At 44.9% G+C, this 72,089-nt stretch overlaps 1 protein-coding gene and 1 pseudogene across 2 annotated transcripts; both read right to left on the bottom strand.

Moving 5' to 3' along the window:
* Positions 1 to 11,226: 11,226 nt before the first annotated feature.
* Positions 11,227 to 15,100, bottom strand: LOC134566164 (avidin-like; annotated as a pseudogene).
* Positions 15,101 to 40,826: 25,726 nt separating this feature from the next.
* Positions 40,827 to 43,378, bottom strand: LOC134565817 (avidin-related protein 4/5-like). Of its 2 annotated transcripts, none has more exons than XM_063425476.1 (4): positions 43,307 to 43,378; positions 41,563 to 41,779; positions 41,182 to 41,299; positions 40,827 to 40,902 (listed from the first exon to the last, which is right to left on the bottom strand). In XM_063425476.1, exons 1-4 carry the CDS (start codon positions 43,373 to 43,375, stop codon positions 40,851 to 40,853), a joined length of 456 nt encoding a protein of 151 aa, XP_063281546.1. In that variant the 5' UTR covers positions 43,376 to 43,378; the 3' UTR covers positions 40,827 to 40,850. The 2 variants fall into 2 exon arrangements, with proteins under 2 accessions (XP_063281546.1, XP_063281545.1); XM_063425475.1 differs by having other exon boundaries at positions 41,563 to 41,782; positions 43,307 to 43,377.
* Positions 43,379 to 72,089: the final 28,711 nt, after the last annotated feature.

The raw sequence follows: 72,089 nt of genomic DNA on the forward strand, positions 1-72,089 counted from the left end.
ACTATCACTAGCCACTGTCTTCGCAAAAAAACCCCACACAAAAACAACAACATAATATACACTATAAATGGGTTATTCACTACAGTGAGAATTGTTGGTAATTTCCAGTTTGAATCCAAAATCGCCAAATTCTAAAGAATTTTTCTAATTAGGCTACTTATGCCTAGATTTTGAAATTTATTCTGAATTCCCGTCAATCCTCACTACAGTAAATAATGCCGATAGTGTGTAACTAGTATAGTATAATTTATTTCACAAATAAATCGACATATATATATATTTTTATTTTTTTTATTTGTGAAATAAAATATTCGGCTAAATTATGTAATTAATTTTTCCCCTGCCGTGGCCACTTGTCTCCTGGAGGAAAAGAAAAAATGGAATCGAATAGACTTGTCCGGTCCTACACTTAACGGGACAATCAGGACTATACTATCTAATGCAAAATCGCAGGATCAACACAGAGCAACTCACCTGTATCACGCAAAGAGCTTCTCTTATCTCATCCTTCTGTTCTCCGCTCTAAGCACTAACCGTATTAATTATTCACAATCCAGCTTGGATAAGAGAGGCAGACACCTGTGATCAGAAAGAGTGGAGAGAGTTTCACACATTTCAACCTGAAAATTTAACTCATCACTGTCAGGGCAGCATTCAGCATATCAAGAACGCATACGGAAAGTCCTCCCGGGAACCTGGATAAATGTATAATATAATCATTACAGGTGCACAGCAAAAAAAAAAAAAAATAAAAAAAAAAAAAAATTTCAGGTAAAAATAAAACTTTTTTGGGACGGCCGAATTTTGGCCACATGGCAGTTCGGTTTGGCCGAATTCCATTAATGAAGATAGACAAACCGAAAGGAGCAAAAATGGCCCAGCGTATTTCTAAATATATAAAAGGTATAAATATTACATGTATATTTTGCAGTACACCGATTTTCCCACCACTTGGTTCACAGGTCAAGTGAGAAAAACATATAATATATCAATATCAATTTTATTTACCGCTCCCTGTAACCCCTCTATCAGTCCCTTCTCACGTGATCTGTGAATAAAATCAATATTTGGTGACTGTTCACTACCCATCAATCATCTTTATTCTGACACCATATGTGGAATTAAGAATCATTAATCAAAACAAATATGCTCGTCCATCGAGAATTTTCTTTGGTTTGTGATTTGGCTACATTTCGGATCCGACTTTAGGAACTGGAACTGAATTTCAAAATTTCAGGCCAAACTGAAAAAAAATAAAAATAAACATTTTTGTCTAGTTTAACTATTTTGTCTTATTAGAACACTATAAGCACCAAAACAACTTTAGCTTAATGGAGTTGTTTTGGTGTATAATCATGCCCCTGCAGTGTCACTGCTCAATCTTTGTCATTGGGAGTTAATTCACTTTGTTTATCGAATTTCTGCTTTCTTGCTCTGTTAATAGCCTGCTGGAGCCTGCAGGAGCCTTGTGCGTGACTTAACTTCAATTAATACAGCAGGACATTTAATAAAACAAACAAAAAACACACTGTACTAATTGAAAATTATACCAGTTTCCGTGTTTGCTGTGTGAGTCACAACCAGTGGAGGTGTGGGTATGGCTGCATCAACAGAAATAAAAGTGATTTAACGTGTAATGGCAAAGAATTGAGCAGTTGTTTTGGTGCTCAGAGTATCCATTTAAAATGTGAAATTCACTTTGAATTACTAGCCATTCGCACTTCAGTGAATAACCACACTCATTCATCCCTCAGTACATTCCTCCTCACAACCACATTGTTCTCCTCCATAACCACCCATTTAATTATGTCGCTACCTTCCCTTATATCCAACCAACCTTTTGCTCCGATGCCAAGCTTTCAGTGTCTATCCTCCCAATGCTCTATTACCTGCTTGTCTGATGTTCTTCCATTCCCCATGCCGTCTTTATTACCTCCATAGACATTTCCTTTGTAGACCATTACCTGTAGCTTGTGACATAGAATGTTTGGATAAGAATGAAACTATAGAGTTCCATTTCTACTCCTGTGCGGGTTCTTTTTTTTTTTTTTTTTAATTCTTTATTTTTGTGTGCAAGAATTCACAGATGAGCCGTGGTGCCACAATAGCAGTCACGTGCGCAGATTCAACATACATTTCACATATGGCAACTAATACATGCACAATTTTTTAATGATAATGGTAGATTAATGAGCTTAAGCATGTGGTGTTCCCTCTATATTCGTCGCTAATACTGGCATTTTTAGCAAATGGAGCATAAACACCGGTTTATGTAGGGTTACGATTTGTTTCACTGAGGGTTGTCTGGCATATAGACTGCTATCAGAATCAGCATACGTTTAACAATCATGAAGTGCTAAGGCTAGCAAAAGAGAGTTAATTTTCACATGGGTAAGCTATCGTGCATTAGTCGTTACTAAGAAGTTAACGTGTACAATTTTAGGGAGGAAAGCATGCTAGTTAGGCATAAACGTCATGAGGTCATCAAGCTTAATTAAATAGTTGCATCAATTGATTAACATTAGATAGGTAACGGTTAATCCTACTAGATCAACTTTGCTAGTATATATGTGTTCTGATATGCAGTGCACTATGAGTCCAGAGGTTAGTAAATATGATTATGGCTAGCAGGTTTGACGCACTGGGTTTTTATGCTGATCCTACATCTAACAATGAGGAAATTAGGAGCGCGTTAAGCCGCATGGAATATGGTTATAGAATTCAAACATCCAGCTTTGCTTATTGGTGTAAAAATATTACGGAAAAGTAAAAGAGAAAAGAAGGAGAAGAGACAAAAGAAAGGGAAAGCAGAGAACGTTAGGTGTCAAGTATTACTGTTGCAGTCCATTATGCTCAGCCGATACCGGCTCTGGCAGCTTGACCAGTGGGCCAGGGATAGTTGCCGATCTCTGTGTGTACCGGAGTTGCTGCTACCCTGACGTAGACATGGTGGGCGCCAAGCTTGGAGTGTATGTCGGATTTCCAACCCATCAGTGTGGGTGCGTGGTGTCTAGGTGTCGAGTCTCCTCTCTTGCCCCGGATCTTTGTGAGAGCTGGTGCCCTCCTGCCACGAGCCTGGGGTCCATTCTGGTCCAGGGTCGTCCCTTTCGGGATGGTGCGGTGAGTCATAGTCGTCAAGCTGTGTCGTAGTTTTGCCGCTCTCCGCCTGTGTGGCCAGCACCTTTGGGTGTAGTGCCCTGTTGCTCTCTGCCCAGGAAGGCATACGGTCTTGGATTCATAAGCGTGGATCTTAGTAGTGCCCTGAGGAGGAGTGGGGTCTTGCTGTTGGGGGAATTGTCGCTGTATCTTAGGGCGGCCCGTCTGGTTGTCACGCTCTAGTGTGTGCGGAGGCGGACATGTGTCCCTAGTTTGTGTGGCCTTGCGGCCTGCCATGCCGGCGTTTGGTGTCTGCGCGGCCGCCTGAAAGGCCAGATATGGGTGTCCATAGTGGCGTCGGCGGGTGCTTGGCCTAATCCACGAGGCCACAAGTCGTGCTGCTCGCTGGTAGGTCACACCCCCATCCAACAGCATCGTGCAGAGATTCAGGCAGAGCTGATCTAGGGCCTTCAGGGGGTGGGATGGGTTATGGCTGACCTTTTTCCCTTTTCTTTGTCCTCGCTGGGCGGCCATTTTGGCTGGGCCTCAATTGCCTCTTGGAGTTACTAGTCGCGTGTGCGGGGTGTCCTATTTACGGTTTTAGGGTGCTTGGTTCAGTCGCTTGAATGATTTTGCCGGGATGACCCTCACCGGCCAGGGGGGGGAGGTCGGGGTCCTGGGGCTTGCAGCGTTATCCGCTGAGCCGTGGGCGGGGAGGTCGGCCGCCTCTCCCGCGCCTGCACCCTTTGGTAGGCCGCAACCCTATCTCTGCGCCAGGTCGCCTCTCCGAGTCCGGTGATCCGGCTATCAGTGCCTCGAGGTCTCACCGCTACACTGCCGTTTCGTGTGAGAAGTCCGGTGGGATATTTGTAGGTTAGTGCCGCTTGCTTGCCGGTTCTCGCACGGAGCTCTGGCCTTTTGCGACCAGTCCGCTCGGCAGTCAGGCCCCGCCCCCCCCTGTGCGGGTTCTGATGGTTATCTATGACTGTCACCAAAAGACCGTGTTTCCATGCATTACAGACACTGTATAGGCTCTGAGCTGCAGGACCAGTCACTTGGCCCTACAAAGAATGTACATGGGGCCGTGTCCACCATTTTGTCTGTTGGCACCACCATTACCATTACACAGTCAGTACTTTTAAACAGTAACAATCGCAAACTAAACCCTGGCGATAGATTGCAGAATGTGGGACAGGGGCCCAAAAATTTGTGACTCTCCTGGCAAAAAACAGGAAACTTTGCAACTATGTTCTTGAGAATAATATTTATGGAGTTTATTCTCTAATCTTTTATTTGTAGCAAACTGAAATATGAATGGGCAAAAGTAGGCTAAAATAGCTGCTTTAGAGAATTCTCAGACTCCGCTATAATCACCGTGGCTGTTTCCCATGCAGGGCCGGACTGGCCCACCGGGATACCGGGAAATTTCCCGGTGGGCCGCGGCACCTGGGGGCTGCAGAGGTATGTGCCACCGGGTGGCCGGTCCGGTGGCACACTCAGAGGGGGCCGGCCGCTTTCTAGGCTGGTGCCGTCGGGCCGGGTGGCAGCCTCGCCGGTCCGGCGGCACTTCTAATGCTGAGGACGGAGGAGCATGAAGGAGGAGGGAGGAGCATGTCTCTGTACCATGCTCCCTCGCGGTTCCCACAATTCCCAGCACAGGAACCGCGAGGGAGCATGGTACAGAGACATGCTCCTCCCTCCTCCTTCATGCTCCTCCGTCCTCAGCATTAGAAGTGCCGCCGGACCGGCGAGGCTGCCACCCGGCCCGACGGCACCAGCCTAGAAAGCGGCCGGCCCCCTCTGACTACTCTCAGGTAAATGGAGGGGATGGGGCACAAGGGGGGAGGGGGGTAATATTGGGGCACAAGGGAGGAGGGGGGGTAATATTGGGGCACAAGGGGGGAGGGGGTAATATTGGGGCACACGGGGGGAGGGGGGGTAATATTGGGGCACAAGGGGGGGTAATATTGGGGCACAAGGGGGGAGGGGGGGTAATATTGGGGCACACGGGGGGAGGGGGGGTAATATTGGGGCACACGGGGGGGGGTAATATTGGGGCACACGGGGGAGGGGGGTAATATTGGGGCACAAGGGGGAGGGGGTAATATTGGGGCACAAGGGGGGAGGGGGGTAATATTGGGGCACAAGGGGGAGGGGGGGTAATATTGGGGCACAAGGGGGAGGGGGGTAATATTGGGGCACAAGGGGGAGGGGGTAATATTGGGGCACAAGGGGGGGTAATATTGGGGCACAAGGGGGGCAATATAGGGGCACAAGGGGGGTAGGGTAATATAGGGGCACAAGGGGGGGTAATATAGGGGCACAAGGGGGGGAATATAGGGGCACAAGGGGGGGTGTAATATAGAGACACAAGGGGGGGTAATATAGAGACACAAGGGTTGTAATATAGAGACACAAGGGGAGGGGGGGAATAAAACAGAGATAGGGAAGAAAGAGACAGTGGGAGAATAGAGAGAGACAGAGAGGGAGGGAGAGTGAGACACAAGGGGAGAAAGAGATGTTAGAGAGGGAGAGAGAGACAGGGAAAAGGGGGAAAAAGAAACAGAGGGGAAGAGAGATACACAAGGGGAGGGGCGAAAGAGGCAGAGGGGGAAGAGAGTGACTGGGAAGGAGAGGGGAGACATGGACACAGAGGAGCAGTGAGGGGGAGAAAGAAACATAGATGTGTGTGTGTGATCCAGGGGGGGCAACGGGCAATTGCCCTTTCCCCCCCAGGCTGGCACTGTCCAAGCACCATGTGCCTTCACAGACCGGAGGGGAGATCAGAGGTCTCCCTCCCTGTTCTGGAGGCACCATGCAGGCAGCCGGCAAGGGAGGGAGGAAGAGAGGACCCGGGAGCTCAGCCTGCAGCTCCTCCGGGTCCTTCTTGCGCGAGTACAGAGCGTTACAGCGGTTACAGTGGCAACGCTCCAGCTCTCGCGAGAGTGAACTCTAGCGCTGGAGCAACGGGCTAGAGTTCACTCTCACCACTGCGACCTCTAGCCCCATACACACACCTAGACCCCCCCATACACACATTGCCCCCCACACACACACACAGGCACCCAAACACACATTGCCCCACACACCCTACACACTGAACCTTTCACACAAACTGCACCCCTCACACATTGCACCACTGCTCCTATACCCTACTACAGCCCCATATCCCAGCAGACCCCAGGTAAGTTGTCAAACTGTTCTTAAACGGTTTGACTACTTACTCTGGGAGCGGGTCCGGGCACTCCTGGCACCATAACCACTACACAGAGCAGTAGTGGTTATTGTGCATGGATTATTTCTTTAAATCTATAAGTGCCCCTCCCGAGATCAGGCTCTGGATCCGCCACTGGTGTGGGTGTATATATATATCTATATCTATCTATCGTATATTAATGTGTGTATTAGTTTTATATATATATATATATAATTATGCCTATTATATTTACACATATATTAATGTACATATATATATATATATATATATATATATATACGTAATACACAGAGAAATGTAATTGATATGTACCATATGTAATGAGCAGATATTGGCCAAGTCTTGTTGCTAGGTGCATACTCCAGCACAATAACATATTTAAAGTGAAGAGCGCACCCACAGGACTTTAAACTAAACAAGATACCGTCATTTTTTACAGTTGTGCGCTACATACATTTACCATTTCAGTCCCATGACCAAGCTTTCCTTAATATATCATGGTAGTTGGACTGAAACATTGGTTATATGCAAAGGCACGTCTGCTTAAAATAAATCTGCACTCTTGGTTTTTTTGAAGCCTATATGTGCTTTTTTTTTTTTTACATTGGAGTAATAATTTTTAATCTTAAATTATCTTTTCTAACGCTGTATTTGCACATTATGCTGGCGTGACGCATTATGGGGCTGGTAAATAATTTTTTTCCAGGGCTGCTTTTAATTCCCAGTCCGGCCCTGTTCCCATGCAGTTTTCAAATGGCTATAATTTCGGCATTTTAAACCAGTTAGGTTGGCTGGGGTGGTTCTCCTTTAAGAGCATAATTTTCACCATCCTTCTATATCGCATGTAAGATGTAAAGATTCCCCACGGAGGGAAGGTGAGCTGAAGAGATAATTTACCTTAACAAAACGACAAGGCTTCCAAACACTGGGACTGAATTAATCATGGGCTTTTTGTCCTGTAAATGAGTCTAACCGGATCAGATTTCAGCACTAATTAACTGAGGCTGGAGTCAACTGCAGGCCACTTAACATATTACTAACCAATTCTTTGCAATCAAACTTAAAAAAAAAATTATTAAAAAATAAAAATATTCATAACTTTTAAACCCATTTATAACCAGGGATGATGCAAATCCCACTATGTCGCCTTGATGCTGCCATGCCATCTGTTATATGTTAGTCATTCCCTAAGTATACCTCCCAAGTGTCCCCATTTAGAAGGGACAGTCCCTATTTTGGGCCCTTATCCCTTAGTTCCACAGCAATAATACTCGCAGTAATGTGTCTTTAAACTACAAATAAACGTGTTTAGAAATCAGTCTGTGTAAATAAGATACATTGTTTGTGTTCTAAATTACATTTTGGTTTTTAGAAATTATTAGTGACGGGAATAGAGCTTTGTATTCCTAGCACTATAGTGTTCCTTTATTGAATAATGTATTATATATTGTATTGTATAGTGCAGGCATAGGCAACCTTTGGCACTGCAGATGTTTTGGACTACACCTCCCATGATGCTTTGCCAGCATTATGGGGGATGTAGTCCACAACAACTGGAGTGCCAAAGGTGGCCTACCCCTGGTATAGTGGATCTGTGATGCAGGACATGGCAGGTTAGAAGTAAAGCCATTATTAAATGGTTTTACTACTTACAGTGGGGGGAATGCCATGACTCTTTTGGCACCTCAACCACGCTGTAGTGGTTATGGTGCTCAGAGTGTTCTTTTAATACATTAGGAATCCTATAGAAGTCTCATAGCATTATTCTATGTCTAACAGGTACTCTTATATAAAACGGCAACTAAAAAAAGAAAAATTGGCAAAGTCTACTGTTAATACGACTGGTATTGTGGAATAGGAGGAGGTCGACATGTAGTTTCTATGTAGAGGAACTTCTCCAGGTCTTAGGGACAGACACTGTGCCGGGCGTTAAAGGGGTAGTAGATACAGATCTACCAACTGGTGATCATGCAAGTCACACAAGAATGTCACAGACCGCAAAGTTGGTGTCAATGTCCTTTCTCTTCTGCAGCAGTACCAAAAATGGTTGAAAATGAAGCAGTTCTATTCTACAAACCCCCAAATCTGTAACCTCTAGTTCCTCTAAGTCATGGAAAAAAAAGCTCATTTGGCTAGATATGGAGATGCACGGCCTCTAGCGCCGTTAGGGCAGACAGGTGGTCATCTGAATACCTACACCTTTCAGGAGCAATGTCCTTGCAGACATCTGTCATGCATTTGAACTGATACGACATGGTTCTTGTTCCCAAATCAATAAATAAAAGATAGTGGCAATGATGCATTCTTTAGATCAAAAGTATTTCTAAAGCACCTCCCGAGGACGGGTTTTCCGACCATCCATCGACCACTAATGTCAATCCATTTGGATCCCATGCAGTTTGTGAGTGGACCTCTCCTTTTACATATTTATATGTGTGTATAATTTTACGAAGCGACTTAGAGGCAAATTCAATCTATACAATTAATTATTCCTTTTATTCCGTACATATGGGATAAAATCATTACAGTAACATACAATATAGCAGTACACCAAATCAGTAGTCAACGTGTTTCATGCTTTTTCAGCACCAGATGTAATGAGCTCCTCCCTTGCAGGCATCATGCTTGCAAGCGGAAGTTTTTAGTGACCCCCTTTTTGCCCTTCCTCTGTTTGGTCTTTTTACATTTAGCCCCAAAGTCCATCTCCCATCCCCTCCCCATTCTGGCTCAGAGTGGTGTACTCAAATGCTCCTCGCTGAGAAGCATTTGATTGGAGCTTGCAGGAGAGGCTGTGACATTGATGGGGGTGTAAATACCAGCATGGGGACCTTCTCCCACCGCTGGATTCCAGGCAAGTTTATGATAAGTTTTACAGGGGGAGCCAAATTGCTAATGCCCAATAGGACATTGCAAAGTGAACAAGAGATTCATTTCAAAAGGGTTGGAGTAACTCTAAGTGTTGAACCATTCTCAACAGGGTTTAACACAAAACTATTCCCCAGGGAACTCTAGGCATCGCAACAACTTTGTTGAGTATTCTATTTGGTTTTCAGGTGAAATAGTAAAGACCTCTGTCAAAATGAGTGTGTCAAGAAGATGTTCAGTAAAATTTGTTCTTTAATTTCTCCTTTCACAGATACCGATTCTCTACTTATCGAGGGACAGGAGGAGGAGATAGAGGAATGTGATATTCTTATAGTATTTATCCCCAGCCCTGTGAAAAAAACAACAATATCCAAAGTAATTGAGCCTGACTACTTTCAGCCACATCGGTCTCCAGGCCCATCAGGATTAGAACCTGCACCGTACAGTCCTGATTCCAGCGAGGATGCTGGTATTCTTGAACAGAATGAGAGAAAACTGCAGTAAGAATTAAACAGCAGACTTCTAGCCCAGAGGGATACAAATGTTAGTCTGTTGCAGAGAATAAATCACTCGGCATGACCAGGTCACAAAGGAGGAGCTCCATAGTTTGACTACTGGTGTCCGACTTGTGAGACCTTTTAGGACCAACTCCAAATCAAACAGTTCTGGGCACCCAGTTAGCTGCAGAACATCAGACCGATAAAATTTGGCCTTTGGATTTCCTCGTACATACATATGGGAAAAGGCAACCATTACTGCAGATTAGCATTTGGATTTTAAATATTTTATAATTATATTTTAAGAAGTGCTTTAAAACCCATCTCTTTAGGAAAGCTTATTGCCTTCTAGAACAACCTCTACCCTACTCTCTCCCAAAGGGCAGCACTCTACTCTCCTCCAGCTCTGCTTCACTCCCACCTTATTTGATTGTTATCTCATGTCCTATTGTGTTTTATACCCCACCTCCCATAGACTGTAAGCTCGTTTGAGCAGGGTCCTCTTCAGCCTATTGTTCCTGTAAGTTTTTTGTAATTGTCCTATTTATAGTTAAATCCCTCCTCTTATAATATTGTAAAGCACTACGGAATCTGTTGGCGCTTTATAAATGCCAATAATAAATAATTGCACCCTCACTTACGGATCCCAATAATGTATCACGTTTCACTCTGCATAGAGGCCATGTGTTGGACATTTTTAGTGGCCACAGACCAACAGATGCTAAATGTATTTATTTTTTAGGATAGCAACACATTTAAATTTTCTAGTAAACAATTTTAAAAGGGAGTTAAAATATATATTAAAGAGCAGAGAATATGTTATATTCAGACTTTTAAAGTGACATGCATAAATATTAGAAGACTCGCTGAAAACACTATCTAAAAGGCTGAGTCCAAACCTTTTTAAATCAAAACTATTTTAATTTAGAATGCCTTATTGAGCGTTCGTGATTATGTCCTCCAATAAGAACACTGTAAAAGAATAAAACTTACCAGGAATCCAGCACTGGGTGAAGCTTCTCCCCTGACATCACAGTCTCCCTTGAGCAATCCAACTAAATGCTTCTCACAGAGAAGCATTGAGTTGTATTGTTTTCTCCAGCTCAAGTGCATGTGTGTGCTCCGAGTTGGGAGAAAATTTTAAATTGAGAAAATGGAAGGATGAATGAAGGGAGGGGACATACATGATGCCCCTTAAAAGTGCTGCCTGCAAGGGAAAAGATCGTTAGTCTGTCACCAGCATGTCGTGCGAATGGACAAAATGTATTTTTTTGCAAAGATTTAACATTAGTGAACGTATGAAACTAGCCTTCAGCACAAAAGTTCAAGCATATCTGTATGTGCAGAGCTTTAAGAGTAAGATGCCAGCCAGTTGGCAACACTACATCCTGTGCTCTAAAAGACCTAGAACCACCAGAACGTCTTCTCACCCCAGTTCAGGGTGGCATCCCACCAGCCTTAGAGAACCTGCAACAATCAAAAACCAAATAGACAAAGCATGTCACGGTTTTGTATTTTTTTTATTTTCTATTTTTATACAAACAGGTCATTTTAGGACTGATTAGGTTCAAATGTCTTTTGGGGATTGAATGTGTCTTCTCCAACCCTGCAAAGAAAGCAAAATATGTATGTGTTTAGGATGTCCAACTTGAGACCACATGGATATAAAGAAATTTTGTAACAGGACGCAAACTATATAGACCATAATGTCAAGGAGAGACAGGAAGAGGTTTTTTTTTTATGGATTTACAATGGTGGCAGACACAAGGAGACTTCTGGTGAGCGTAAATCGAGAAGCATATTGGCCTTGCAGACCAAAAGTCACAGTCTTCATCTAGTTTAAGAGATGTTCAGGAGCCATTACCTAGTTGCCATCCAGTTCTTGTCTTCTGTGTCAACCTCTGACCTCAGTAGCCACATCGTCTCAGGACAGAATTCTCCAATACCTGGAAACACTGGCCGGCCCAAGTACTGACTGAGCCTGCAGGGAACGAACATGTTAAGCAAGACAAGAGTATCAGAAGGAAGAGTGAAGGGCTGGTGCTGTAGTATTACTTTAAAGGGCTGTCACATATACTTTGGGTAACCCTTTAACGTCACTCTTTGCAGACCACTGTATTGGGTATAATGTCAGGAGAACCATAGCAAGATTGCCTGTTAGCGGGGCAAACCGTTTAGCAATGGGTTTGTCCCTTTACCAGGACTCCGATGTTCCTCGCTGGTCCAATGACATGCTTCCAGCTTCTGCAGAGTCGCCACCATTGCCGTGATTGTTTGAAAGCTTCATCTGACTGCTCTTAGCTAAAAAGACGCTATTGACACAGCTGGCGGTGGAGTTACACCTTCGGCAGCAGAGCAATTAAAACTATGTGCAGTGTTTCATAGCGCAACAGTGCACATAGACTCCAGGCACCATGGCTACTTCAAATCACTGAAGTGGTTATGGTGTTTGGAGTAACCCATTAAGGATTTAGTTTGTTCAAATATGTTAACATCACAAGGCATTATAGTACATCAGTGATTGTTCAATGTTTACCAATCAGAGTCAGTTTACACTATTTGAGATCCTTTATTTCTAGCGTTTCTCCAGCAGAGGTTCTAGCACATATTTAGAGAATGTACAAGAATTCCAGAGTCAAGTATGACTATAGTCTGAAAGAAGCGACTCACCTCCACTCCAGGTAACCGACATTGCAAATGCTGGTTGCATACCACCTCCCACGGTCCCCACCACTTTCCCAATCATCTCTTCTCCTGCAGACCCTGGGGTGGACTCTACAGAGGACTTCAAGGAACCGCTGAGATAAGAACCTTCATCAACTGAGAGGGTGAGCATAGAGCCCAGGGAGTTCACCCAAACGCCAGATACATTACAGCGCTCTTTGTGCTGCTAAGAAAGGAGACCATACGGTTAGCTTGCAGAGAACATCCTTTAACAGATCCATAATTAAAAGGGACACTATAGTCACCCAGACCACTTCAGCTCAATTAAGTGGTCTGGGGGTAATGTCCCTCGGGTTTTAACCCTTCAGATGAAAATATAGCAGTTTCAGAGAAAAAGGCTATGTTTACATAGCAGGATTAATCCAGCCTCTAGTGGCTGTCTTCCGAACAGCCACTAGAGGTGCATCTGCGACACTGGAGGCATATTATGCCTCCATCACGCAGAGCGTCCATAGGAAAGCATTAAGAAATGCTTTCCTATTGACAGCTTGAATGCGCATGCGGCTCCATTGTCGGTGGAGGAGGAGAGGTCACCAGCGCCGAGGGAGCCCGGCGCTGGAATAAGGTAAGCTGATGAAGGGGTTTTAACCCTTCAGCGCCACGAGAGGGGGACCCTGAGGGTGGGGGCATCCTCAGGGCACTATAGTGTCAGGAAAACCTCTATGTTTTCCTGACACTATAGTGATCCTTTAACCCCTTAAGGACCAAACTTCTGGAATAAAAGGGAACCATGACATGTCACACATGTCATGTGTCCTTAAGGGGTTAAGCAAGACCCTACTGGGCAGTCACAAAGATTTCCTCAATCAAAATCTTGCTACAAGTTCTAATCAGTTGGAGGTTGCAAGTTATTAGCAGAGCAGGCAATAAGAAATTCCAATTTAAACTGACTGTTCAATAAAAGGAAGTTTAAACATTAGATCTCGCTTTATAGGAAGTGTATAGATCCCATGCAGGGGAGGTGTGACTAGGGCTATATAAATAATGTGACTTAAAGGGGCACTGTCCCCCCCTCCCCTCCCACACAGGGAGTATTTAATAAAATATAGAATCATATTGATGGTGTTGGAATTTCACCAAAATGTCAACCCAGTCAAGAGATATACTGAGACAGAGTAAGGACTAGTTTGTCTCTGTTCAATTCCTACGGCTGACACTTGTAGACACTGGGCAGAGCTACGGCCATCTAGAAGTGTCATGCGCAAGAGTAGAGCAGTAAGGTCTGCTCCTGATGCTGAAGCACCAGGAGCTGAAGAGGACCTGCCGGAGGAAGTTGTCCACGACTGCGTGGGACAGCTCTAGTTAACTAGAACTTCCCTTTACCTATCCACTGGACCCCCAGTGGCAGTGTCACTGTCGAGGGTCTTTGCAAATTGCACAGAGTTCCCCAACAGAGGCAGGGCTGCTTTAACTCCTAAATGGCTGATAATTGAGCAGGGACTCTGCCAGGGCATGATCTGTCCACCCAAACCACTATTAAGCTGAAGTTGTTTTGGTGCGTATAGTGTCCATTTCATTGGAATACCCAGAGAATTTAAACAACTTTTTGGCTGCACAATGTGGCCTTTGTCATTTCATGTATTCTGATTATGGTCTGCTGATCACCTACCGTGGAGTGCACAGAACTCTCTGTTTAACTTGTATGAGGCTTGGCGTGGTCACGGACTCACTGAAGATGAATAGGTTTAGATTAATAGCATTTTCTGTGTGCAATCCCTACCTTTCTCTTGCTTGCACATACCCATGGATGTATTTACCACAAGGCGGTCAGTGTGTGAAAGTGTGTGCCTGTGAGTGTGTGTGTCTGTCAGTGAGTGGGTGTGTCAGTGTGTGTTGGTTAAACCGTGTGTGCCAATGACTGTATCGGTCAGTGAGTGTACCAATGAGGGCATGTGTCTGTCAGTCAAAAAAGTGGCCTTGACACGAATTGGGGGGTCAAATTTAGATTTTGGGGGTGCCCGAATTTAGTCGTGCCTAGGGCAGCACAAATCCAAAATACACCACTGCACATACCCCATAATCCCTCACATTTGGAATCAAAAATGAGGATCAGCTTACAGGCAACTTTAAAAAGTCCACTAACATTAATCTCAGGACTAAATTTTTAAGAAATACTAGAAGATAAAACACACACACACACACACAAAGAGAAAATAAAATAAAAAATAAAATCAAACCATTCAAGTATTACTGCACGGTATGGGCTCTGCATGCTTCTAAAAGTGGTGTTAAACATTTTCTGGGAGCATAAAAATGAAAGCCATCAATGGGTTTAGATAAACATCCAGATCATATAATCTTCTCATTGCTCTCTTCATGTTCTCCCAAAACTTAATCACGCCAGGTGCAGGAATACAATACAACATGCAATTATAGGTTCCCACAATGCAGTCACAGTGCCTCCAGCACAGGTCAGTCAAGGTCTGCCCCACTTTACATACTATGACAGGAGAGGTGTATCACCTCATCATGGTCTTCAACAGCGTCAGCAGGTTAACGTGATAATTATTGCCATTAAGTTCGATTATACATTAAGACACTAATGGAATAAAATGGAACTTTACAAAAAAAAAAAGACAGAGAGATCTATGTAAAAAAAAAAAAATATCGACACTTGGGTGGTCTGACTTACCAGGTTCCCGCAGTAAGTACCCATCATATACAAACACACCACAACAGCCTGTACTACCAGCACTGCCATCACACCCATTGGAATGTGTAAATCCCCTTAGGAGGTTTCAGACAGGATAATTTCTAGCTAAATAATTAACAAAACTGTGACACCCTGAGGCCTATTAATTAGGCAGCCAATAGTCAGAAGGAAAATCAAATTGTGAAGTTAAGGCCAAAATAGCCAAATTTTGACTACAGGTGAGTTAGAGAACATTTTTTTTCCAAATAAACTATTTTGCCCTAAATTGTGCAATTGAAGTTTCAATTCAGTTTGCAAATCACTAATAACTAAGTTAATCCCCTCCAACTGTTCATGAATCCTAGTAATGCTGATCCTAAATTCTGAGGTGGATCCCTTTTATGCCACCGATGACCACGTCGCTAATTGGCATCGTGCGACTCAGAACTGCCCTGCATAACCGTGTGTTCTGTACACATGTGGGGTTCATCGACTAAACATCAAACTATGGCGACAAACACGCAGGCAAGAACAGCTGTGTTGTAAAAATTCTCCAGCTCAGTTGAAGTCACTGCTTGGCTAATATATCAGGAAGATTTATCAGAGAATTGCAGATTTTAGGTCAAAATCAGCATGTAACATCACCCCAGCTCCAGTGTCAGTACAGAGCTACAGGGAACTGTGCAATCAATGCACAGGCTGACCCCAGCAGCAAGACACTGGACACCAGGGAGAAAAGTCTAAATAAAATCAAAATAGTTGAGTGGTAAAATGTGTGAGTACAGTGGTGTCGCTAGTTGTCAACTGGTGCAGTAACTCATGGTGTCACCACGACCCTGTCGTGTAGAGCAGTGTTTCCCAACCCAGTCCTCAAGGCACACCTACCAGTCCAGGATTTAAGGATTACCCAGTTTCATCTAAGGTATTTTTTCTTTTTTTTCTAAAAACACCTTAGACAAAACTGGGTAATCCTTAAATCCTGGACTGGTAGGTGTGCCTTGAGGACTGGGTTGGGAAACACTGGTGTAGAGTACATGAATGTACCACAGACCTCCTCTGTGTTTTGAGTGTGATATATATGAGATGTGTTTGAGTTTATAAGTGTGATGTGTGTTGGATGTATGTGTGGTTGGCTGAATGTGATTGTGTATGGTTTGTGTGTGGGGGGGTTTTGTGTCTCTAATTAAAAACAATTGTTAATTGAGGGGAAAAAATTCTCACTTGCTTCTTTTGCACGCTAATTATGTTTTAATGCATGCCATTTTTAATGCCAAAACAGATTTTAATTTTCAGAACACTTAAATATCCCTCACAGAGTCATACAAACATACACACATTTATACAAACTCTCGTAGACAGACACATACGAGAAAAACATACACACACTCTCACGTAGACACAGTCTCACAGACAAACAAACTAAGGCAACTTACTAAGGGGGACTTCACACCCCTGTGCCCAGTGAGACATGAATAGAGAAAAGGTCAGGCATAGAGGAGTCGTGAACCGCTCAGCACCATCAGCCCGGAGAAAGAAGAGACCACCAGAATCTAGCTATGTGCGTTGCTTAGTATACGGTTTTCTTTGTTCCTGCTGGTGGTGTCACCAATTGGAGGGTGAGGTCCACACCCCCTAATGACACCACTGTGTGAGTATACCCGTGTGTATACATATGTGAGCGTATAAAAGTCTTTGTGTGTTTTGGGAATTTCCCTCAGAAAAAGGTGATAGGGGCATTGCGGAGAAACCCAAATAAAAATCTACAGTTGGGAGGGTGTGCCAATATACATTTCCTCCACATGTGCTAGACAACCTAAGTATACCTCTGGCCAAAATAATAATGAATAATATTCTAAAAGTCTGCTAGCTTTCAAGCCCAGCCAGACAGCCAAAAGTTCCTAAGCAAGAACAAGCCTTTTATCTCTCGAGCTATGAAGTGCAGATATAATCACGTTGGCTGAAATAGTCAGCACTCTGCAGTGGTTATGGTGAATGAGGTGTAATTTCTTGGTAAATTCCTGACATTTCCCAGTTTAGTGAATAGTCCCGTTAACACATCTCCCTCCAGCACAGGGCCGAACTTTGTTTCTCTATGACCACCCAAGCATTAAACAGATTTATTCAAGAAACAAATCAAAGTATAATTGAAATCCACATACCAAGGCAAAAATAGAGGATTTGGAATAAACATTTTTTTTTAATAAAAATTGTATTCACAGTTTGGGTATTTTGGCAAAACTTGACCAAAGCTCCATAGACCTTTTCTTAAAACATGCAACAAATTAGAATTTACATTTACCTTGTTATTTTGGATACAGATTTGTAATAATTCTGCATATTTTACAATCCAATCTCAGTTTAAATATATTCATTTTGCAAGGTTGTACTGAGAAGTGTTCAATGACCATGTCAAATGTTTAACCCCTTAAGGACCAAACTTCTGGAATAAAAGGGAATCATGACATGTCACACATGTCATGTGTCCTTAAGGGGTTAAAGGAAAACTTTTTTTTTCGTGGGGTGGGGATCTGAGTTGTGCAAGGGAGAAAAATATACGGTACGTATATTTAGTTTGACAGGGAGAGGGGGGGGGGAGAAAGGGAGAGATTTGGCCAAACTGAGGATGTGTAAATGGACACACTATTATAAAACTAGATTTTTTTTACCCACTCCTTTTTTCACTATTCATGCCATCTGAATAAAATAATTTAGTGTCTGTTACAGAGTCAATTTTTTTGCCACGGCCAGAACTCAAAAACCATGAACCAATCACAAATCTAGTGCATTATCAGTCTGTGTAAATAAGATACAGGAGTATTAAATTACATTTTACTGGCAATGCATGGTTATCAGCAACTAGAGTTCTTATAACCTCACTGGTGTAAAAAAAAAAAAAAAAGACAAACCAAGAACAGGTAAGGGGGGAGTGAAGCACCACACCTATAAACGATGTTTGAGATACGAATGATCATGTAAGCTCTGTATGGTAAATGGTTATACCCACCACACAAAATATGCATGGAATATGGTTTTCCTTGGGTGTATTTTGAATCTATACTTTCAATAGCTGCAGGTCTAGAATCTGCAGCTACTGCAAGTACAGCCTACCATAGGCTTTCTGTGGCTGTCCAGTCACTGAGAGTGATCAGTTTCCTGAAAAAAAAGTTATGCATCAAATAGTTTCAGCAAGTTGCAGAGCTGTGTGTTCGATGCAAATGGTTATAAAATAGTTTTATGGGGGGCGGGGCCTGGCAGCCAAAATGGACGGAGGTGCTTTCTGTGGGCTCCAGCACTAGCAGACATAAAACCGACTATCACAACCACCCAAACGGTGGCAGCTAAACAAAAAGCCTGTAAACGGAACCAGGACCACACGGGGATCAGAACGATACCCGTCCGACAAGCAAACGCAACGCAAGCACCTGAACCGACCATGCGGCCTACACCAGAACAGAGCCTGAGGCCTGGGGGAAGCGGCCGATCCCCCGAACCTTCTCACAAGTGGCAATCACACACTGCCCTGCTACCCCCCCCCCTCTGGACCGGCGGGGGATATCCCGGTCCTCGTGGGGGCCGACCACCCCCACAAAGCGACTCACACAAGCTGACAAACTTGCAACCGAGCGGGACCATGGGGGCCCAAGCATGATGGCGGTGCAGACACGACCGGCAACAAACAGTACCCTCACCACACCACCTACGCACACCCTGGAGTTTTTCGACCGGCTCTATGCCAAACTACGGATAAAACTCCGCACCAAAGGTCAGCACCTCCACCAGGTCATGAGGGAAATGGCGGCATGGATACGCCCGGCCACCCGGCGCCACCTTAGTCACTACCCACTCCGAGCCCCCAGAGCAGCCTCCAGCAGGGGGAAAAGCAGGAGACCAGAGGACCTGGAAAGAACAACATATCCCACTCACCTTCGCACACAGCAGAGTGGGTCCACTAAGCCTGCCCGATCCACTCACCACCAGAATTCTCCGCCCAACGCGGCGAGACTCTGCAGGCACGGACTGATGCTGCAAGCCGCGTGGCGCACCCCACGACAGCACTGCTTCTTACCAGCGATAGACACGAGCGGAGAACACCTCTAGGCCCTGCAGGTGAAGACGCATGGCCGCAGCACCACGTCCTAACTCCACAAAATGGCGGCTCCAGTACTAGCACGGATCTGGGGACATCAGCAGAAGGCTCGCCGTATGTGCTTCCAAGCAACATAAGCCTAACCTCCAGGTGTCTGAAATCTCAGCAGTCTCTAATCAAACTGGGGATCGGGTGAGAAGGCAGGGGGCTTACAGTGACTGCCCCGAAGATATCTGTTCCTCCTGGCTTACTGTTCATCTGGCGAACTCTTGTACTTTATTTTATTTTTATTTTGTTTTGCTCTGAATCCATCTGCTGCCAACCTTCACTGTATCTACCTAGCAAGTGCATATGTCTCTCATAACTAAATTGTTAGGATATGTCCCTAGTTTTAAAGCTAAGAATACTTACCCATCCACGGACATACCCTGCATAAGCATGTTCCACTAATTTAACACTATGCAGTAATAGCCAGTAATATTTTGTTAGCACGATTTTTTTTTTTTGTTGTTTTTTGTTAGCTATTAAGCATAGATGACCTAGCATCTTCCTGATATTTGTTAGCAATGTTATGCCTAGTGATTTCCTTTTTTTTTTTTAGTTATTTATTATTATTTTTTTTTTTTTAACCCACGCAAACCAGATGTGCCTTAGTTGATTACACTGTGTATTTAACCACATGTCACACACACCACGCCGTCTAGCTGACCCACCCACACTGATACCGGAGAAACTGACGGAAGCGAAGCACAGAGAGATGGACACAGGTTTCTTCAGGAAGGAAGAGATTCTTTATTGGATCACCGATCGGGACTCAGAGGGACTAGCGTCACCAAAATACAGCAAAGTCTGAGCCCCGGACAATAGTGCAGGCTCCTTATATAGGCATATAACTCCTCCCATATTAAGCTCCACCCGCACATTCTCTTAACCAATCAACCCAAATAAGAATTAACTTCCTGTTTGACCGCATGGCTTGTCCAGCACAATGGAGGAGGGGGAATACTATATCCTGTATTCTTGCACATGCTCCGTACACTACTGATCGTATCTTGCCTCGTGCAACCAACTGATCGATACGTCAGCATATGCACGTACACATGCCACGTGGTAATCTCGGCCTACTAAATTTATTTTTACCGAGATTCCACCACATTCCCCCCTTTGATGCCTCTTGATATTTTACAATTACTTGAGGCATCACTTAACCTTGGTTTGCTTACACCGCAAGTTACCTTGAACCAGACCAGACTTATCTTATGATGTGAATCTTTTAACACTCATCTTCCTGCATTGATTCTCCTTGATCTAAAGCCTTATACTTATAAATCGCCATTATCTGTGCAGCAGCCTTCCTCTCTGCTATACTTCCTATCAGGCTTTGCACAGACCTAACTACTAAGGGTATAAGACACGGTAGGAGTAGACACAACAGTAAAATCAGTAGGACTCCACCTACCACTGCCTTAAGCCCTCCAAACCATTCATACCAGCTACCAAACCAACTACTTGGATTGTACCCTTTCCATACCTGAGTAGGCACATGCGCTAGTTTAACCATATGGCTAGTAAGCTCAGCTATTGCTTGCCCTTCGTCGTCTATTTGAAGACAGCAATTGCTTAGGTTAAACTTCCCACATACACCTCCCTCTACTGCCAAAAGGTAATCCAAGGCTAATCTATTTTGGTAGACTGCTGTCCTCATCCTGGTGTTATGCTTCGCTAGAAGATTGAGCGCTTGTGATGTCTCATTTGTGATAATCTCAACCACCGCCTGTAATCTTATAATACGGTTGAGCATATAAATAGGGGTTCTATAACCAAAGGTACCATCCTCAGCCCACGTGGCTGGCCCATAATAGTCTATGATACGCTGGGGAGGCCATTCATTATCTTCCCAGGTGCCTATCTCTATGGGTCCCCTTTTCTTCCTATGATTCACATCATACACTTTAACACCTAAAGTCTCACCTGTTTCAATCGGTAACAAGAAGAAGGATGGTTTGAGCATACCCAACACACATGCCCCTTCCCAGTCCTGTGGCAGCTCCGAATAGGCTTTCTTACCACAGATCCAGTACAAATTTGCTGGGGCTCTCCAGGTAGATGTGATGGATAAATCAAACCACACATCCTTTAAATTGGCGTATCTAGCAAACGGGTTTGATGGTTCTGAGACATTTGAAGCCGACCACCAAGTTGTATTCTTTGTATCATCATCATAAGCTTTTTGCCCTAGACAAGTTAATTCTCCTACAGAAGTGTTATACATTATTCCTTTCCTTGCTATGCAAACATAACCTATGATGGAGGTCTTTAATCTCCACTCAGATTTACCTCTAACACTCATATGATAATCGGCTTGTGTAGATATTAATTGGTCAACTGCCTCAGAACCGGACATTACCTCCTTTGCTTCCCAAGGCCATTGGTCTCCCATGTTAGTACCTCCACACACATAGCAGTTGGTAACATTAAGACTACCGGCAATACTTTCAGCTAGATCGATAAACAGGTTTTTAGCATTATGGGGGATCTTATTATCTATACTCATCTCTTCGTAAAAGGAATGGTATACTTGATGAGTCTGGGAGGATACCGTATCAGTCTCTATTCCTATAAACAATAATGTCCCAGGATCTAAACCCGTCCCGTATATCTGAAACCCAAATAAATTTCCATACTTATCTAAGAACTTGTCGGGGTTATTAATGAGTATATGGACTGGGTTGCATTCCATAGACTTACAATAAGGGCTAGTCGGCAACTTAGTCACTATCATGTCTTTGTCTACTGTCTGTCCCCAAGTCGCCCACCCCACACAAGACCAATATGGACAAAAGTTATAGTCTTTATTTGGGCATCTAGGACTCACATATTTATTTTTGCTACTGGGACAAATGTATTTATCGTTAGACCCATACGTCCTCTCCCATCTAAGATCCCCACATACATTCCACGGCTTTCTACCACTCGATATCGCTTTACACGCATCAAATAGCAGAACACCCGAAGAATGTACAGATTCTAACACCGTCTTATTAATTAGGGTCCCCTGAGGATCTCCATTCCTGAGAGTCAACCAAATTGTACGAGGTTGATACTCTGGACTGAAGCACTTAGGTTCTCCTACTCCTAAATGGCACACACTATAGTCTATATTTAAGTATCTACATCTCGATACATCTCCTTTACACTCGTATTGTGAATGCCAAATTAGGGTTTGGGAAATATGGTTACCTGTTCTCGTAGTCTTAATGCATACCTCACAGCTAGGAGTGTCGGTACCTCTACCTTCCTGAATATAAAAACACATATAAATAAACACAATCAAAAGCACATCTTTCGCCGTCATCCTCAGTCTTCGTCCGTGCGATGGAACCTCAGCTTCCAGGATGTGAGGGCTGCAGGGAATGGAGTTCTGCTCGTCTTCACAGGTGTCCCTTCGAGACTTTCCTGGCTTATACACTATGTGATGGTAAGCGGACAGGCTTTATTATGGCCTTCTCACTCACACCTGTAACAATAAAATTTGTAATCCACAATAATTCCTCATTACTCCGACTGAGTAGTGCGTTTCAACCGGATCTTGCAGGGATTCTCTGGATCTGCTGTAACTTGCCAAGAATCAACTGCTGCTGGCTTAACCCTGGAGTGATGTATCCACGGAGTCACTTCTGCTACTTTTATCGCTGTAGGGGTAGACAAAAGAACAACATAAGGACCTCTCCACTTGGGCCCTAACGGTACATTATTCCACTCTTTAATCCACACTTGGTCTCCTGGATGATAACTATGAACAGGGGGATAAATATTCACAGGTAATCTATCTTGTACCCATTTCTGTACCTCCTCCATAGTCTTACCCAACTCTACAACCTGCTGCCGGGTAATTCCTTCTCCCAACTGACTCAAATCCCCCCTTAAGTTACCAAGTACGGGAGGTGGTCGCCCATACATAATTTCAAAAGGAGAGAGGCCCATCCTTCTGGTAGGGGTACTGCGGATTCGCAATAGAGCTATAGGTAAGAGAACGTTCCACTTAAGTTGGGTTTCCTGACACATTTTAGCCAACTGGTTCTTTATAGTTCTATTCATTCTCTCTACCTTAACAGAACTCTGGGGTCTATATGCAGTATGAAGCCTCCACTTTATACCAAGCATATGAGTCAGTTGTTGTAGGCACTGGTGAACAAAAGCTGGACCATTGTCCGATCCTATAGAACAGGGTAGTCCATATCGGGGTATTATTTCTCGTAGCAGGAATCTCACAACTTCTCCTGCTTTCTCTGTACGAGTAGGACATGCTTCTACCCAGCCTGAATAGGTGCACACAATTACCAGCAGGTAACGATGTCCACCCGATTTAGGCATCACTGTAAAGTCTATTTGTAGATCGGACATGGGGAGTCCCCCCATAAACTGGACTCCTGGTGGTTTTACTGGTCCTTGTCTTGCATTATTCTTAGCACACGTTACACATCTGCGTACAATGGCCTGAGTCAAGTTGGACAATCTTGGTATGTAGAAATGTTTCCTGAGAGATTCTTCAGTACTGTCTCTCCCAGAATGTGTCCCGTTATGATAATTTTGGACAATTTCTACTGCTAGTGATGCTGGTATGACTATTCTTCCATCTTCTAGCTGATACCACTTGTTCTCCAAATACTTTCCCGGTTCAGTCTTTAACCACTCCTCTTCTTGAGCTGTATAAACTGGAGTCCATTGGGACAATGGAGTTGGTATAAGAGCAGCTATATGCCCCACATACTCCTGTCTTCCTGATTCAGCAGCACGCTTAGCTGCACTATCTGCCATCCGATTTCCCTTGGTTACATCACCATCTCCTCTCAGATGCGCTCGACAATGTATAATACCGACTTCTTTCGGCTCCCACACTGCTTCCAATAGTTGTAGGATTTCAGCTGCGTACTTGATTTCTTTGCCTTCTGAATTCAGTAGTCCTCTTTCTTTATACAAAGCTCCGTGGGCATGAGTGGTTAAAAACGCATACTTAGAGTCCGTATAGATATTTACTCTTAAACCTTCAGCCAATTGTAACGCTCGTGTTAGTGCTATTAATTCTGCCTTTTGTGCTGATGTTCCTTTTGCCAGTGGCCGAGCTTCTATCACCTTGTCTATTGTTGTCACTGCATATCCTGCATAGCGGATCCCTTCTTTCACATAACTACTGCCGTCGGTATAATATTGAACATCGGGGTTCTGGATGGGAAAATCACGAAGATCTGGTCTACTTGAAAATACTTCATCCATTACTTCCAAACAATCATGTTGACTTTCAGTAGGTTGTGGCAAAAGGGTAGCTGGATTTAAGGTGTTTACAGTCTCTAAATGCACTCTTGGGTTTTCACACAACATTGCTTGATACTTGGTCATACGGCTGTTACTAAACCAATGATTTCCTTTGTAATCCAACAACGTCTGTACTGCATGTGGGACTCGTACATAAAGTTCTTGACCCAGAGTGAGTTTATCGGCTTCAGCTACTAGCAGGGCGGCTGCAGCTACGGCTCTTAGACAAGGTGGAAGTCCGCTGGCCACTGCATCCAGTTGCTTAGACATGTAGGCAACAGGTCTTTGCCATGATCCCAAGTACTGTGTCAATACTCCCACAGCCATTCTTCTCTGCTCGTGTACATATAAGTAGAATGGTCGTGTGTGATCAGGTAGACCTAATGCTGGGGCACTCATCAAAGCCTTCTTCACATCTTCAAATGCCGTTTGCTGTTCTTGGGTCCATAAGAAGGGGTCGTGCTCTGTACCTTTGATGGCTGCGTACAGAGGTTTTGCTAGTATCGCATAGCTGGGAATCCATATCCTACAGAAGCCTGCTGCCCCCAAGAATTCTCGCACTTGTCTTCTATTCTTGGGTATTGGTATTTGGCAGACAGCTTCTTTTCTCTCTGGCCCCATAATCCTTTGACCTTCAGAGATATGGAATCCCAGATACTTGACAGTTGGCAAACACAACTGAGCCTTCTTTCTAGACACCTTGTATCCTGCCTTCCAGAGAATGTGTAGTAGATCGTGCGTTGCTTGCTGACAGATTTCTTTTGTAACTGCTGCTATCAACAAGTCATCTACATATTGTAACAAGACACACTCTCCTGGGATGGACTCGAAATCCAATAGATCTTGACTTAGGGCTGAACCAAATAGGGTAGGTGAATTTTTAAACCCTTGGGGTAGTCTTGTCCAAGTCATTTGGCGTTTTGAGCCCGTTACAGCATTCTCCCATTGGAAAGCGAAAATACATTGACTTTCTGCGGCAATTCGGAGGCAAAAGAAGGCATCTTTGAGATCTAAGACTGTGAAGTAAGTAGCCCCGCCCGGAATTAAAGCAAGCAGGTTATATGGATTGGGTACAACTGGATGTATACTAACAACCGCATCATTGACTGCTCTTAAGTCCTGCACAGGTCGATACTCATCTGTACCGGGCTTTTGAACAGGCAGCAATGGGGTGTTCCAGGGGGAAGTACAGAATTTTAGGATACCATACCGTATGAACTTATCCAGATAGGATTGGATGTTCTTCTTAGCCTTCTGTGGGATGTGGTATTGTCTTAGGCTCACTAGATAAACCCCAAGTTTCAGTTCAATTTTTATAGGTGGAATATTGCGGGCCAGTCCTGGTGGGTTGTTCTCTGCCCAAACTCCTGGTATGTTAAACAATGTCTCATCACTCCTAGGGTTTTGGCTAGTCAACGCTGTATAAAGTCGCCACTCTTCTTCTTTTGGTACGGATAAAGTCATAATACCTGAGGGTCCATTAAACTTTAAGGATGTTGTTCCATTTGGTAGGAACGTAATCTGCGCTTGTAATTTTGATAGCATATCACGTCCCAGCAATTGGACTGGACATTCAGGCATATAAAGGAATTGGTGTTTTACTACGTGGCCTCCCAATGTACAGAGTCGACTTTTAAGAACCGGTTTTTCAGCACTTCTTCCAGTTGCTCCTATCACAGTAATAGTCCTTCCAGATGGAGGAGCAACTAGATTAGTCACCACTGAATGTTCAGCACCAGTGTCGATCATGAACGCACTCCTTTTCCCCCCTATTGATACATCGACCATAGGCTCCGCTAGACCAAGGGGGATGGAGCCCGGTCGGTATCAATAGTCCTCCATGACCGTGTCAGCCAATCCTACGAAGTCCCTACCTTCTCTATCGCGGGACCTTTGCGCTGCTGGAATATACCTGTCTTCCCTAACACTTCCTCTGTTCCCATTACTCCCTCTATACCCATTACTCCCTCCGGGGCCTCCTCTACCTCTCGCTCTGCCTCTAAAGTTTCCGTAACCTGACCTAGGTCTGTCTCTCTCAGACTGTTCTCTTCGCGGACACTCATTTCTCCAATGCCCTTCTTCCCTACAGTAAGCGCACTGATTCCTACTTAGAGGTTCCTCATTCCACTTACTATCGCCTCTATCTGGGCCCCGTCTATCTACGCCTGCGATCGCTACCGCTAGCATATCAGCCTTTTTACGCATCTTGCGCTCTTCCTCTTTCTTATTTTCTGTATCCCTGTTCATATAAACCTTATTAGCTACCTCCATTAGTTGGGTGATGGACATACCTGCAAACCCTTCTAACTTTTGTAACTTGCGCTTAATATCTCCGTATGCTTGGCTGACAAAGGCGGAGTTAACCATTCGGGAATTGTCTGCGTCTTCCGGATTAAAGGGGGTATACAAGCGGTATGCCTCCAATAATCGGTCATAAAAGACACTGGGCGCTTCATCGCTTTTCTGGATCACCTCAACTGTCTTCGACATGTTAATGGCTTTCTTTCCTCCTGCTTTCATGCCAGCAATTATAGCGTCTCTATAGGCTCTGAGTTGAACCATATCAGCACCATTTACGTTCCAATCGGGATCAGTGTTGGGATAATGTGTTGCGGCCCATGCTGCTGGATTAGCTTGGTTCAAAGCACGGGCTCTATCCTCTAGTGCTTTAATGGCTGCTTGATTTATTCTTGTCCTTTCCTCATTGTTAAATAAAGTCATTAGTAACTGCTGGCAATCAGCCCATGTCGGATTATGCGTCTGTACTATTGAGGTGAACAGATCAGTCATGGCTTGTGGTTTCTCAGTATACGAGGAATTATGGGTCTTCCAGTTTAAAAGGTCGGTAGTGGTAAATGGGACATATACGAAGACTGGGTCAGCGTGTGCCATTTGACCTGCGGCATCGATATAAGCTGACCCGGGATTTAGGCGAAGAGGCATCTGATAGTGCTTTAATTGTTGGGCACCAGTCAACTGTCGGGTTTGGATAGGGCTACGTAGAGAGGCGTCAGTCATGGGTTCCAGTCGGGGAGAAATAGGGTGTGGGGATGTGGGAGTTTGGTTTTGGGAAAAGGTGGTAAATAGAACACTTCGGGCCGAGCTAGATGAAGCTTGACCGGAAGTCTGAAGTGGCGCCAAATCAGGATATTCGTTTTTAATGGGGGTGGGTTCTGGTTCCGGAAGGGGAGATTTAGTACGAGGGGGGGTGGATCCTGTACTGGAGGAGGAAGCGGAAGTGGATGAGGGTAATGAGGGGAGGGGTGCAGGACTTCCTGCGTTTGCGTCACTTCTTCTTAACGGAAAGTAAGGGGGCGGCAAAGGGATCTCGGACTCAGGGGGCGTGTCCAAAATGGGCCTAACACCAGTCCTAGTGGACGAACAAGTCCTAGCTACCATGAGGCGACACTGCTCCTCGTGGCATGTCTGGAGCCATTTTGGCGAGTCATTTACGGCCTGTCTCCAACAGTCAATATAAGGAAACTGGCCGTAAAGTTCAGGCCTACCTGATACAGCCACGTGTAAGCGCTGTACCAGAGTTGGATCCAAACTGCCACGTGGCGGCCATGCCGCAACCAAAGTAGGCCACTCCCTAGTACACAAAGTAACTAAACGCACAGGAGACATCTTAACCCCAAAATCACAAGTTTTGAATCCCTTTTTAAAATTCTTCACCATACAACCTAAGGGATCCGGAATCGTTGACTGCGACGCACCCATACTTAACAATGGAACGTCGTCGACAACGAATACTATACACGCGTACTATTCAACAGTCACACCCGTTTCCTCTGGCAACAGCACCACGTGGTACGGTTACCAAGTGAAACGTACACAATAACAATAAACACTCAGGGAATTCCCGTACACACACAGCTGTTACACCAGTCACTATATAATCAATATTATGCCCTTTGGCGTAACTATACAGTCACCCACGCTATAATTCTCTATATACGAATTACCCGTCTATAACACACCCCAGTAACATCGTCTTTTACAAATAGCGGTTACAGTACGGTTAGCATAGGTCAAAGCACAAGTTAAGGTCACAATACAATTATTAGTGGTTATGGTGTTAAACATGCAATGGACGACAATGATTAGTACTTATTATACAATGTCAGTAAATATACAGGGTTATGGTACCGTGCACTATAATACAGCAACACACTATTAACACTCTCGCTAGACGGCTGAGCTCGCGCTATCTAACAAGATATACACGCTACTAAACAATCGCTAACACATTTACAATTCCCAACTAAACTATTGGCCAGTACCTTGAATGGACTACCTAAAAACAATCTACATACGTTTTGGTTAGCCACACTGCCCAATCACCACATATATAGCGAGCTAGAGAACCGAATTTACACAGACGCCTCTTAGTCGCACTATACAACGAGCTAGAGGACCGAATTTACACAGACGCCTCTTAGTCGTACTATCAAAAGTCTAGTGGGTTCCAAATTTACACGCCTTCCCACTTAGCCCAGATAGGATGAGAACTAGCGAACCGGATTTACACAGACGCCGCTTAGTCTCCCGGTCCCTCCGACCTAGCGAACAAAATATACACCCTAGAACGCTAGTCTAGACAAGACACCGGTGTCCGGCTAGGGCTTATTTTACACCAGAGCGCCCCGCCTGACTAACCAAATCAAACGGTCTGACTAAAGAGCGTTCGATCGAGCGGTGCGCCTTCGCTCCTTCCCTCCGACAGAGGGGGCAGATACACAGATTCAAAACCCCTTTGGGCCTACCGCACAATCGGTATACCCCTAGTGGGTCCTGCCGTCTAAAACAGCAGTTGTCTTACCTCCTCGTTCCTGAACCTGAGTTCACACTCATCGACGGGGACACCCCAGCACTTCTCACGTAGAGGCCGATGATCTCCTGGACAACGGCCCAGTGGCGCCGAGACGAAGGGAGGTCCACGCAGAAGTTCAGGGGTGCAGCCGTAGAGAACGTGGGCAAAGATAGACCGTCTCACGCCTCTGCCTCTCAGCTACCGTTGAACGATGAGCTTCCCGGCCAATGCACCAAATGATACCGGAGAAACTGACGGAAGCGAAGCACAGAGAGATGGACACAGGTTTCTTCAGGAAGGAAGAGATTCTTTATTGGATCACCGATCGGGACTCAGAGGGACTAGCGTCACCAAAATACAGCAAAGTCTGAGCCCCGGACAATAGTGCAGGCTCCTTATATAGGCATATAACTCCTCCCATATTAAGCTCCACCCGCACATTCTCTTAACCAATCAACCCAAATAAGAATTAACTTCCTGTTTGACCGCATGGCTTGTCCAGCACAATGGAGGAGGGGGAATACTATATCCTGTATTCTTGCACATGCTCCGTACACTACTGATCGTATCTTGCCTCGTGCAACCAACTGATCGATACGTCAGCATATGCACGTACACATGCCACGTGGTAATCTCGGCCTACTAAATTTATTTTTACCGAGATTCCACCACAACACTGCTTAGGCCTGCAACCAGCCTATATCACGCTTCCTACTTTTGTGCCACTTAACTCTCTTGACGAACCCCCCTGTGACACATGGCACAAGGCAACTGACATACCAACCATAGCGACGCCTATATATCTACTCGGCCTAGGGGCATCACCATACTCGTAGGCTCACATTATGATTAATCTTTAAATGCTCCTGATACTAATCAAAATGTCTATTTTGCCTCTCGTAACTGCCAGCCTGTGTGGTGGAATCTCGGTAAAAATAAATTTAGTAGGCCGAGATTACCACGTGGCATGTGTACGTGCATATGCTGACGTATCGATCAGTTGGTTGCACGAGGCAAGATACGATCAGTAGTGTACGGAGCATGTGCAAGAATACAGGATATAGTATTCCCCCTCCTCCATTGTGCTGGACAAGCCATGCGGTCAAGCAGGAAGTTAATTCTTATTTGTATTGATTGGTTAAGAGAATGTGCGGGTGGAGCTTAATATGGGAGGAGTTATGTGCCTATATAAGGAGCCTGCACTATTGTCCGAGGCTCAGACTTTGCTGTATTTTGGTGACGCTAGTCCCTCTGAGTCCCGATCGGTGATCCAATAAAGAATCTCTTCCTTCCTGAAGAAACCTGTGTCCATCTTTCTGTGCTTGGCTTCCGTCAGTTTTCATTTGGTGCATTGGCCGGGAAGCTCATCGTTCAACGGTAGCTGAGAGGCAGAGGCGTGAGACGGTCTATCTTTGCCCACGTTCTCTACGGCTGCACCCCTGAACTTCTGCGTGGACCTCCCTTCGTCTCGGCGCCACTGGTCTGTTGTCCAGGAGATCATCGGCCTCTACGTGAGAAGTGCTGGGGTGTCCCCGTCGATGAGTGTGAACTCAGGTTCAGGAACGAGGAGGTAAGACAACTGCTGTTTTAGACGGCAGGACCCGCTAGGGGTATACCGATTGTGCGGTAGGCCCAAAGGGGTTTTTGAATCTGTATCTGCCCCCTCTGTCGGAGGGAAGGAGCGAAGGCGCACCGCTCGATCGAACGCTCTTTAGTCAGACCGTTTGATTTGGTTAGTCAGGCGGGGCGCTCTGGTGTAAAATAAGCCCTAGCCGGACACCGGTGTCTTGTCTAGACTAGCGTTCTAGGGTGTATATTTTGTTCGCTAGGTCGGAGGGACCGGGAGACTAAGCGGCGTCTGTGTAAATCCGGTTCGCTAGTTCTCATCCTATCTGGGCTAAGTGGGAAGGCGTGTAAATTTGGAACCCACTAGACTTTTGATAGTACGACTAAGAGGCGTCTGTGTAAATTCGGTCCTCTAGCTCGTTGTATAGTGCGACTAAGAGGCGTCTGTGTAAATTCGGTTCTCTAGCTCGCTATATATGTGGTGATTGGGCAGTGTGGCTAACCAAAACGTATGTAGATTGTTTTTAGGTAGTCCATTCAAGGTACTGGCCAATAGTTTAGTTGGGAATTGTAAATGTGTTAGCGATTGTTTAGTAAAGTGTATATCTTGTTAGATAGCGCGAGCTCAGCCGTCTAGCGAGAGTGTTAATAGTGTGTTGCTGTATTATAGTGCACGGTACCATAACTCTGTATATTTACTGACATTGTATAATAAGTACTAATCATTGTCGTCCATTGCATGTTTAACACCATAACCACTAATAATTGTATTGTGACCTTAACTTGTGCTTTGACCTATGCTAACCGTACTGTAACCGCTATTTGTAAAAGACGATGTTACTGGGGTGTGTTATAGACGGGTAATTCGTATATAGAGAATTATAGCGTGGGTGACTGTATAGTTACGCCAAAGGGCATAATATTGATTATATAGTGACTGGTGTAACAGCTGTGTGTGTACGGGAATTCCCTGAGTGTTTATTGTTATTGTGTACGTTTCACTTGGTAACCGTACCACGTGGTGCTGTTGCCAGAGGAAACGGGTGTGACTGTTGAATAGTACGCGTGTATAGTATTCGTTGTCGACGACGTTCCATTGTTTAATATGGGTGCGTCGCAGTCAACGATTCCGGATCCCTTAGGATGTATGGTTAAGAATTTTAAAAAGGGATTCAAAGTTTGTGATTTTGGGGTAAAGATGTCTCCTGTACGTTTGGTCACTTTGTGTACTAGGGAGTGGCCTACTTTGGTTGCGGCATGGCCGCCACGTGGCAGTTTGGATCCAACTCTGGTACAGCGCTTACACGTGGCTGTATCAGGTAGGCCTGAACTTTACGGCCAGTTTCCTTATATTGACTGTTGGAGACAGGCCGTAAATGACTCGCCAAAATGGCTCCAGACATGCCACGAGGAGCAGTGTCGCCTCATGGTAGCTAGGACTTGTTCGTCCACTAGGACTGGTGTTAGGCCCATTTTGGACACGCCCCCTGAGTCCGAGATCCCTTTGCCGCCCCCTTACTTTCCGTTAAGAAGAAGTGACGCAAACGCAGGAAGTCCTGCACCCCTCCCCTCATTACCCTCATCCACTTCCGCTTCCTCCTCCAGTACAGGATCCACCCCCCCTCGTACTAAATCTCCCCTTCCGGAACCAGAACCCACCCCCATTAAAAACGAATATCCTGATTTGGCGCCACTTCAGACTTCCGGTCAAGCTTCATCTAGCTCGGCCCGAAGTGTTCTATTTACCACCTTTTCCCAAAACCAACCTCCCACATCCCCATACCCTATCTCTCCCCGACCGGAACCCATGACTGACGCCTCTCTACGTAGCCCTATCCAAACCCGACAGTTGACTGGTGCCCAACAATTAAAGCACTATCAGATGCCTCTTCGCCTAAATCCCGGGTCAGCTTATATCGATGCCGCAGGTCAAATGGCACACGCTGACCCAGTCTTCGTATATGTCCCATTTACCACTACCGACCTTTTAAACTGGAAGACCCATAATTCCTCGTATACTGAGAAACCACAAGCCATGACTGATCTGTTCACCTCAATAGTACAGACGCATAATCCGACATGGGCTGATTGCCAGCAGTTACTAATGACTTTATTTAACAATGAGGAAAGGACAAGGATAAATCAAGCAGCCATTAAAGCATTAGAAGATAGAGCCCGTGCTTTGAACCAAGCTAATCCAGCAGCATGGGCCGCAACACATTATCCCAACACTGATCCCGATTGGAACGTAAATGGTGCTGATATGGTTCAACTCAGAGCCTATAGAGACGCTATAATTGCTGGCATGAAAGCCGGAGGAAAGAAAGCCATTAACATGTCGAAGACAGTTGAGGTGATTCAGAAAAGCGATGAAGCGCCCAGTGTCTTTTATGACCGATTATTGGAGGCATACCGCTTGTATACCCCCTTTAATCCGGAAGACGCAGACAATTCCCGAATGGTTAACTCCGCCTTTGTCAGCCAAGCATACGGAGATATTAAGCGCAAGTTACAAAAGTTAGAAGGGTTTGCAGGTATGTCCATCACCCAACTAATGGAGGTAGCTAATAAGGTTTATATGAACAGGGATACAGAAAATAAGAAAGAGGAAGAGCGCAAGATGCGTAAAAAGGCTGATATGCTAGCGGTAGCGATCGCAGGCGTAGATAGACGGGGCCCAGATAGAGGCGATAGTAAGTGGAATGAGGAACCTCTAAGTAGAAATCAGTGCGCTTACTGTAGGGAAGAAGGGCATTGGAGAAATGAGTGTCCGCGAAGGGAACAGTCTGAGAGAGACAGACCTAGGTCAGGTTACGGAAACTTTAGAGGCAGAGCGAGAGGTAGAGGAGGCCCCGGAGGGAGTAATGGTTATAGAGGGAGTAATGGGAACAGAGGAAGTGTTAGGGAAGACAGGTATATTCCAGCAGCGCAAAGGTCCCGCGATAGAGAAGGTAGGGACTTCGTAGGATTGGCTGACACGGTCATGGAGGACTATTGATACCGACCGGGCTCCATCCCCCTTGGTCGAGCGGAGCCTATGGTCGATGTATCAATAGGGGGGAAAAGGAGTGCGTTCATGATCGACACTGGTGCTGAACATTCAGTGGTGACTAATCTGGTTGCTCCTCCATCTGGAAGGACTATTACTGTGATAGGAGCAACTGGAAGAAGTGCTGAAAGACCGGTTCTTAAAAGTCGACTCTGTACATTGGGAGGCCACGTAGTAAAACACCAATTCCTTTATATGCCTGAATGTCCAGTCCAATTGCTGGGACGTGATATGCTATCAAAATTACAAGCGCAGATTACGTTCCTACCAAATGGAACAACATCCTTAAAGTTTAATGGACCTTCAGGTATTATGACTTTATCCGTACCAAAGGAAGAAGAGTGGCGACTTTATACAGTGTTGACTAGCCAAAACCCTAGGAGTGATGAGACATTGTTTAACATACCAGGAGTTTGGGCAGAGAACAACCCACCAGGACTGGCCCGCAATATTCCACCTATAAAAATTGAACTGAAACTTGGGGTTTATCTAGTGAGCCTAAGACAATACCACATCCCACAGAAGGCTAAGAAGAACATCCAATCCTATCTGGATAAGTTCATACGGTATGGTATCCTAAAATTCTGTACTTCCCCCTGGAACACCCCATTGCTGCCTGTTCAAAAGCCCGGTACAGATGAGTATCGACCTGTGCAGGACTTAAGAGCAGTCAATGATGCGGTTGTTAGCATACATCCAGTTGTACCCAATCCATATAACCTGCTTGCTTTAATTCCGGGCGGGGCTACTTACTTCACAGTCTTAGATCTCAAAGATGCCTTCTTTTGCCTCCGAATTGCCGCAGAAAGTCAATGTATTTTCGCTTTCCAATGGGAGAACGCTGTAACGGGCTCAAAACGCCAAATGACTTGGACAAGACTGCCCCAAGGGTTTAAAAATTCACCTACCCTATTTGGTTCAGCCCTAAGTCAAGATCTACTGGATTTCGAGTCCATCCCAGGAGAGTGTGTATTGTTACAGTATGTAGATGACTTGTTGATAGCAGCAGTTACAAAAGAAATCTGTCAGCAAGCAACGCACGATCTACTACACATTCTCTGGAAGGCAGGATACAAGGTGTCTAGAAAGAAGGCTCAGTTGTGTTTGCCAACTGTCAAGTATCTGGGATTCCATATCTCTGAAGGTCAAAGGATTATGGGGCCAGAGAGAAAAGAAGCTGTCTGCCAAATACCAATACCCAAGAATAGAAGACAAGTGCGAGAATTCTTGGGGGCAGCAGGCTTCTGTAGGATATGGATTCCCAGCTATGCGATACTAGCAAAACCTCTGTACGCAGCCATCAAAGGTACAGAGCACGACCCCTTCTTATGGACCCAAGAACAGCAAACGGCATTTGAAGATGTAAAGAAGGCTTTGATGAGTGCCCCAGCATTAGGTCTACCTGATCACACACGACCATTCTACTTATATGTACACGAGCAAAGAAGAATGGCTGTGGGAGTATTGACACAGTACTTGGGATCATGGCAAAGACCTGTTGCCTACATGTCTAAGCAACTGGATGCAGTGGCCAGCGGACTTCCACCTTGTCTAAGAGCCGTAGCTGCAGCCGCCCTGCTAGTAGCTGAAGCTGATAAACTCACTCTGGGTCAAGAACTTTATGTACGAGTCCCACATGCAGTACAGACGTTGTTGGATTACAAAGGAAATCATTGGTTTAGTAACAGCCGTATGACCAAGTATCAAGCAATGTTGTGTGAAAACCCAAGAGTGCATTTAGAGACTGTAAACACCTTAAATCCAGCTACCCTTTTGCCACAACCTACTGAAAGTCAACATGATTGTTTGGAAGTAATGGATGAAGTATTTTCAAGTAGACCAGATCTTCGTGATTTTCCCATCCAGAACCCCGATGTTCAATATTATACCGACGGCAGTAGTTATGTGAAAGAAGGGATCCGCTATGCAGGATATGCAGTGACAACAATAGACAAGGTGATAGAAGCTCGGCCACTGGCAAAAGGAACATCAGCACAAAAGGCAGAATTAATAGCACTAACACGAGCGTTACAATTGGCTGAAGGTTTAAGAGTAAATATCTATACGGACTCTAAGTATGCGTTTTTTACCACTCATGCCCACGGAGCTTTGTATAAAGAAAGAGGACTACTGAATTCAGAAGGCAAAGAAATCAAGTACGCAGCTGAAATCCTACAACTATTGGAAGCAGTGTGGGAGCCGAAAGAAGTCGGTATTATTCATTGTCGAGCGCATCTGAGAGGAGATGGTGATGTAACCAAAGGAAATCGGATGGCAGATAGTGCAGCTAAGCGTGCTGCTGAATCAGGAAGACAGGAGTATGTGGGGCATATAGCTGCTCTTATACCAACTCCACTGTCCCAATGGACTCCAGTTTATACAGCTCAAGAAGAGGAGTGGTTAAAGACTGAACCGGGAAAGTATCTGGAGAACAAGTGGTATCAGCTAGAAGATGGAAGAATAGTTATACCAGCATCGCTAGCGGTAGAAATTGTCCAAAATTATCACAACGGGACACATTCTGGGAGAGACAGTACTGAAGAATCTCTTAGAAAACATTTCTACATACCAAGATTGTCCAACTTGACTCAGGCCATTGTACGCAGATGTGTAACGTGTGCTAAAAATAATGCAAGACAAGGACCAGTAAAACCACCAGGAGTCCAGTTTATGGGGGGACTCCCCATGTCCGATCTACAAATAGACTTTACAGTGATGCCTAAATCGGGTGGACATCGTTACCTGCTGGTAATTGTGTGCACCTATTCAGGCTGGGTAGAAGCATGTCCTACTCGTACAGAGAAAGCAGGAGAAGTTGTGAGATTCCTGCTACGAGAAATAATACCCCGATATGGACTACCCTGTTCTATAGGATCGGACAATGGTCCAGCTTTTGTTCACCAGTGCCTACAACAACTGACTCATATGCTTGGTATAAAGTGGAGGCTTCATACTGCATATAGACCCCAGAGTTCTGGTAAGGTAGAGAGAATGAATAGAACTATAAAGAACCAGTTGGCTAAAATGTGTCAGGAAACCCAACTTAAGTGGAACGTTCTCTTACCTATAGCTCTATTGCGAATCCGCAGTACCCCTACCAGAAGGATGGGCCTCTCTCCTTTTGAAATCATGTATGGGCGACCACCTCCCGTACTTGGTAACTTAAGGGGGGACTTGAGTCAGTTGGGAGAAGGAATTACCCGGCAGCAGGTTGTAGAGTTGGGTAAGACTATGGAGGAGGTACAGAAATGGGTACAAGATAGATTACCTGTGAATATATATCCCCCTGTTCATAGTTATCATCCAGGAGACCAAGTGTGGATTAAAGAGTGGAATAATGTACCGTTAGGGCCCAAGTGGAGAGGTCCTTATGTTGTTCTTTTGTCTACCCCTACAGCGATAAAAGTAGCAGAAGTGACTCCGTGGATACATCACTCCAGGGTTAAACCAGCAGCAGTCGATTCTTGGCAAGTTACAGCAGATCCAGAGAATCCCTGCAAGATCCGGTTGAAACGCACTACTCAGTCGGAGTAACGAGGAATTATTGTGGATTACAAATTTTATTGTTACAGGTGTGAGTGAGAAGGCCATAATAAAGCCTGTCCGCTTACCATCACATAGTGTATAAGCCAGGAAAGTCTCGAAGGGACACCTGTGAAGACGAGCAGAACTCCATTCCCTGCAGCCCTCACATCCTGGAAGCTGAGGTTCCATCGCACGGACGAAGACTGAGGATGACGGCGAAAGATGTGCTTTTGATTGTGTTTATTTATATGTGTTTTTATATTCAGGAAGGTAGAGGTACCGACACTCCTAGCTGTGAGGTATGCATTAAGACTACGAGAACAGGTAACCATATTTCCCAAACCCTAATTTGGCATTCACAATACGAGTGTAAAGGAGATGTATCGAGATGTAGATACTTAAATATAGACTATAGTGTGTGCCATTTAGGAGTAGGAGAACCTAAGTGCTTCAGTCCGGAGTATCAACCTCGTACAATTTGGTTGACTCTCAGGAATGGAGATCCTCAGGGGACTCTAATTAATAAGACAGTGTTAGAATCCGTACATTCTTCGGGTGTTCTGCTATTTGATGCGTGTAAAGCGATATCGAGTGGTAGAAAGCCGTGGAATGTATGTGGGGATCTTAGATGGGAGAGGACGTATGGGTCTAACGATAAATACATTTGTCCCAGTAGTAAAAATAAATATGTGAGTCCTAGATGCCCAAATAAAGACTATAACTTTTGTCCATATTGGTCTTGTGTGGGGTGGGCGACTTGGGGACAGACAGTAGACAAAGACATGATAGTGACTAAGTTGCCGACTAGCCCTTATTGTAAGTCTATGGAATGCAACCCAGTCCATATACTTATTAATAACCCCGACAAGTTCTTAGATAAGTATGGAAATTTATTTGGGTTTCAGATATACGGGACGGGTTTAGATCCTGGGACATTATTGTTTATAGGGATAGAGACTGATACGGTATCCTCCCAGACTCATCAAGTATACCATTCCTTTTACGAAGAGATGAGTATAGATAATAGGATCCCCCATAACGCTAAAAACCTGTTCATCGATCTAGCTGAAAGTATTGCCGGTAGTCTTAATGTTACCAACTGCTATGTGTGTGGAGGTACTAACATGGGAGACCAATGGCCTTGGGAAGCAAAGGAGGTAATGTCCGGTTCTGAGGCAGTTGACCAATTAATATCTACACAAGCCGATTATCATATGAGTGTTAGAGGTAAATCTGAGTGGAGATTAAAGACCTCCATCATAGGTTATGTTTGCATAGCAAGGAAAGGAATAATGTATAATACTTCTGTAGGAGAATTAACTTGTCTAGGGCAAAAAGCTTATGATGATGATACAAAGAATACAACTTGGTGGTCGGCTTCAAATGTCTCAGAACCATCTAACCCGTTTGCTAGATACGCCAATTTAAAGGACGTGTGGTTTGATCTATCCATCACATCAACCTGGAGAGCCCCAGCAAATTTGTACTGGATCTGTGGTAAGAAAGCCTATTCGGAGTTGCCACAGGACTGGGAAGGGGCATGTGTGTTGGGTATGCTCAAACCATCCTTCTTCTTGTTACCGATTGAAACAGGTGAGACTTTAGGTGTTAAAGTGTATGATGTGAATCATAGGAAGAAAAGGGGACCCATAGAGATAGGCACCTGGGAAGATAATGAATGGCCTCCCCAGCGTATCATAGATTATTATGGGCCAGCCACGTGGGCTGAGGATGGTACCTTTGGTTACAGAACCCCTATTTATATGCTCAACCGTATTATAAGATTACAGGCGGTGGTTGAGATTATCACTAATGAGACATCACAGGCGCTCAATCTTCTAGCGAAGCATAACACCAGGATGAGGACAGCAGTCTACCAAAATAGATTAGCCTTGGATTACCTTTTGGCAGTAGAGGGAGGTGTATGTGGGAAGTTTAACCTAAGCAATTGCTGTCTTCAAATAGATGACGAAGGGCAAGCAATAGCTGAGCTTACTAGCCATATGGTTAAACTAGCGCATGTGCCTACTCAGGTATGGAAAGGGTATAATCCAAGTAGTTGGTTTGGTAGCTGGTATGAGTGGTTTGGAGGGCTTAAGGCAGTGGTAGGTGGAGTCCTACTGATTTTACTGTTGTGTCTACTCCTACCGTGTCTTATACCCTTAGTAGTTAGGTCTGTGCAAAGCCTGATAGGAAGTATAGCAGAGAGGAAGGCTGCTGCACAGATAATGGCGATTTATAAGTATAAGGCTTTAGATCAAGGAGAACCAATGCAGGAAGATGAGTGTTAAAAGATTCACATCATAAGATAAGTCTGGTCTGGTTCAAGGTAACTTGCGGTGTAAGCAAACCAAGGTTAAGTGATGCCTCAAGTAATTGTAAAATATCAAGAGGCATCAAAGGGGGGAATGTGGTGGAATCTCGGTAAAAATAAATTTAGTAGGCCGAGATTACCACGTGGCATGTGTACGTGCATATGCTGACGTATCGATCAGTTGGTTGCACGAGGCAAGATACGATCAGTAGTGTACGGAGCATGTGCAAGAATACAGGATATAGTATTCCCCCTCCTCCATTGTGCTGGACAAGCCATGCGGTCAAGCAGGAAGTTAATTCTTATTTGTATTGATTGGTTAAGAGAATGTGCGGGTGGAGCTTAATATGGGAGGAGTTATGTGCCTATATAAGGAGCCTGCACTATTGTCCGGGGCTCAGACTTTGCTGTATTTTGGTGACGCTAGTCCCTCTGAGTCCCGATCGGTGATCCAATAAAGAATCTCTTCCTTCCTGAAGAAACCTGTGTCCATCTCTCTGTGCTTGGCTTCCGTCAGTTTCTCCGGTATCACCTGGACGAAACTAATCTCAGACAGTCCTACCTAACCTGACTTGTTATTATAAAAATGTGTGCTGTTACTGCTTGCCATGTTATTGTTGATCTTGTTTACTCCATCGGCTTATATTTGCTGTCGTGGCAACATAAGCGTGTTTGTTATTCTAAGCACAAATAAAATAAAGAATTAAAAAAAAAAAAAGTTTTATTTTTTGTATGTCTATGCACAGATTTTTGTAGAGAAAAATCCCTCACATTTCCTGCAGTAAGTTTATACCCACTCCTTTCTGTATTTAGCGGATCCGCCCAAGTTGAGAGAAAACCAGCCATCACACCCAGAAAGACAGTACCGAATAACACTAACACACACACCACCACCCCCCCCCCCCCCACCCCAGTCACACGGAACATGTGTGCAACAGAACAACACGCAAGGGGAAACCATAAAATAACTATATGGAAACTAATTTAGACATGATGCCCCAGAGATGGCTAGTCTTCTCACCCCAATTGATGAATTCATTCTCCTAGCCTTACAGAGCCTTCAGGTTTAGAAAAGATCTGACATGAACAACTTAACAAGGCACAGACACAAAATATGTCAAAAGGGGATTTATTTTTAGACAACAGTTCATTTTAGGACAGATTTAGTTCACGTCTTTTGGGGTGGAAGGTATCTTCACCAATCCTGCAAAGAAAGACAAAATAAAAATTAAATTACCAAAAACTGTATTTAGAATGTCCAGCGTGAGCAAAAGCATTTTTGTAGCAAGATGAAGTCTATTAAAAGAAGCCACAGCAGTATAGAGAATGTAATCTGAAGGAGACAGTCAATGGATTTATAACAGTGGCAAAGAGACAAGGGGGCTTCTGTTGGAGAGAGAAGGTGTAGAGCAGGGACTAGCAGACAGGAAGTTAGAAAAATTGCAGTAGGCTTTTAGTCTGACAGAAGTTCAAAAGACATTACCTAGTTGCCATCCAGTTTTTGTCTTCGGTGTCAACCTGTGACCTCAGTAGCCACATTGTTCTAATGACAGGAGTCTTCAGTCCCTGGAAACACTGGCCGGCCCAAGTACTGACTGAGCCTGCAGAAAAGGAACATGCAAAGCAAGCACATTGTCAGGAGGAAGAACAAAGGGCTTGTGCTGTACTATTACTTTAAAATTAGTACCACATGTAGAAAGCGTGACGTCACATTAAGGATTACGTTTGTGCAAATATTACATTATATCAGCCAATGTTTACACCATTTGAGTTGCTCGATTTATGACATTTACACATTCTAGCATTTATTTAGAAAGTTTACAAGAATCAAGTCAAGTAAGTTAACCTAAAATACGTGACTTACCTCCACTCCAGGTGACCGACATTGCAAGTGTTGGTTCCATACCACTTCCCAGGACTCCTGACACTTTCCCAATCATGTTTTCCCCTGCAGCCAGTGGGGAGGACTCTACAGAGGACTTCAGGAAACCTCTGAGATGGGAACCTTCATCAACTGAGAGGGTGAGCATAGAGCCCAGGGAGTTCACCCAAACACCAGATACATTACAGCGCTCTTTGTGCTGCTGAGAAAGGAGACATATGGTTAGCTTACAGGGAACATCCTTTAAAAACACACCCGTGAATGCTAATAAGGTATTAGAGTGGAATCATGTATATTAATACAATAAAGTTCTTGCTACAAGATAACCATAAACCACAAATTTTACATATGTGGCGTAAGCAGCTGCCTCAGGGCCTGAGCTCAGACTGGAGCACAGTTGGCCCCTGTTGGAGCCAGGAGCTCTAGCTTGAGTGGGCACTTGTTGAGCTGGCTAAGAGATCAAGTGACCTCTGTTCAGTCTTGGGACCCCCTTACCTGCTTGAGGGAACTTTCTGGGTCTGCCCCCTCTACTGGGTGCAGGTTACTGTAAGAGCTCCTGCATGGTCCCCAGACCAGTGGACCACCAGGGATCCATTTCAGAGTGCCCGCCAGACACCATAGCAGCTTCATCAGGATGAAGTTATGGTGCCAGCTTACTTGGGGTGAAACTGTTTGAATGGTTTCACATTAAAGTCTTCGCTCCAGCACCAATTAACCCCCCCCCCCAAAGATCTCAGCTCTGCCGATTGGCTGAGTGTGTCAGACGCTCTAAGCCAAATCGGTAATTCCCAATCACAAGGCAATTTGAGAAAAAAAAAAAAGGAAAAGAAAAAAAAAAAAAAAAAACACACTACAAGTATTATTTTGAAGCAGGAGCCACCATCTTTATGTATACACCTGCCCTTTTCACAGGCAGACCCACCCCTCTACACCCTGCAAGGAAGATTAGTAGGTAGGAGTATAGGAGACCAAATCACTGGCATCTTTAAAGATAAGAATACCACCATCAAAGTCATTACTGATTTTAGCAGCATTTGATTACTTTTAAATGGCCTAAGCAGGACATATTTGAACACTTTCTGATGAAGCCAGGTATAGGTTTTGCATAACTCCCAACACCAGAATCCAGAAAATCAGGAGGTTGGTGGGGGAAAGAGGGTAATGGTAGTAGGCTGGTGACAAGATCACGTAACTAGCTCGACCCCAAAAGGGCAGACAGTCCACCCTTTACACTGGCAGGTCAGCCTAGCATGAATACACAACAGGCTGCCAGCCCATCTTGTATGGCCAGCCCCAGTAGTATACGGTACTAGTGCCCTCAGCAAAGCACAAACATAACGAGGCGCTCACACTATGCTTGTTGAGGACAGTTCCTTGGTGTGTCCCCAAAGCAAGTCAGGATGGGGAGACAGGACCCAGAAGTAAAGATGGGCATGAGATTGTCATGATGTAGGAAGGCTCAACTTCCATTAGCCCTTCATATTCAAAGCCAACCCAAAAGGTAGCCCAGTTATAGTGCACAAGACATCAGCCCACCATAGGACCAGCTGAAGGACAGATACAACCTATGCACTGAACCTTGAATAGCAATTTATTTTAGCCTCTATAATTCAATTCAGGTTTTAGTTAAAAATAATATATATATTTTTTTAAATTAACAAAATCTGTATTACTGACTAATAGACCAGTATTTACAAAACTTGCCAAGTTATGGAAAAGAACTTACCAGGTCCGTGCCACAGGCACCCAGCACATACAAACATAGCACAACAGCCTGTAACAACAACGCTGCCATTGCACCAATAATTACAAAGTGTAAGCCCATTAGGAGGTTTTAAAAGAGAGAATTTCTAATTGATTGATTAACAAATCCGAGGATCACCTGTGACACCCTGGGACCTATTAATTTAGCTGCCAAAGGTTGAATGGAAAAGTAAATTGGAAAATTAAGGTCAAAATAGCCAAGTTGTGACTATAACTGAGTTAGAGACTTTTTTTTTTCCAAATGAGCTATTTTTATTTTTTAACCTAAATGTCGCAATTCAAATTTCAATTCACTAATAAAGTGAATCTCCTCCAACTGTTCATGAATCCCATGATGTCAATAATAAACTCTGAGACGGATTCCCATTGGACCACTGATGACCACTCCACTAATCGGCAGCATCCACCTCATAACTGCCCGACCCACCATGTGTTATATGCGCATATGGGGTTTATTCACTAAACAGCAAACTAAACATGCACTAAACAGCAAACTCAATGCAAAAATAGCCAATTTGGTCAAATTGTCCTCATGTTGTAATGACAGCTATTTTTAAATGTAAATTTTTATGTTGCTACAAATTGATATTTAGTAATTAAAGAACCACTCTAGTGCCAGGAAAGCATACTCGTTTTCCTGGCACTAGAGTGCCCTGAGGGTGCCCCCACCCTCAGGGACCCCCTCCCGCCCGGCTCTGGAAAGGGGAAAAGGGGTAAAACTTACCTTTTTCCAGCGCTGGGCAGGGAGCTCTCCTCCTCCTCTCCGCCTCCGTTCCTCCCTGTCGGCTGAATGCGCACTCGCGGCAAGAGCTGCGCGCGCATTCAGCCGGTCACATAGGAAAGCATTCATAATGCTTTCCTATGGACGCTTGCGTGCTCTCACTGTGATTTTCACAGTGAGAATCACGCAAGCGCCTCTAGCGGCTGTCAGTGAGACAGCCACTAGAAGAAATAGGGGAAGGCTTAACTAATTGATAAACATGTTTATAAAACAATTAGTTAACCCTAGCTGGACCTGGCACCCAGACCACTTCATTAAGCTGAAGTGGTCTGGGTGCCTAGAGTGGTCCTTTAAATAGTTCTTTGCGTTGTACGTTCGCACACACAGATTTGTAAAAGTCCTGAGGATGTTTTACCCGTTTTACAAGCCATTATCTCTGTTTCATCTTGTTCTCAAGATTATATTGAGAACAATGTTCAATATCCCTCAAGTACAATTTGTTATATGGGATGTTGAAGCATGGGCAAATGTTTAAAGGGAAACTCTGTTAGAAATGTATATATACCACCCAAGTGTCCTTATTTAGGAGGGACAGTCCCTATTTTTGGCCCAAATCCCTCTTTTGTAGGAGTTCCATATTGTTGCTGTGTCAGAGTGCATTACAGACCTCCCCGGCAATGATACTAGTAAAGTAGTAATGTGTCTTTAAACTATAATAAAATCATAAATCATCAAGCCTGGTAAATACATTATATTTGTTGTGAATTACATATTAGCTGCATAAATTGGTAGTAAGTCACCTAAGATTTCTCAGAACAGCCCACCCCTGGACACACCTCCACTCACACCCCTAAGATTGAAGTGTCCCATATGGTCTGTTTGTAATGTTGGGAGGTATGAATATAAAGACACATAGTTTGAACGTTTTTCCTACCATTTTAGCTTCCCCCCCTCCCATTAGGATGAAAATAACATAGTGTACTCATCCTTACTTTACTAAGGCTACCTCTCCATCCTTCGCTGAGATTATAAATGATTATAATCTATGGCTATCCAATACAGTGCTTCTCGTAGACATTGGGGACGTAGGGGTAGGGCGCTTGTGATGTAATTACTGTGCCCCACCAATTTATTGCCTCTTATAGAGAAGCATTGAATCCAATGCTTCACAAAATATGCAGTGTTTACGGTACAGAGAGTTCAGGGACCGGCTTTTTACACCCAAACCACTACATTACGCTGCAATGATTCTGGTGTTCACAGTGTCCCTTTAAAAGGAACATTCTTACAATATAATTAGACTTTTTCTAGGACACGATTTTAAATGATCCAAGGTTTGATAGGAACCATGGTAGGACCTATACCAGGCATAGCCAACCTTCGGCACTGCAGATGTTTAGGACTACACCTACCATGATGCTTTGCCAGCATTGTGGGTGTAAGAGCATTATGGGGGATGTAGTTCACAACATCTGGAGTGCCGAAGGTGGCCTACCCCTGACCTATACTAAAGACCTTTGGGACTAAAACATCAGCTCTAGGGATAAGTAATTTACTTGTCGTAATTTAATTGTCGTGTCTCCGTTCCAAATGACCGTGTTTACACTTTTTGCTCTCCTGTGTATGAATCCTATTCTCATATTGATTTAAAAAAAAAATGTTTTACTACTTTGTTTTGATTATAAAATTCTATTGATTCGGAGATTGGTTCAATAACCTGGAATGATCATGACCCGTTTTTCTTGAAGTTTCCAATATAAGAGAACTAGATGGAGATTTAATGAAAGTATTCTGAACTCTTCTAATCTGGATTACTTAAATACTGAAGTTCTATTGCCTATCACGGATAATACGGCTATCCTTCCTGGTAAAGAATTGGCTAATTTATTTCTCTCAATCGATATCAGAGAATCTCAGTATTAGACTGGGATATATCACTAATCTGGTAACTGAGGATTTACTGCCTAAATAAATAATTCTTAGTAGTGATTTTGTTCATAGAGGCGTCTCTTTGTTTTAATTTACAGTTACAAAATGTTTAGAATTTATTCAAATCTAATTTAAAATTCACAACGTAAATCCTGAAATTAAAAAACCTGTGTGCTCTTTCTAATCGGAGTGTTTTGAATTACCTTATTTTTTTGTAGATTACAGAAAAAGGATTCAGGACTGTCTCACGGCTCCAGACATCTCCGCCGCGGTGGCTGCACTCAAACAAAGCAGTCACACCGTCAGAGATGTTTTGCCTTGGGCTCGGTCGGCAACTACCCGGTCTCCCTCAGTTCCGGTCCCCAGCGGGTGCGAAGTTCTTAGGAACGCCGGCCGCTGCGGTCTTTTATAAGAAACTTACTTTTGCCCAGAGACAGAGACAGCCAATTACAGCCTAAGGAGGGTTATTTAAACCTAAATTACGTTTTTGTCAGTACCCTGTCGTGGTTTCCACTAGCTGGTTATCCGAGAGTGTGTTCCTGATTGTGTTTTTCTGCTATTTGACTTTGGCTTTGTTTTGACTTCCCTAATTTCTGGTATCCTTGACTTCTGGCTTTCCTCATCGTTGTGTCTCATTCTGTGTCCCTGACCTTGGCAAGTATTTTGACTATTCTGCGGTACGTTAAGTCCGGCCATTCTAAGGTCTGGTTAGAAGTTATCCTTAGTCCTAGGTGTGATACTATTCTGCGTGCTGGATCAACTATAATACTGACATTACGACACGGCCATAGATCCTGCAGATTTGTGTCAGCACATAGCAGCTTGCGAGAGAAAGCTAGAGGAAAATGATCACCGTATGGATCAATTTGCCCAGGCTTTCAATACACTCCTAATATGTATGGCTCATTTACAGCCTTAAGTTCCTCCGGCAGTTACACCTCCACCTACTGTACCTACACCTATAGTATATAAGGAACCTACTATCTCCCTATCTCCACCCCTGCATTTTGAAGGTAATACTCAAGAATGTCGGTATTCCTTAATCAGATTGAGTACCATTTTCAAGCCTCACCTGGGTATTTCCCCACGGATAAAGCTAAAATTGGGTACTTGATGAACCAACTGAAAGGTAAAGCCTTAGCTTGGGCGAATCCATTATGGGAGAGTGATAGGACTATTGCCCATAATTACCAAGAATTCCTTGCGGAATTCAAATTAACGTTTGAACCATTAGGAAGGGAAAATAACGCTTCCACTGTCCTAATGCGTATCAAACAAGGGAACCGGTCTGTCTCAGATTATGCCATAGAATTCCACACCCTGGCTTCTGAGGTAGACTAGACTAATAACGGATTATTCACTGCATTGCAGAAGGATTATCAGAAGCTATCCTTGACGAAATTGCAGCCAAAGAAATACCAGGTAGATTAAATGAATACATCACGTATGTAATGCATATCGATAACCGACTTAGGACCAGGGAGATAACTAGAAATAGAACCAGACGTATGAATATGTCACTGGCAATCCTGTTGTCCCTGGCCTTTCTGTACAGCCTGAACCTGAACTTATACAAGAACACACTGTGTGCTGGCACTCAATTACGCAAGGTGCAGGTATTCGAGGCTTAACCCCACAATAACCTCCTAATCATAATCATAAACAAATATGAATACCGCACTCAAAAAGATAATTGGGCAATAAAACTTATTGCTAATCACGCTTTTAATTCAAAATATTTATTGTGTTGGTTTTAGATAAATTCATAAAGGTAATAGTATATCCTCATAGTGACACTCATTTCAAACTATTTACATATATATACACACACAGGACCCTCCCTCGTCTGTGATAAAGTTCATAATATATACACATCAATGTACAATAGGTAATGATCCAAAAAATAGAAAAAACACTAAGAAAAAAATAAGAAAAAAATTAATAAGAAAAAAATAGAAAAAAATAGAAAAAATGAAAAAATGAAAATGAAAAAATAGAAAAAATCTGAAAAGTAGAAAAAAGTAATAATAATGAAACGAAAAAAATGATGAAAGTGAAAAAAGAGAAAAAATAGTAATAATAATGCAGTCCTAACAAGGTAGTAGTCCAGAATATAGTGCACTATATGTTTCACTTTATAATGGATGGATCTCACCAATGTATCAGTAGCTGTATTATGTCCATAGTAGGAGGATGCTGAAGATTGCAGATGGTAATGTCATGGAAGGGGATGAAAAGAGATGTTAGAAGTTTCCTGCTCAATGTAAAGCGATTACTCCGTCGTCAGTGTGCTGTATGATCCGGTCAGCCAGTCAGGTCACTGGGTAATCCTTTGAATGGGCTGCTATATGATCCGGTCAGATAGGCAGGTCACTGGGTAATCCTTTGAATGGGCGGGTAATCCTTTGAATGGGCTGTGCGCTCGGGACGTGCGTGTCCCTTCGATGGCCCCTGTTCTCTCCGTCCTATTGAAAATGCAGGTATGTGGGTTTATATGTTTTGAAATTGGCGGCTAATTTCCGCCGCGTCCATCCCGTGGACCTACTTCCGCATTCTGACGTCAGCGTGCGTCATGCGTCAGGCGTTTTTCAAAAAAACTTTATTGTCCATAACCATTATACACATATAAACACCATAATACATTAAACCACCACGCTAATTGCTTTATAATGGATAACTCCACATTATAATTTATATAAAATAAAGAAAGCATCTAAAGTGGACCTAAATAGTAAATACACTTTAATACGAATCAAGTTAAATAGTTTATACACCGTAGTGGTAATCTATATAAAGAGGACAAAATAACTAATGAGGGAAAGGAGAGAAAAGACTGTCAATACGTTATTTAACTGAACAGCATATCTTAATTGCACCATTGTTAGTATATGTCAGTAATAACAACAACCAAATGCTTTAAAATGAACTCAAAATGATAAAGAATAATAAAGAACAGAAAAAATTCTTTCCAAGAAGTCTCTCTAACTGATAACCACTGATTATAAAGCTCACCTGTAACAGATGATCAAGGGTAAGAAACTGCAAAAAATCTGTAGGTATAAGCCAGTTAAACCACCAGCTATATAAAGAAGAAAAAAGAGAACAATTGTCTTTATCATGTATAAAGGAGGGGAAAGAAAAAATAAAAATAAAAAAATAAAAAAGTACATAAAGTCCGAGAGAACATTTTTTTTTTCAAAAAGAGAAATTTTAAGAAAAAAATATATATATGTATACACTAAAATATGAGTATGCAACTCACCTGTCTCACAATGCCCCACAGTGCCCCCGGGCCATGTGTGTGAGGGACCCTGTGCTGCTGGCAGGTAGCGGACCCTATTGGGGTCAAAGTGTTGGCAGGAAAGAGCACCGGACCATGGCTGGTCAAGGAGAGCCTCTGTAAGGAGCACAAAATCATAGAGCAGACAAAAGTGAAAACATGAACGTCTTATAAGAAATGTTTAAGATCGTAATCTCCATTAAGTCCTAATGGTGACAAGGTCTCCAAGGTACTTATCCATTTGGTTTCTCTCTGGAGTAAGAGCTTCTGTCTGTCTCCCCCCCCTACGTAGGGGTGGGATTCTATCTAAGATTTGAAACCTCAATTGGTTTACATTATGACCATGCATTTTAAAATGCCTGGGTACCGGAGCCTCCACTTTGTTATGTTGTAATGCTGCCCTAATGCTCCTTTTATGCTCCCCTATCTGCTCTTTCACTGGCCTGATGGTCTCCCCCACATATAAGAGTCCACAGGGACACTTTAGAGCATATATACGACAAAGTCTGAGTTGCATGTAAAAAAATCTTTAACATAAAATTTTTTACCTGACCTGGGATGAACGAAATATTCCCCCTTAATCACGCTGTTACAGTGTGAACAGTTAAGGTATGGAAAGGTACCCTTCTTAGGTTCAGAAAAGAACCTGGTTTGTCTCTTAGAGCAGCCAATATCTGACCTTACTATCATGTCTCTCAGATTCAACGCCCTCTGATATGAAAAGAGCGGGGACTGTTGGAATATCGGGGGTAATTGGGTATCCCCCTGAAACAGTTGCCAGTGTTTTAATATAACTTGTCTTATTTGTCTATTAAGCGGAGTGTAAGGCGTCACTAACGTGACCCTTTCTACTTTGTTTCTGGCTCCTGTGCCCAAGAGAGTTTCTTGTCGAGTGAGACTATCAACTTTCTGTCGCTGATCATTGACTATATGTGTGGGATAACCCCTCTCTATAAATTTTTTGGGCCATAAAATCTAAGCCTGTCATCACTTTGTCTTCCTGTGATACTATCCTTTTCACCCTTAACAGTTGGCTAAATGGTAATCCATTTTTAAGATGAGTTGGATGAAAGCTAGAGTAGGTCAAAAGGTTGTTACGGTCAGTTGGTTTTATGTACAGATCACTATGTAGGCAATTTAGTACTCTCTGTACCTGAACGTCTAAAAAAGGAACCGTCGTCGTATCACAGTACATAGTGAATTTAATGTTTACGTCTTGTGTATTGAGTGATTCAAAAAACTCTTGCAATTGGGCCCTGGTGCCGCTCCAACATACAAACACGTCGTCTATATATCTTTTCCAGACTAGACATTTAGAAAATAGAGGATGTTGATAAATACATGTTTCTTCCATTCGATTCATGTAAATGTTTGCGTATGTTGGAGCGACATTCGAGCCCATAGCTGTACCTTTGATCTGCTTGTAGTACTTGTCACCAAACAAAAAGTAATTCTCCGTTAGGATAAAGGTCAATAGTTCCCTAATGTATTTTCTAGTCTCCCTTGTCGGGTCAATCTCGGGTCTTTATCCAGTGTCCAATCTACTGCCTCAATCCCTCTATTATGATCAATTGAAGTGTATAGTGACTGCATGTCCATAGTTACCAGCCAAAAATCTCCTGGAGGAATCTGTATGTCTGCTGAACCTGAACTTATGCAGTTAGGGGTTATGAGACTGTCAGAGGCAGAGAAACAGTTTAGGAGAAAAGAGGGCCTCTGCTTATACACATAAGAAATGCTTGTCCTATACGTCCAAAAAGCGTACTCACCTAAGAACCATTAGAGGACCGGCCTTAGGTGTGATGTATATGTCCCCTGGTACTACCCAAAGTAGATTGATCCTTAGTATTACTGCTCAAATTGATAAGATAAGTTTTAGAAGTAATGTCCTGATTGACTCGAAAACTATATCGATGTCAGGATCGGGACAGGGATCCAACACGCAGAGTACAAAGAGTGGAAAGGTACGTATATCTGGCCTTAGAATGGCCGGACTAACGTACCGAGAGTAATAGAGAATAGTCAGAGACAAGCCGAGGTCGAGGGAACGAGAAGACAGATAAGCGAGAGACAAGCCGGGTCAAGGGATAACAGAGATAAGCAGGGTAGTACAACGAGCCGAGTCAAAACCAATAGAGCAAACTAGAATACCAGAGCACTGAGTGACTAGACAAGCTAGAACCACGACAGGGCAATGAGCTGAAGGGAGAAGTAAGCTTAAATACCCTGGCTCTGGATGGAAATCACGCCTCTGACAAGTACCGATTGGATATCGGACACTTGAGTGACAGGTCGCTCGTGATAGCGTCATGACGTCACGTATTGAGCGTCCCGCTAGAAAAGGATGTGGATTCCTCGCGGTCGGTGTTTAAGTGACTGGATGAACCACAAGGAACGAAGGAAACAGCTCGTTTGGACGGATAAACTACTAAGTCTCTACCTCTTTTAGAGGTATAGACCTCAGGTACCCTGACAGTACCCCCCCTCTCAGATACGCCCACCGGGCGGAAGGAACCGGGACGAGATGGGAAGTGGAGGTGAAATGCTCTGCGAAGGCGAGAAGCATGAACGTCCTCCTGAGGTACCCAACTCCTCTCCTCAGGACCATATCCCTTCCAGTTGACCAGATACTGCAATTTTCCCCTTGAAATTCTGGAATCAATGATGGAGCTGACCTCGTACTCCTCCCGACCCTCCACCTGAACAGGACGAGGTGAGGAAACCTTAGAGGAGAATTTGTTGCAAATAAGAGGTTTCAACAAGGAGACATGAAAAGAGTTAGGAATGCGTAAGGCAGGTGGCAGAGCAAGGCGATACGCAACCGGGTTGATACGAGTGAGAACCCTGTAAGGACCTATGTAGCGAGGAGCAAATTTCATAGATGGAACTTTTAGGCGAATATTCTTAGTGCTCAGCCACACCCTATCCCCAGGAACAAAGACCGGAGCCGCTCTTCTATGCTTGTCAGCGTGTCTCTTGAACAACGAGGAATTATGTAACAGAATTTGCCGAGTCTGATCCCATAATTTCTTCAGGTTGGCGACATGATCATCAACCGACGGTATCCCCTGAGAAGAGGAAACCGAAGGAAAAATTGAAGGATGAAAGCCATAGTTCATGAAGAAAGGGCTAGAGCGAGTTGAATCACAAACAAGGTTATTGTGTGCGAACTCCGCCCAAGGAATCAAACCGACCCAATCGTCCTGGTGTTCGGAAACAAAGCAACGTAGATACTGCTCAATCTTTTGATTGGTGCGTTCAGCAGCTCCGTTAGACTGAGGGTGATAGGCAGAGGAGAAGTTCAATTTGATTCCCATTTGAGAACAAAAGGATCTCCAGAAACGTGAGACAAATTGAGAACCTCTATCAGAAACAATCTCCGAAGGAATCCCATGTAGGCGAAAAACTTCTCTCGCAAAAATCTCTGCCAATTCAGGAGACGTCGGAAGTTTAGGTAATGGCACGAAATGGGCCATCTTTGTAAATCTATCCACCACCGTGAGAATAACAGTCTGTCTCTTGGAAGCAGGCAAATCTACGATAAAGTCTATGGACAGGCAGGACCAAGGTTTCTCAGGAATGTCCAAGGGGTGTAACAGACCACAAGGAGATGTATGAGGTTGTTTAGTCTTAGCACAAGTCTCACAAGCTGCGACGAACTCCTCAATATCTTTTCGTAGTGAAGGCCACCAGAAATCCTTGGATATCAGAGAGTATGTCTTGCGAATACCAGGATGGCCAGCTACTTTACTTTCGTGAAAACATTGTAAGAGCTCCAGTTGGAGTTCAGGGGGGACAAAGTTTCTTCCCTCAGGAGTGTTTCCGGGTGCCAGATGTTGTGACTTCAAGATCTGGTCAAGTAGCGGAGAATGGATTTTGAGACTGGTATTAGCAATAATATTGCATTTGGGTACAATGGAGGACAAAAGTGGTTCAACTGAAGCAGAAGGCTCATATTGGCGAGATAGCGCATCGGCTTTAGAATTTTTTGACCCAGGTCTGTAAGTCAGAACGTAATTGAAATGGGTAAGAAATAACGACCAACGAGCCTGCCTGGAGGACAAACGCTTGGCCTCTCCGATATAAGACAAATTTTTGTGGTCCGTTAGAATGGTAACAGGATGTAAAGTACCTTCCAATAAATGTCTCCACTCTTTCAAAGCCTTGATAACCGCTAGTAATTCTCTGTCACCAATGTCATATCTGCTCTCTGTACCAGACAATTTTTTAGAGAAAAATCCACATGGATGTAATGGTTTATCAACACCCAACCTTTGAGATAGGACAGCACCTAAACCAGTCTCTGATGCGTCTACCTCAAGTAGAAAAGGCAGAGAAGTGTCGGGGTGAACTAAAATTGGAGCGGAAGCGAAAAGCTCCTTGAGAGTTTTGAACGCAAGAAGAGCTTCAGTAGTCCAATTCTTAGTATCAGCCCCCTGTTTGGTCATATTGGTGATAGGTGTGATAATTGAAGAATAACCCTTAATAAAGCGCCTATAATAATTAGAAAAACCAATAAATCTCTGTACGGCTTTAAGACCTTTGGGTAAAGGCCACTCTAGAATGGACTGGAGCTTATCCGGATCCATCTTAAATCCCTCCCCCGAGATCACATAGCCGAGAAAGGTTACCTGGGTTTGATCAAAGCTACATTTCTCCAACTTGCAGTATAAGCCATGCTGGAGAAGCTTGTGCAAAACCCTCCTGACTTGCTTGTGATGAGTCTCAATCTCACTAGAATGTATGAGTATATCATCTAGGTATACAATGACGCAATCTTGCTGAAATTCCCTAAGAATCTCATTTATCAGATCCTGGAATACAGCTGGTGCATTGCATAACCCAAAAGGCATGACAGTATATTCATAGTGGCCATATCGAGTATTGAATGCCGTCATCCACTCATGTCCTTGCTGGATTCTCACCAAGTTATATGCCCCTCTGAGATCTAACTTGGTGAAAATTGTAGAGCCCTTCAAACGATCGAAGAGTTCGGTGATCAAGGGAATCGGGTAGGCATTCTTAATGGTTATCTTATTTAGGCCTCGATAGTCAATACAAGGTCTTAAAGAACCATCCTTCTTTTTAACAAAAAAAAATCCAGCCCCGGCAGGAGAGGAGGACCTCCTAATGAATCCCTTGTCTAAATTTTCGTGAATATACTCCTCTAGAACTGAGTTCTCTTTCGTAGATAACGGGTATACATGACCTCTGGGCGGCATGGTACCAGGGAGTAGGTTAATTTTGCAATCAAAGGACCTGTGTGGGGGTAAGGTATCGGCTTTCTTTTTGTCAAACACTGCCTTTAAATCTAGATACTGAGACGGAATTTGTGTCTCTGTAGGATTGTCAGAGTTAGTCGCGGTGTTGGTTAAGCAGAGAGGTGAGACCTTCCGCAAGCATTTCTCTTGACAATTCTGTCCCCATGAAACTATCTCCCCTGACTCCCAATTAATAATAGGGTTATGTCTCCTCAACCAGGAGTACCCCAGGACTATGGGAATAGACGGAGACGAAATGAGCAGTAAGGATATGTCCTCTCTATGTAGGATGCCAGCAGTTAAGTTAATCGGTATGGTCTCATGGAAAATGACAGGCTCAAGTAACGGTCTACCATCGATGGCCTCAACAGCCAGTGGTGTCTCCTTTAACTGGGATGGAATAGCATGCTTGGCAGCAAAACCCTGATCTATAAAACTCTCAGCAGCTCCAGAATCGATTAGTGCCATAGTCTTGACTACTCCCTTTTCCCACTTTAAAGAAACGGGTAACAGAAGCCTGAACTCTTTGTAGTTGTGAATAGAGGACAAAGTAGAAACACCCAAGGCCTGTCCTCTCGAGAAACTTAGGTGCGAGCGTTTCCCGAACGATTAGGACAATTTAGGCGTAAATGACCTCTGACTCCACAATACATACATAAACCCTCCCTTCTTCTGTACTGTCTCTCCCTCTCTGTGAGATGAGTACTGCCTATCTGCATAGGTTCAGAAATACGTAAGTCCTCGAACTCAGAATTTTGAAAGGTAGGCGCTAGTTTAAAGGAGGGTCTATGGGTCCTATCTCGAGTGTTCTGCCTCTCTCTTAGGCGTTCATCAATACGAGATATAAAAGAAATTAAATCCTCCAAATTCTCAGGGAGTTCTCTAGTAGCGACCTCGTCAAGAATTACATCTGATAACCCATTCAGAAACACATCTATATAAGCCTGTTCGTTCCACTTAACTTCTGCCGCCAAGGACCTGAACTCTAGTGCATAATCCACAAGTGTTCGATCGTCCTGTCTAAGGCGCAACAGTAATCTAGCTGCATTGACCTTTCTACCAGGAGGGTCAAAAGTTCTTCTAAACGCAGCTACAAAGGCATTATAATTATAGACTAGTGGATTATCATTCTCCCATAAAGGATTGGCCCATCTCAGAGCTTTCTCAATGAGTAAAGTAATAACAAATCCAACCTTCGCTCTATCTGTAGGATAAGAGCGGGGTTGTAATTCGAAATGGATGCTAATCTGGTTCAGAAAGCCACGACACTTCTCCGGTGACCCGCCATAACGTACTGGTGGGGTAATACGGGAAGAAGCACCTACAGTGGCTACCTCTAGACCTGAGACTGCAGGAGAAATAGAAGGAGTACGTGTCTCCTCAGGTGGGTTACTAGCACGAGACAAAAGTGCCTGTAGTGCTAGGGCCATCTGATCCATCCTATGCTCCATGGCGTCAAACCTGGGATCAGAAGAACCAAGCTGACTGTTTGTACCTGCAGGATCCATTGGCCCTGTCGTAATGTCAGGATCGGGACAGGGATCCAACACGCAGAGTACAAAGAGTGGAAAGGTACGTATACCGGGCCTTAGAATGGCCGGACTAACGTACCGAGAGTAATAGAGAATAGTCAGAGACAAGCCGAGGTCGAGGGAACGAGAAGACAGATAAGCGAGAGACAAGCCGGGTCAAGGGATAACAGAGATAAGCAGGGTAGTACAACGAGCCGAGTCAAAACCAATAGAGCAAACTAGAATACCAGAGCACTGAGTGACTAGACAAGCTAGAACCACGACAGGGCAATGAGCTGAAGGGAGAAGTAAGCTTAAATACCCTGGCTCTGGATGGAAATCACGCCTCTGACAAGTACCGATTGGATATCGGACACTTGAGTGACAGGTCGCTCGTGATAGCGTCATGACGTCACGTATTGAGCGTCCCGCTAGAAAAGGATGTGGATTCCTCGCGGTCGGTGTTTAAGTGACTGGATGAACCACGAGGAACGAAGGAAACAGCTCGTTTGGACGGATAAACTACTAAGTCTCTACCTCTTTTAGAGGTAGAGACCTCAGGTACCCTGACAATCGATATGCAATTTGCTAGCAAACAACTCCTACCCATCAAGGAGAGATCATTGACAGGAGACCACTCTCTCAGCCTTTAATTACCCATGGAACACTACCTATCACTACCACCATAGGAGCGTTACACAAAGAACTCATCACATTCCAGATCATTTCAGATAATTGCGTCCCCTTCTTGTCCCATTATACTTGGATTCCCATGGCTTGTTAAGCATAACCCCCGTGTTGATTGGGCTAAAGGGGAAATACTGGAATGGGTTAAAAAATGTAAAGAGAGATGTCTGTTACCTATTACTAAGAGAGTGGGTATCGTTAATCTACCTACTCCTACGCCTCAGTCGACCGAAATTCCTGTGCATTATAGGAAGGTTAAAGAAGTATTTAATAAAAGTCACACTGATACGCTAGCCTCTCACAGATCCTATAATTGCTCAATAGATCTGTTACCCGGCACTATACCCCCTAAAAGGGGAGTATATACCTTGTCACCACAGGAAAGTAGAGTTTTGGAAGAATACATTAAAGAGTCTCTACTAAAAGTCCACATACGTAAATCTTCTTCTCGTGCAGGTGCAGGGTTCTTTTTTGTTACTAAGAAAGGAGGAGAGTTACGGCCATGTATTGATTATAGGGCATTGAACAAGATCACCATTAAAAATGATTATCCCATTACCCTTATCTCAGAATTATTTGACAGACTCCAGGGCGCTAAGGTGTTTACCAAACTCGACCTTAGGAGTGCTTATAATTTGGTAAGAATTAAGGAGGTATATGAATGGAGAACTGCGTTTAACACAAGAAATGGTCACTATGAGTATCTTGTCATGGCCTTCGGCTTATGCAATGCTCCAGCCGTATTTCAAAATCTCATTAATGATGTTCTCATAGACTACATTTATACTTTCGTATTGGTATGTCTGGATGATATACTCATTTATTCCCCCGATATCCAGACTCATCATGTGCATGTTAAACAAGTGTTGCAAACTTTGCTAAAAAAAATGGGCTATATTGCAAGCTTCATAAATGTCTATTTGACAAGACGGAAGTTCAGTTCATGGGCTATAATATTTTGGCCTCTGGTTTTCAGATGGATCCACGTAAATTAGAAGCTGTTCTACACTGGCCATTACCAAATTGGTTAAAAGCCATTCAAAGGTTCATTGGGTTTGCAAATTATTATAGGAGATTCATCAAAGGTTTCTTTACTGTAATAGCACCCATTATCAATATGTCGCAAAGGGGGTTGACTGTAATATAAGGTTTAAAGCAGCTAAAGAGGTTTTTGAGCTACTTAAGAAATTATTCGCTTCTGCTGACAAATTGGTACACCCTGACACTAGCAAACTCTTCATACTAGAGGTAGACACCTCTGATACAGGGGTCGGGGCTGTCATTTCTCAGAGGGAGAGTCAGGATACCCCTTTGCATCCTTGTGGGTTCTTTTCTAGAAAGTTATCGCCAGCGGAACACAACTATGATATTGGTAACAGGGAATTGTTAGCCATTATCCTAGCTCTGAAAGAATGGCAACATCTTTTAGAAGGTTCCAAGGACCCTCTCCTGATCATAACTGATCACAAAAACTTGGCATACATTGGAGATGCTGAAAGGCTGTCTTCTAGACAAGCTAGATGGTCATTGTTCTTGTCACGCTTTAACTTTATCATCACGCACAGGCCTGGTCCTAAGAACGTTAAGGCGGACGCTCTATCTAGGCAATTTGACCTAGAGGCGGAACAAGAACAAGAAACCTCTCCCATCATACCACCTGAATGTATCATTGCCTCTACTGTTCTTTCCTTGTCTTCTCCTCTTCTTTGTGCTATAATGGCAGCTTAGGCTCAGGCACTGTCACGACACTCGTGCGTCGCTCAATTCCCCATAGGAAAGCATTGAAAATCGCTTTCAATGCTTTCCTATGGGGTGCGCTAATGCGCATGCGCGGCATTGCCACGCATGCGCATTAGGTCTCCTCCGCCGGTGGGCGGGATCAGTCTCGCCCACCGGCCGATGTAGGCAGAAGGTGGAGTGGCGGGGGAGGAGCAGGCAGCGACGTGGGACATGTCGCTGCCTCTGGTAAGTCACTGAAGGGGTTTTCACCCCTTCAGCAACTGGGGATTGTGGGGTGGGAGGGTGAGGAATCCTGCAGTGCCAGGAAAACGGATTGTTTTCCTGGCACTGGAGATTCCCTTTAAGCACTTCACCTGGTTCTTGTTTAGCATCTATATAGTTTGGTTTCTCCCCTCACTCCTTGCCAGATCATTGTCTCTTGTCTCCTGTTTCCCTGTGATTCTGGCTCCTTGATCCTGCATACTGTTCCTTGGTCCTGTGTCCTGTGTTCTCCTGGTCTTCGTCCTGTGTCATCCTGATCCTGCGTTCCTGTGTCCTCCTGGTCCTTCGTTCCTGTGCCCTCCGATCCTGTGTTCTGGTTCTGTGTTCTTTGCTTTATTACCAGTGATCCTGACCCTGCAGCCTTGTTCATTTATTCTGCTTCTGACCTTGCTTCCTGGTGTCAGTATATTAGTCTTGTGACTCTGGATCTGTGCCCTACCTTCTACTCGTGGTAACTGCCCAATCCTGCCCTTATACCAAAGGACTGTTTCAGTATACGTTGCCTGCACTATTCGTGCTTATCCTGATTTATTGTATATATTTTGTGGCATTGTATATATATTGTTTTGTTTTGTCTTTTGGTTCTCTGTAATATACCGCATATACTCGAGTATAAGCCGAGTTTTTCAGCACATTTTTTGTGCTGAAAAACCCCAACTCGGCTTATACTCTAGTCAATAGTCTGTATTATGGCAATTTGCATTGCCATAATACAGACTGGGGCTGTGGGGGCTGTCAGAGAGCTTACTTACCTTTCCTGCAGCTCCTGTCAGCTCCCTCCTCCTCCGCGCCGTCCGTTCAGCACCTCGGTCAGCTCCCAGTGTAAATCTCGTGAGAGCTGCGGCTCTCGCTAGACTTACAGTGGGAGCTGACAGAAGAGCTGAACGGACGGCACGGAGGAGGAGGGAGCTGACAGGAGCTGCAGGACAGGTAAGTTACAGCTATGACAGCCCCCCTCTCCCCCCCACTGAACTACCAATGCTGGACCACCAGGGAAGGAGAGCCCCCCTCCCTGCCATGTATCAAGCATGGAGGGGGGACGAAAAAAATATATAGTAATAATATATTTATTCGAGGTGTTACGGCACTTTGGCGTACCGGCCACATTTATTACAGCGGTTCAGGCCATGTACTCAAACGTCAGGGCTCAGATTCAGATTTCAGGAGCGCGAATTGCACCGTTTCACCTGAGCAATGGTACGAGGCAAGGTTGCCCTCTCTCACCACTGCTATTCAGACTTTTGCTGGAACCCCTCATGCAAGCCATACGAGAAGCACCGGATGTTAAGGGTATCTCTGTGGGTGACTCACAATATATTATCTCGGGGTTCGCAGATGACGTTTTGCTAACGTTAACGGACCCGAAGACTTCCATGGCAGCTTTGACTAGGATTCTGATAGCATACGGCGAGGTGGCGGGCTATAAAGTAAACTTGCATAAATCAAGCGCGATGCCCATAGGAATGACGGATGAAGACGCAGCGTATATCGGAAAGACCTATCACATGCGGATAGAGAAAGACCGGATCAAATATTTGGGAATTTGGTTGACGGCGGACCCCTCCCAACTCTATCAGCAAAACTATATCCCACTGATTAGACAGTTGATAACCGACATGGAGACTTGGGTGGACAAGCTGATCTCGTGGATCGGAAGGATACATTCAGTGAAGATGAATGTGTTGCCTAGGATACTCTTTTTGTTCCAGGCTCTACCGGTCCACCTGAGCAGGTCCACCTTAGACCCGCTTCAACAAGCTATAGGCAGGTTTATTTGGCAGAATAAAAGGCAAAGGATTTCCTGTACCGTCCTGTATAGGGCAAAGGACAGGGAAGGCCTTGGCCTCCCTAACCTTTATTTTTACTACATGGCGGCTCAATTGGCTCAAATTGCTCTGTGGCACTCTCCCCCTGGGGAGAGGAGATGGGTGGATCTGGAATCCTCCATGATGGGCCCAGACATGCCACAGTTCCTTATGTGGATTCCTAAGGAATACCGACCAATAGGTCAAGTGGTATGCCCGGCTATATGTACGTCCCTCAAGGTTTGGGACGCACAGGGGCGGACTGAGAACCCTCAGGGCCCCCGGGCAAAATAAATCAAGGGCCCCTTTACAGGCCCCACCCATACTCCGCAGCAAGCGCCACCCATGTCCCGCCTCCATGCACCGCCTCCAGCCACACCCTACACAATCTATAGACACAAGGAACAAAAGTGCAATAATCCCTTCAAGGCCCCAGTAGAGACTACAATTGAGGGCTAATGGGCCATAGAGGGGGGTCTTTCTAGCAGAGGCTATCTCAGTGTCATTTAGAGAGTGTGTTAGAAAGAATCCCCTCCAGGCCCTATTAGAGACTACAATGGAGTCTAATAGACTTGGAAGGGGGTCATTCTAACAGAGGCCATCTCAGTGTCCCTGCTGGAAACAGTCGCCTCCAGGCCCCAGTAGAGACTACAATTGAGGGCTAATGGGCCATGGAGGGGGGGAGCATTCTAGCAGAGGCTATCTCAGTGTCCTTTAGAGAGTGTGTTAGAAAGAATTTCCTCCAGGTCCCATTAGAGACTACAATGGAGTCTAATAGGGCCTGGAGGGGGTCTCTCCAACACTCTGGTTCCTATTCACAATATAGCAACACAACATAGCTCGCTGATACCTAGGCCAAGTTGGCTCCTCTTACCTTAATTACTGTTGCTGGCTGGCAGTCTGTGGGCTTGCTGGAAGGCTGTGGGCTTACTGGCTGCGCCTGGCAGGCTGTGGGCTTGCTGGCAGGCTGTGGGCTTGCTGGCAGGCTGTGGGCTTGCTGGCTACTGCCGGCAGGCTGTGGGCTTGCTGGCTGCGGCTGGCAGGCTGTTGGCTTGCTGGCTGCGGCTGGCAGGCTGTGGCTTGCTGGCTGTGGCTTGTTGGCTGGCAGGCTGTGGCTTGCTGGCTGTGGGCTTGCTGGCTGTAAGCCTAACTGGTGGCTTGCTGGCTGGCAGGCTGGCTACTGGCCAGCCTGTGGGCTGGCTGGCTGGCTGGCCTGTGGGCTGGCTGGCTACTGGGGCACTTGTAGATTATTTAAAGAAATAATCCATGCACAATAACCACTACTGCTCTGTGTAGTCGTTATGGTGCCAGGAGGGCCGGGCCCCCCTCACAGAGTAAGTAGTCAAACCGTTTAAGAACAGTTTGACAACTTACCTGGGGTCTGCTGGGATATGAGGCTGTAGTAGGGTATAGGAGCAGTGGTGCAATGTGTAAGGGGTGCAGTGTGTGTGAGGGGGTGTAGTGTGTGAATGTGTAGTGTGTGAATGTGTAAGGTGTGTGGGGCAATGTGTGTATGAGGGGGCTGTGTATGTGTGTGGCAATGTTAGTATGGGGGGCTGTGTGTGTATGGGTGGGCAGTGTATGTGTGTGTGTGTGAGGCAATGTGTGTAAATGTGTATGGTGTGTGTGGGGGCAGTGTGTATGTATGGGGGGCAGTGTGTGAATGTATATGGTGTGTGGGGGCAGTGTGTTTATGGGGCTAGAGTTCACTCTCACCACTGCGACCACCAGGAATCCCTGGTGGTCACAGTGTTGAGAGTGAACTCTAGTCCGTAGCTCCAGGGCTAGAGTTTACTCTCGCAAGAGCCGTAACATTGCCGTGGTAACCGCGGCAACGATCTGTGCTCACGCAAGAAGGACCCAGAGGAGCTGCAGGCTGAGCTCCCGGGTCCTCTCTTCCTCCCTCCCCTGCCGGCTGCCCGCACGGTGCCTGCGTACAGGGGAGGGGGCAATTGCCCTTCTCTTACTCCCCCCACCTCTTCTTACCCCTCCTCCCCCTCTTCTTACCCCTTCTTACTCCCCCCTCTTCTTACTCGCCCCTCACTCTCTTCTTACTCTCCCCCTCTTCTTACTCCCCCCTCCCCCTCTTCTTACTCCCACTTCTTACTCCCCCCTCCCCCTCTTCTTACTCCCACCTCTTCTTACTCCTCCCTCTTCTTACTCCCCCCTCTTCTTACTCCCCTCCCCCCTCTTCTTACCCCCTCCTCCCTCTTCTTACCCCCCTCCCCCTCTTCTTACTCCCCCTACACCCTCTTCTTACCCCCCCTCCCCCTCTTCTTACCCCCCTCCCCCTCTTCTTACTCCCCCTTCCTCTTTTTACTCCCCCTCCCCCTCTTCTTACTCCCCCCTCCCCCTCTTCTTACCCCCTTCTTACTCCCCCCTCTTCTTACCCCCTCCCCCTCTTCTTACTCACCCCTCTTCTTACTCTTCCCTCCCCCCTCTTCTTACTCCCCCTCCCCCTCTTCTTACTCCCCCTTCCTCTTTTTACTCCCCCCTCCCCCTCTTCTTACCCCCTTCTTACTCCCCCTTCCCTTCTTACTCCCCCCTCCCCCTCTTCTTACCCCCTTCTTACTCCCCCTCTCTTCTTACTCCCCCCTCCTCTCTTCTTACCCCCTCTCTCTCTTCTTACTCCCCCTCCCTCTCTTCTTACTCCCCCTCCCTCTCTTCTTACTCCCCTCTCTCTCTCTTCTTGCCCCCCCTTCCTCTCTCTTCTTACCCCCCTCTCTTCTTATCCCCTCCCTCTCTTCTTACCCCCTCTCTCTCTTCTTACCCCCTCCCTCTCTCTTCTTACCCCTCCCTCTCTCTTCTTACCCCTCCCTCTCTCTCCTTACCCCCCTTCCTCTCTCTTCTTACCCCCCTTCCTCTCTCTTCTTACCCCCTTCCTCTCTTCTTACCCCCCTCCCTCTCTCTTCTTACCTCCCCTCCCTCTCTCTTCTTACCCCTCCCTCTCTCTTCTTACCCCACCCTCTCTCTTCTTACCCCCCTCCCTCTCTCTTCTTACCCACTCCCTTTCTCTTACTACCCCCCCTCCCTTTCTCTTCTTACCCCCCCTCCCTTTCTCTTCTTACCCCCCCTCCCTCTCTCTTCTTATCCCCCCTCCCTCTCTCTTCTTACCCCCTCTCTCTTCTTACCACCCCTCCCTCTCTCTTCTTACCCCCCTCCCTTTCTCTTCTTACCCCCCTCCCTCTCTCTTCTTACCCCCCCAACATCTCTCTTCTTACCCCATCCCTCTCTCTTATTACCCCCTCCCTCTCTCTTCTTACCCCTCTCCCTCTCTTTTCTTACCCCCCGCCCTCTCTGTTCTTACCCCCCTCTGTTCTTACCCCTCCTCTCTGTTCTTACCCCCCCTCCCTCTCTGTTCTTACCCCCCTCCCCTCTCTGTTCTTACCCCCCTCTCTGTTCTTACCCCCCTCTGTTCTTACCCCCCCTTCCCTCTCTGTTCTTACCCCCCCACCCTCTCTGTTCTTACCCCCTCCCTCTCTGTTCTTACCCCCCTCCCCCCTCCCCTCTCTGTTCTTACCCCCCTCCCCTCTCTGTTCTTACCCCCCTCCCTGTTCTTACCCCCCTCCCTGTTCTTACCCTCCCTCCCCCCTCTGTTCTTATCCCCCCTCCCCTCTCTGTTCTTACCCCCCTCCCTCCCCTCTCTGTTCTTACCCCCCCTCTCTGTTCTTACCACCCCCCCTCCGTCCCTCTCTGTTCTTACCCCCCCTCCCTCCCTCTCTGTTCTTACCCTCCCTCCTTCCCTCTCTGTTCTTACCCCCCCCCTCTCTGTTCTTACCCCCCCTCCCTCCCTCTCTGTTCTTACCCCCCCTCCCTCCCTCTCTGTTCTTACCCCCTCCCCTGTAGCGTGGCCGAGCTGCTCTCCGGTCCGCGGTGCCCGGCCGGAGTGATAGGAAGGTGCACACTGAGTGTGCACTTCCTGTCAGTCCGGCCGGGTACAGGAAACAGAAACTCCGCGCGGAACAGGAGTTTCTGTTTCCTGTACCCGGCCGGACTGACAGGAAGGTACACACTCAGTGTGCACTTTCCTATCACTCCGGCCGGGCACCGCGGACCGGAGAGCAGCTCGGCCACGCTACAGGGGAGAGGAGGGGAGGTGAGAAGCTGCAGCCGCCTGAGGCTCTTAAGAGAGGGCTCAGGCGGCTGCAGCATTTAAAGGGGCGGCCGGAGCATTTAAAGGGGCGGCCGGCCCCCTCAGAGTGTGCCGCCGGGCCCCCTGAGGCGAGCCCCCCTCCCGGCCGGGTCCTCGGACCATGTCCAAAGTGCCCGACCGGTCAGTCCGCCCCTGGGGACGCAGCAGCCCTTAAATATGGACTGGCCTCCGATCCGTCGCCCATGACCCCATTCTTACGAAATAAAGCGTTCCTCCCGGGCATGTGTCCCCAAGATTTCAAGGGTATAGAAAATTCGGGACTGCAACGACTGTGCGAACTGTTTGAAAGCGGCTCCTTTGTCACGTTTGATGCACTGAAGAGCAGAGCTCCATTGCGCCCCTTCGATTACCGGTATATGCAGCTTAGGGATTTTGCCCGATGCCCCCAGATTAAGGCGGCTGCATTAACACAATTAACGTTCTTTGAAAGGATGTGTAAGAGAGAACAATTCTAATGGCCTAATCTCATGCTTGTACTCCCATTTGGGCTCACGCGCGCCAGAATGGGGGATATCACATATACGAATAGATGGGAGGCAGACCTTGGCGAGGTATTGGAAGGAATAGAATGGCAAGAGATATGGGAAGACGCGGCAAAATCTTCGGTATGCGTCTCGTTGCAGGAACAATCCTATAAGACATTATTTCGGTGGTATACCACCCCAGTGACGCTGCACCGAATGGGTAAAAACCCAACGGATCTCTGCTGGAGAGGCTGCGGCCGCAAGGGCACGTATATACATATGTGGTGGGAGTGCATGGAGACACAGGCCTATTGGAAAAGGATCGCCGATTTACAGAGGGAAGTTTTTGGCAGGGAAGTACGGTTAGACCCATGGGTGTTTCTTTTGTCCAGATCCATAGACGGTTGGACAACCGCGGAACAAACCCTTGTCCACAAGATAAATCTGTCGGCTAGAAGAGCCCTGGCACAGACATGGCTACAGAGGGAAACCCCTACGATAGCAATGGTAAAACAAAAAATAAAATACACTTTTCTGATGGATAAACTGACCGCACAGGTGAGGGGGACAATGAAGAAATTTGACAAAGTTTGGGGCCCCTGGATAAATAGCACTGCAAGCGATTGAGACGGGCAGGACTGACGGGGGCGACCTGACTCCTCTGAAGGCCCTTTGAGCTAGGTGGCGAATTATACTGTTTCGATCCGACCCACGGGGTGAGGTATTACTTGCCCCTATGGGCGACTGTGGCGAATGGGCACCTGCCCCCCAAGAAGCCTCTTTACAGGGCTCCACCCCTCGGGTTCTAAGGGGCCCTCCCCTCCCCTTACCCCTCTATCCTTTTCTCTATTGCCTCGAACTATCGGGGCGCTACCTTTAATTCTTTCTCTCTTTTCCTGTATCTCAGTTAATTATTTTATCGGCTAGGCCACGCACATTGGAAACATCATTGTATGCCGATTGAATCTAGGGAGGGGCAGCTTGCTGAAGTACCAAGCTCTGGCGTACTGCCCTTTTCCTTCTATCTGCGATGAGCGTGCAGCCTTCCTTACTTATATGCTATCTGACTATTGTTTTATATATTGTTAAACACCAGACGGGACATCCAAGCACCCAGAGAGATATGATATACGTGGTAAAATTAAGATAAGCATGTCAATGATAGTTTATGATCGCAAGCTATGGGAGTTCACACCAGATCACTCCTTTTGCTGTCATTGCATGTAATGTTTTAAGCATGCTCGCTTGTTGATTGAGTACCCTGTGTTATTGTACGTGCATTACTTGTGATGTCTTGTACTGGAATAAATAAAGAATTAAAAAAAAAAAAAAAAAAGAAAGGACATCAGAGAGTATGTGGAGGCATGTACTATTTGTGCGGTTTCTAAGGTTCCCCATAAACTACCTTGTGGGCTATTACAACCGCTTCCTATACCCAGTATTCCACGGTTTCATTTGTCTATGGACTTTATTGTGAAACTACCGATTTCTAAAGGCTACAACACCATCCTTATGGTTGTTGATCGCTTTTCTAAAATGACACACTTTGTTCCACTCAAGAAGTAAGCCTCTTCCAAAGAGCTAGCTCATATATTTATACGCAAAATAATCAGATTACATGGTTTTCCGCTAAATATTGTGTCAGACAGGGGTTCCCAATTTGTGTCACGATTTTGGAGAGCATTCTCTAAACAGTTGGGTATTGAATTATCATTTTCTTTTTCTTACCATCCTCAAACCAATGGTGCAGCTGAGTGAGTCAACCAATCATTGGAACAATTTTTAAGATGTTTAATTAATGGCACTCAGGAAAAATGGTCTGATTTGCTACCATGGGCTGAATTCACCAGATATAATGATACCCATGACTCATCTGGCCATTTTTTGTTAACAACAGTCGTCACCCTACTGTCCTCCCTGTGGTATTCTCTGACACTGCTATTCCCGCTCTTGCTGACCATCTCATATGTATATGTGAGACTTGGACTAAGGTCCACATGGATTTGGAAACAGCTGCTGCTCGTTTCAAAATGATAAGAGGCATGGTACCAGCCCTGGTTACCAGGTGGGAGACATGGTATGGCTCTCCACACGCAATATTAAACTCAAGGTTCCTTGCATAAAGTTTGCACCTAGGTTTATAGGCCCCTTTTCAAATAATTTGCAGGGTTAATCCTGTGTCTTACTCTCTGGCTCTACCCACCTTTCAGCGTATACCTAATACGTTTCATGTATCCCTATTGAAGCCCCTTATCTGCAACAGGTATACCACCCATTCTGACCCTCCCCCTCATGTGCTTGTTTCTGGACAGGAGGAGTATGAACTCTCCTCTATAATCGACTTCAGATTTTCTCGAGGGTATCTGCAGTATTTGGTTGATTGGAAGGGTTATGGGCCTGCCAACCGTTCTTGGGTTTCTGCTTCTGACATACATGCGGTTTGCAAAATCCGTTCCTTCCATGCCAAATTTCCCCTCAAGCCTGGTCCTGCCCATCTGGTGGGTGGTCTTCAAGTAGGGGGTACTGTCCCAGCTCCCGAAATCTCTGCCGGCGTGGCTGCACTCAAACATAGCAACCGTCAGAGATGTTTTAAACTTACCTTGGGGTCGGCGGGCAGCTACCTGCTCTCCCTCTGTTCCGGTGCCCAGCAGGTGCGACTTTCTTAGGAACGCCGGCCACTGCGGACTGGACTTTTATAAGAAATTTACCTTCGGCCACTTTAAAGTTGGTGCTGATGTGTGTGTGTGTGTGTGTGGTCATGTCATAGATGCGCACGCATGTTTTAGGGTCAGAGACAGCCAATTACAGCCTAAGGAGGGTTATTTAAACCCAGATCACCCTTTTTGTCAGTGCCCTGTCGTGGTTTCCACTAGCTGGTTATCCGAGTGTGTGTTCCTGATTGCGTTTTTCTGGTATTTGACTTCGTTTTGACTTCCCTGATTTCTGGTATCCTTGACTTCTGGCTCTCCTCAACGTTGTGTCACGTTCTGTGTCCCTGACCTCGGCAAGTATTTTGACTATTCTGCGGCATGTTAAGTCTGGCCATTCTAAGTTCCGGTTAGACGTTATCCTTAGTCCTAGGTGTGATACTATTCTGCGTGCTGGATCAACTATAATCCTGACAGACTGGTCCTGGAACCTCGGAAGTGGAATACATTTTTTAAATTTATAAAAGATTGTTAGAAAGCAGTTAAATATCAAGAGCAAGCTTTTAAATTACTATCTATAACTTATAGAACACATAGTGGGAATAAATAGATTTACTCCTCAAGACCGTGGCAAATGCTGTAGATGCGAATGCCATAAGGGTAAAAAAATATTGTATGTACAGAGACACCTATTGGTGGATGAAACACACTCAGTGGGTAATAGATAAAAGGATCAACAATTACCCTAATCATTGATAGTATTGCAGACAAAGGACTCCTCCTGGTCTTCAAAGCAATATAGAAAAGATACAAATGGTAATCTACAATACAATAATAACAGAAAAGACAAAAAAGTGCAATATTACAAAAATATAAAAAAAGGGTTGTGAAATAGAATAAGTTGCACTCACAAACCAAAATTGATTGTAGGCGTACATCTAACATTGATTGTAGGCGTACATAAACATCTAAGTTTGCATAAGTGATACGCCTACAATCAATTTTGGTTTGTGAGTGCAACTTATTCTATTTCACAACCCTTTTTATCTTTTTGCAATATTGTCTTTTCTGTTATTGTCTGTCTAAAATACTTAATCCATTAAAAACTGGAGTTAAAAAAAACAGTTGAAAATAAAGTAGTTCTAATTCTGAGATGGGAACCTGAATTGGACAAGAAGTTCCCATATGAAGAATGGCTATTTTTGGTATATTAAATGAGTTATGCAAAAATACACTGTCTTTCCATCTTAAAACTGCACTATAAATGGGGCGGAGCCAAGCAGGCAAGCAGCCCAGACGTGCCCAGCAAGAGCTCCCACGTCTGGGGACAAAAAACGGGGCACAGCGCCTGACTACTGACTCCCACAGACTGCAGGCCTCGGTACCCGCACTCAGGGAAGGCTACCGAATCGTGTGGTACCGCTTGCAAACCTCTGCACAGCCGACCTGACACGACGAGGCTTGCGGCCTCCATGGGACTGAGCCACGGAGAGACGGCCGCTCTCCGGGCACACCAACAGTAACAGGGACTGCAGCGAAGTACTTCCCCCCCCCCCGACCGGCGGGGGTTATCCCGGTCACCGTATAGCAGCCGCACGCACCCACACCTCTCTACTGGTTGGCCAGCACTGCACACTCGGTCGAGCCACGGAGACCAAGATGGCGGCAGCTGACCACGAGACGGAGGCAGACGAGCAGCACAAAACGCTGGAACAGCGTCTGGACGACCTGTTCAAAAGATTTTGGCGAAAGCTTCGACACAAAGCAAAACAAAAAATGCAGGTACAGCAGGGATACTCACCTCCCGGGGGCCGACAACAGCAGGGGGAACCCCCCGGGTTGCAGCAATCAACAAGCGCTGAACACGAGGCTGGGCCCAGCAGCGCCACCATGTGCGCCCTGCCGAAGAGACCACAAGGTCCCTCGAGAGAGGCCAAACTTGGCCAGCTGCAGAGACCGCCATACTCCCTCAGGGTGTACAAAGCACACCATGTAAAAACCCCATATAAGCGGCGCAAGTATGCTCAGGGAGGGGGAAGAACAAGGCACCCAAGAGGCAAAATGCACCAAGACCACCCCCGACCTAACCCAAACCACTTATCCACTACAGGGATCACCCGCACGAATCTCCCGCAAGCTGCATCCCTGGTACACCTGGAAGCAGACCCTATCGGCACCATCGAAGGCCCCACTGGAACCGGCCTTGCGCAGAGGCATTGGCTAAACAGACCCACCTGGACTATCCATACGGTCCAAGGCAGGGGAAAGTACTGCCACTTAACGGGGCCACCTATACCCCACCATTGCGATGCCTCCTGACAAAATTCACTGTGTTATTGCTCTAGCGTTTTACTCATGTTTTATGCTTTGTTTCCACTGTGCTTGCCAGTAACTACTCAAACATATAAATACTCCTGTTGACAAAGGCGTACTCACAAGTAACCCAGTGGCTACCAGACCTTGTCACTTAGGTAGACACTCTTCTTTTCAGCTGAGAATGCTAATTATACCCCCTACCTTCTTATTAGCCCTCTCTTGTTAATTTTGTTAGCCTTCTTCTCATATGTCACCATCAAGTTTTTCTCTAGCTTAACTGTACTAATGTTATCTGAGGGGCCCTCAGCCTACATGCCTCCTACTGTTAAATACCACAATGAGCTGACCTATCCTAAGGCTAGTCGGGCTGCAAATGTAAAGCTTCACATAAGTTGAGGGTCAAGACCAGGGATGGCAACCTAGCCTGTTAACTTGCCGCTGATACCTATTTCTATGCCTAGACACACCAGCGGGGTTACAACCAGCAGGGACCCAGGCGCAGTCAAGTGATCCTCTACTATTTCAGTACGTTTAACTAATATAGCATGTATAACACTATTGTTCAACCTCTTTCACCCAAAAAATGTATGCATATCCACCTTGCCACAATACTGGTATCAAATGTCTATGAAAAGCGAGCCTGTCAATGCTGTTGTGGCGACACAGGCATTGTTGTAACCATCTGCATACCAAAAATAAAGAATATATAAAATAAAAAAAAATAAAAAAAAACTGCACTATAAATAAATACAGGTGTTATTTGGTTTTCTATTCTAAACAGTACTAGGCATGGATGCCCTTTCGTACCCCTACTTTATATTCTTTCAATCGAACTTTTATCAATTTCTATTAGACATAACAACGACATTCAAATTGGGAATAAGGTCCATAAAAGAACGCTCTATGCGGATGATGCTCTCCTTTTGGTATCAGATCCAGTTAAATCAATTCCTGCTTAATTATCCTTAATTAATACTTTTTGGGACACAGTTGAATTAGAGGATTAATATCAATGAATCCCAAGTATCTATCTAACGATGATCTTGAGATATTGAAAACACATTACAAAGATTATGACCGGTAACTGGGAATTAACTGGTTAACATTATGTAATTAAATAACATATCAGTATAAGATGGAATTAGGTTTTTATACATCAAGAGGTTGTGTTGAGAAAGTTGAAGAAATTTGGCTCCCCTGGACAAATTATGTGAACTCTATGATTTATCTATAATCCCTAATTGATCTACATCTGTTCATTTATCTTCTTATTTTTTTGTGTTTCCAAAAAGATTCTTGCTCTCTCCCAGTGACTTCTAAATCTGTGTTGCTATGAATGTGATTCAAATGGAGTTTGATGTTTAAATGAGTATTTATAATCTTTGAATATAGATTGTAGATAATTAATTTTTTCTTGTCTAACATGAAATGTATTAACCATTTTCCCTTTATTTACTGTACCATTTGCAATAGGTTTATGATATAATAATTATTTAAACTCAAAATTATAAATGGGGGGGTGGGGGGAAAAGGAACATTCTTACAATATATTTATTGTTGCACATGCGCAAGAGTACAGCACGGACGTGGGCTTCTGGCAGGAGTAGTTCCAGGACCTGAAGAAGATCCAAAAGATGGTCATGGCAGCAGCTACGAGTCACAACTTAAGGTAAATAAAACGTACATTCTCCGGCACCATCGGGGTATATGCACAGACTTCAGATGGTGACATAGTCGCTTTAAGCCAATATCATAAAAGACCAAAAATCACAATACACAAAAACCCTCTGATGCATTAAATATTAACATTGGTTTTGTAATCTAGAGGTGCAGAAAATGTATTTTAACCCCTTAAGGACCAAACTTCTGGAATAAAATGGAATAATGACATGTCACACACGTCATGTGTCCTTAAGGGGTTAAAAGCCTTTGATGTGAAATATACATATAAATAAAAAACCCTTTTGTA

This window comes from Pelobates fuscus, chromosome 6, assembly GCF_036172605.1.
Source record: "Pelobates fuscus isolate aPelFus1 chromosome 6, aPelFus1.pri, whole genome shotgun sequence".
NCBI lineage: Eukaryota > Metazoa > Chordata > Amphibia > Anura > Pelobatidae > Pelobates > Pelobates fuscus.

Excerpts from the sequence above, each read along its gene's own strand:
- LOC134565817 (XM_063425475.1), bottom strand. The coding sequence starts at position 43,375 with ATGGCAGCGTTGTTGTTACAGGCTGTTGTGCTATGTTTGTATGTGCTG. Across the intron at positions 41,300-41,562 it reads GTCGGTCACCTGGAGTGGAG|GCTCAGTCAGTACTTGGGCC; the intron begins GTAAGTCACGTA and ends CCTTTTCTGCAG. Across the intron at positions 40,903-41,181 it reads AAAAACTGGATGGCAACTAG|GATTGGTGAAGATACCTTCC; the intron begins GTAATGTCTTTT and ends CTTTCTTTGCAG.